The 72,089-nt window shown below is 35.9% G+C and overlaps 1 long non-coding RNA gene across 2 annotated transcripts; it reads left to right on the top strand.

Moving 5' to 3' along the window:
- Positions 1–27,548: 27,548 nt before the first annotated feature.
- On the top strand, positions 27,549–51,169 carry LOC131381064 (uncharacterized). Of its 2 annotated transcripts, none has more exons than XR_009209501.1 (3): positions 27,549–27,649; positions 28,207–28,288; positions 51,076–51,169. It is a non-coding gene; the product is annotated as an uncharacterized LOC131381064 (long non-coding RNA). The 2 variants fall into 2 exon arrangements; XR_009209500.1 differs by lacking the exon at positions 51,076–51,169 and adding an exon at positions 33,418–33,563.
- The last annotated feature ends 20,920 nt before the right edge of the window (positions 51,170–72,089 follow it).

The raw sequence follows: 72,089 nt of genomic DNA, 5'->3' as shown, positions 1-72,089 counted from the left end.
AGAGCTGTTGAATTTAGGGTTTGAACTCACACCTGTAGATTCAAAATGCCATCATGGAACCCTTGTAAGAGTGAGGTAGTTTGAGGGCCTAATTAAGATGGATATACTTAGCAGATGGGAAAAACTCATGCGTTATTTACCTGTCCTGTGGAGTAAGAACCATAATTATAGGAAAGGCCAACGGGAAGCTCTTGAAAGTGTCTCACCCCAAATGAAAATAGCATGTCATAAACAATCCTGAGTGCATAGTGAGTGGAATGGCAGGGATTAGTGGCAGCCTCAATGATCTCATGGATGCAGAGCTGGTGGTCTTTATCATATGTCTTCTTGGTGAAGCAGTATAGTCTCTGAAAAAAAATGGATCCAGATAACTTAACGGCAGATGATGGTGGACTATTATAAACTTAACCAAATGATAACCCCAATTATAGCTGTTATTTAAAATATGATTATTTACTAGACAAATCAATGCAGACTCTGTCATGTATATGCACTTTATTTATCCTGTAAATGCATGCTTTTAAAACCCTTAAACATTCATTTTAGAATCAGTTCACAGTCACTGAGAATGAACAGCATTACACATTTATAATGTTGCTTCAGACTGTGTTAATTCTCCTGTTCTCTGTTACAGCATGATCTGAAGAGATCTTGGTTATAGAGAAATTGTATAGGGTATTTTACTGGTCCAGTATATTGGTGACATTATGTTAGTCAGATCTGGTGACCAGGAACTAGTAAGTAATCTGGATATTTGTTCACAATGTTGGAGAGAAACCCAATAAAAATTAAGGGGCCTCCCCCTTTGAGTAAGGCTTAAGAGACCAGATAATCTGGGTCATGCTGAGACATATCCTCTAATGTGAAGGTTGAAACATTACATTTTGCATTTCCTATTCCTAAGAAAGGGATGTCATATTTGGTAGCTCTCTGAATTTGGAAGAAAGCACATACCACTTTGGTTATACTGATCCATCTTATTTATTGAGTTACTCAGAAAATTGCTAGTTTTGAGTGAGGTGCAGAACAGAAGATTTTATAGCAGGTTTAAGCTGCAACATTGTTTGGATCATATGATCTGGCAGGAGCTATGTGGAGTTTCTCTAAGCCCCAATGTAAGAGTCATAGAACCCTTCTTCCAGACTTTTGACTACCAGCCAAGCCATTGATCACTGCCACAAGTTCATGGATATCTTTAACTCAACCACTTATCCCTCTGCATGATGACAAATATACTGCTGGTATCTATTGCATATAAGGATGCTATGTGGAATCTCTTCCAGCTTCAGTAAGAATGTCATAGTACTCACTCCTTAGGTTCTGGAGCAAGGCCATCCAATCTGCAGCAGAGAAAAATATTCAGAGCTTGAAAAACAACTTCTATAATGCCATTGTTCCCTGACCCTAGGGCAGGAAGCTCCTGACCATGGAACATTAAGTAATTATGCAACCAGAAGTGCCCATCACAAAGTGAATACATTATGTCCACCAAATCATAATATCAGGAAGCAACGGCAACAATCCATTGTACAATGGAAATGGTATATTCAGGATGGGGCTCAAGAGGGTCTGAAGTCTATGAACAAGTGACTCAACAGGGGACCAGAGCCCCATGTTAAATGTCCCTGTTGCACCAATGCCTTTTCTTTCACTAACAGCTATGGCCTTGTTAGGGGATACCTGAAACTAAATGATAGATAAAGAATCAAAACAAAACAAAACACCCAAACCTATATCTCTCAGATGGGTTGACTATGTTGATAAAAGCCAGAATGGACTTCTTCTACATTCTAGCCCAAATCAAAAGTGGCTCTGAAAGATAGTACAGAATACATTCCTCCAAGTGGGCAGACCTTAAAGCAATACACCTGGTAATAAACTTTATGCAAAAGGAGAAGAAGTTGGGTTAATGATATACATGAGCACATTAGCAGTGATGAATAGCTGGGCTGGTGGTCAAAGGTTTGGAAGAAGCAACATTGAAAGATGAGGATCAATCTGAACAAAAAGCATGTGGAAGAACCTGCAGGAATGTGTCTCTGATTAATGCCTACAAAAGTATCAACCACAGGATAGCCACCTGGATAAAAGACTCAGCCAGTGAATATCAGCCAGACTCGTTTTTCAGTTATTTAAATGATAGTATAGGGACTCACACATGGAGTAGCAGAAATGGAGATTATGCATGGTCTCAAAGGCATGAGGTGTTTCTCACCAAGCCTAATATGGCTACTGTTACTCCTGAATGTTCAACCTGTCAGCAGCAGAGACTTGTAAGCAGACTTGCACTATGCTCTCAATTTAGTCTTCTCTGAAGAGACCAACAAACTACCTGTCCTCACATTGATAGCATTATATTTTTTCCATCCTAGAAGGATAGCAATTGTCTTGACTGGGATTAATATTCTAATTAGGCTGGGCTTTCATACCATACTGCCTTTGCCATCACCAATATCTGAGGTTTCAGTGTGTTTGACTTATTATCACTTATTATTACAGCATCACATATATTATCTTAGATCAAATGATCCACTTTATAGTAAATAAAGTATAACAATGGCACATGTTCAAGAGCTCCATTGATCTCACCAGTTACAGCACCTAAATGTTTCCAGGCTAATAAAATGTTGCTTAGAGCCAATGGGAATTGATATGCTCTTTCCCTGATCAGCAAAACATGCATCTAGGAACCAAAAGGTGAAAGTTGGAGTTCCTTCTCCATTATTACTCCCCATGGCCCACCTGGTGAATTTGTGCTGGACTAGAGGCCTTGTTTTCAAAGGGGATTATGCTGCTAAGGTTTCTCTAAATTTAAGCTAACCACTGCCCAGTTCTTTAAGGGTTGTCATGCCAGTAGACAAGTAGGTAAAGGAAAAGTTTCTATACTATTATAATTGGTATAATTATACAGTAATAAATACATACCATGAGTACCATGAGGAAATATTGTTGCTACATATTACATGATGTGGGCAGAGAGGGATATGTCTAGAACCTAGAGATGCATTAGGTCATAGGGCACATTAGTGCTTCCATGCCCATTGATAACTGTGAATAGGCAATTATAGCCATCATAACCTAACAGGATACCTGCAGTGCAGACTCCTCTGCCTGGATTATCCCAATAGACAAGCAATTTAGTTTGGCAGAAATGTTGGTTGAAAGTGCAAGGAAACTAGAATGGGTAATAGAGGAGAGAGATGATGAATGTCAGTTGTGGTCTCAAGATCAACTGCAATAGCCAGGACTAATCTCCCTCCACCATTTTTTTTCTCCAAAATTGTATCTGGTTACCATTTTGAAGAGGCTTTGCCAGGATGGATGGAGTGAACTTGACTTGGGTCACAGGTAGAGCTGAAGAAATAGTTGACTATAACAGGTGTTGTCTGTGCTCCTCCCATATCATTGCAGTGTAAAATGGCCTGTGACTTTTAACTGAGTGAGGGCTTTCTCTTACACCACAACTTGCCTTGTACAGCAGCTTGAAGTGCTGGATAATTCAAATCCCCTGAGGGATCCCTCAACTAAGGGTGATGGAAGTTTGTGCACAAATGTCTCAGCTTTATCCCCTCTCAAGTGGGTTGAGTCTGTGGAATTTGTTTTACCTTCAATCTGTAACATGATCAATCTCCAGTTACTGATAGTGGTAAACTAACTCAACAACACTTTCTTCATTGGCTGCCCTCAAATTCCTATCTCAGTTCTCCATAACCTGACTGGCATTTCCTTAGCTCACCTACCTAATAAGTAAACTTTTTCCACTTGAATTCTCAACTCACAGTCTGCTTCTGGGAAACACAAATGAAAAAAAGCATGCATTGCCCATTTTGGCTTTGAGCTTTACCTCACCAGTGCAAAAATACTCAGCAGTCAGATCAGGCAATCTGACTGCTGATTATTTCCCTTGCAAGGTTTTTATAGTTTACAAAATCTGCAATGGCAGGGAGCTTTTGTAAACTATAAAATCGCATGGATTACATGAAGTAATGTAAAGGCTAGCATTTCATTCTTGAGGCTATCTAATCCCCTTTGGATTACCAGGATGTACAGGGTTACTTGCTTCAAATTCCAGTACTTTGAGACTCTTAGGCTTGTTATGAATAATACTTATTGAGTGTTTAATATAGTTTGCGAACTGTTCCAAGTACTTTACATATGTTGGTTAACTTAATCTTCAGCAATCCTATGAAGTAATGTAAAGTATCTATGGGGTAAAATTAGTTTTCTTGATGCTGAATCCATGATCATACCACTGGTCTTCTCCTATTTACTCATATCTACCTCTTCTAATATACATGCCTGAGGGACCAGATGAATAAGCTCTGCACAAGATAAGAGTAAATAAGTCATTAGCAAGTGTCACTCGACTTTGTAATACCTGTTTAGGTTCTTCAGATGATTTTTCAGATGTCTTCATACAGTGAAGTTGCTAGATAAGTGACTTATGGAAATTGTATATTTCATTTGAATTGCAACCCCTGTTTAATGAATTTGCTCTTCCTGTTTCTGTTTTCATATTCTCTCCCCATGATGTTAGAGCTAATTCTAGTCTTTTAAATTTGTGAGTTATAGTCTCAACTTAAATCAAATGGTTTGGGCATAGGTATATAAATTCATGTTCAAATTTGCTTAAGATGTATTTATTATTGTTGTGTGCTCCAAAACTTAGGGTAACTAGAGGGGTATATATTTAGTGAAAGAGCAGAATTTGAAACTGTAAACCAAAAACTGTTAATATGATTTAGTTGTTTAAAGGAGTGAATCATTTAGAGGCATGTATTTAAAGTGATTATCTGAAATATAAACCTTTAACTAGATTTTAAAATATTGTATTTTAAATTTAAAACGTTACTTTGAAATGTGACTTTGTAAAAATAAATAAATAAATAGATAAATAAATAATTGTATTCCCAGTTCCTTTCTCATTGAAGATAGATTGACTTTAGGTAGACTTATTAACTAAATTATATATAAGTATGACTACATACTTTCCCTTCTTGCAGTCATAGCCCTTCTAATTCTTTCTTTATTAGTCAAAATTTTGACACATTTTGTGTAACATATTTGCTGTTTGATGTATGGTACTATGAAAATTTGTCATCTGGCTATTTAAATATTTACTTCAGTGAGGTATAATAGAATTAGGACAATTCATTGAGAAAGGCACTATTTAGAAGATAATATATTATAATTGTGTAGTATTTTAGCAGGATAACTACATCATTAGCTTCATATTTATGCATATTCTTCTTTATTCCTTCTGAAGAGAGTCAGCAGCTTGAGATTTGGCCCAACGGCTACTGACAAGGGAGCTTTCTGCAAGGATAAAAGCTTTGAAAATCACTACAAATAAAGCATCTTGTTTTCCATTAAGTTACATTCAAATATCCATGTACTGTACCCTGTAATTAAGTCAAATATCAATTTTAATCACTGCATCCTTAGTACATAATTTCTGTAATGCAATTGCAGCAGTATAATATGGAGCAGCTAAAATGCCCTCGTTAAATGGAATTTTAACTGCGGGAAATTGAGATACAAAGAAAATCATCATACCTGCACTTAAGCAGTTAAGCTGAGAGATTTATGTTTAGGAAAGTAGAGGAAGAGAGACTGGTTTAATTCACAAATTATTGTCCCTGCTAGTCTACATCTATGATTTTGAAATAAGAATACTGACTATGCTTTGATTTTAGGAGTATCCGAGAGTATCTTTAGAGAGTATCTACATCTATGATTTTGAAATAAGAATACTGACTACGCTTTGATTTTAGAGAGTATCTGAAGAAGTTCCTTAAAGATAGGACTCCTATTAGTTAACAAACTGATCCTACAATTATGTTTGAATGCTATTATCTTAACAGATAGCAACATTAATTTTGGGGAAGAAAAGTATCTTCCTTTTGCTAGCTTTCCAAGAAAGGAGTTTGTGCGAGTAAAAGCTTTATTATTTAAAGTACAACTTGCAGCTCTTCAATTAGGAGCAATTTCAAATGTCAGATTTAAAGTCTGTACAACATCTCACATAAATGTAGCAATTGCCTTGTACATCACTTGGCAATAGTTTAACTCTGTTTAAGACTGGAAGAAAATATTTTGAGTAAAATAGAAATGACAAAGTAACTACTAGATGTCATCATATTTTCTTTATATTGGCACATTAGCATATTAGGAAAAAAATGTCTGGTCATATATGGATATTGCCGGGCTTAAAACTCTTGCTCCCTTCAGTGAGCTGGCTCAACATTCATACTGTCATTGCTCCAAGAAATGGAAATCATCTGAGATGTCATTATGTAGCTAGTGGTTCTAGAGCCTTGATAGAATATTTACAATTTAAAAAGACAAAGTTTTGAAAAATCCATGAATAATTCATCTGACCATTTACACAAAACATTCAGCTGAAATATTCCAGTGTTGCATGTACAAGCGCATGCTTAAGCTACTCCTTTTTCTTGATGATGAGAGGGAAATAGTTTGCTGGGCACACCCTTCTTGTCAATGGTGCAAATCCTTTTAGAATCCAATTTTGAAACTGCCATTTGGATTAGGTTCATGTTCATAGCTTTTGAATTATTGATTACTTGAAGGCCAGGGCATCCCAATCTGTGTCATAGATGCATAATTTATCATGATATTTAAAAGCATGTGTATCTTAAAGGCTTTTGGAACTTTATTTCAATGCCTAATGACAACACATCTGGAGCTTTTTATGTTTTCAAAGTCTTGGCAAAAAGGGCCTTCTGGTGCTGTGGCCTCACATGACAGCTCAGTACCTTTTAATGTCCCCTTTCTGTCTTTGAATTTTATACTTTTCCTTTCTGATTTGGTTCTTCCCCCGACCCCCAGTCCTTCACATCACTAACTCTTTCTTTGGTCTTTGTATATATTTTAAGACTCTATTTCACAGGCCCCTCCATGGTGCCCCCATGTTTTCTTTGCGTCTCTCTTCTTTATGTTCTTCTTTTGTGCATTCTGCCTTTTTTGATTTCTGCTGCTTGAGAAAACCCTTTCAGACACTTATTTCCTATTTATTGTGTTATTTTTCTTTGTAGGAAGAGCCTAGTTAATTTATTACTGGTCTGAATTTTGTCTCAGATGCCTCTAATATTTGCCACACCGCAGTGAAGAAAAGGGGTGGAGAATGGCAAACTTCCTTTAACTTCTGTCGTTAGAATGATAAAAGTTGAGTGGGGTGATTTCAAAGCTGGGGGTGAGTCAAGCCTTCCTCTTCTCCAGAGTTCAAGTCAGCCACCACCACAATGAGGCTGCCACCTTCCCACTTCCTTGCTCTTAACCCTAACAATGACAATCAGCACTCAGTCACAAACTGACAGAAATTCCAACTTGCAGAGTCGGAAAAGAAAAGGGGCCAAGGATTGCTGGTGAGATGGAAGAAGCTTGAAGTGCAGACACATGCTTAAAGGAAAACTGTTTGATAAAAACACCCCATTTTTCCATTTTAAATGCCTTTTCAGTTTTTGTCTCAATTATTTTTAATCTTTCTTCTAAAGTGAGGTTTCAGTAATCTTTTTTAGAATATAATCTTTACTTGTCCATGAATTAAGACAGATTATTATGAAGAATTATTGTTTTATGTATGGGATACAAATCAGAATTTACATTTATGTTTCCTTATTGTTTTTGAGGAACGTGGCTGCTGCCTAGAATAAAAGATTCTCATAAAAGGGTAGTGTTCACACAGATACATGTAATGGCTTATTGAGGCCTTTCTTCATATTTTTTTATGTAGAATTAAATACACTTATCATGAAGACATCTTAGGTGATATGTTGAGAAATAAGATTTAAAATGTGATTCACCATTTCTGCATACTTTATGTAACCTGCCTGTGAAAGAACCCTAGGGTTGGTGAAGATAACGACATACTAGCAATGTGATACCGCTTATTAAAATTCCTATATGTAGTAGTTTTCTTTCAGAAGATCCAATTTGATCCTTGGTGTTTCAAAATCCATCTAATGCAGGTTTTCTCCTCTAACAGAAAAGGGCTATCTACAGGCAGGATGTCCCATTTTGGTATCTTGTTAAGTGACTTTTAGACTTCCAGAGTTTGTCTTCTTTACCACTTGATACTGATGTCTTACTGCTCTTCACATCTAAGCCAAAGGATAGAGTTTTCTTCTATATTAATTCAAACGTTCTTTAAGATCCAGGCACACAGGCTTTGTTTCACACATTTGAACTAAGGTGCCTGGGATGCCTTCCATTCCTCAGAACAGAAAAAAGCGAGCTCTCAACTCTTCTATTAAATGACTCAAATTTGAGTTTTCCTATGACAGCTTTCTCAGCAAACTCCTAACGTGGATTTGGTTCTCTATATCCAGCACATTTTTCAACAACAGCCCCTAGAATACATTAGGGCACCTGAGGTTGTGCTTGATACAAAATAGGCATTCAATATGTACAGACTGGCATCAATATGGACACTTACAGACTAACAGAATGACTGACTGGTTAGATATCTAATCACTTGCAGTGCTCTCATCAAGCCCATGATGGATTAATTCACACTCCTGTACTTTTGCATATGCATTCTCTCTGGTCAGAGTCTTGTCTAGCTGAGTCATTAAGGTAAGAAGAAAATGAGGAGAAAAGAGGGGAGAAATAGCCAACATGTACCAACAACCTGCTGAGCCAGGTACTGTGCTAAGCACTTTACATTAATTAGTTAATTTAACCTCACAGTAACCAAATGAGGCAGGAACCACTATCATCCCCTTTGGACAATATAGAAAACTGAAACCAGGAGATCAATGAACTTTCCCACAGTTACACAACTAGTGTGGAAATTGGACTTAGTTTCTGTCTGTATGACTATAGCTCTCAGGCTATTAGGTTGGTGCAAAAGTAATTGCGGTTTTTGACTTTTTTTTTTAAGGCGAAAACCACAATTACTGTTGCACCAATATAATGATAACCTTCAATCGTTCTAACTTGCTAGCGAGTGCAAACTTGTTTTACAAAATCTTTGCAGCTAACCATTCCTGGCATGACAGTCATTTCAATGTTTCCCCTTTGTGCAGAGTTAGATGAGATTATTACTATGTGACTATTCAGATTCGTGTTTTCCTGTTCCTTGAAGGCATGGATGATGTCATCTTATCTCCTGTGCCTGGATATTTCCTGAGTCCTAGTTGAATAAATGAGTGCATGTCCTTATTGTACAAATTTTTATCACAGTTATCATATGCATTGCAGTTATTTATTTTATAATCTTATAATCTTTTTTCCTGGCCTTCCTTCTGATGTTGTTCAGAAACATCTGCCAAATGAATGAAAGAATGAAAAAGTGAAGTTATGAATAAACACAAGTGATTGTGGTGTGGAAGGCTTGTTTCCAAATCTTACTTGCCAGACTCTTAAAAATTTATTTGTTCTTATCTGTCTGAATAATTCCAACTCAAATGTCAAGACTCAAGATACGCATCTTTTCCTCAGAAAATGCCACCGTCCCCAATATTTACACCCAGGGTATACCCAGACTGACAGAGAGAAAAGGCTCATTGTTGGAGTCTCTAGCTCTGACCAGAGCTGGATGATGGCACTTCCCATGTTGTAATGCAACTCTTTATTTGGGTCTAGGTCTCCTAATAGGCTAAGACCTAGAGACTAATATTTTATTTAACTGTATGTCTTTAATATGTAGCATATTTCTTAGCATGCAGCCAACAGTTATTGACTATTAACTGCTATTTGTTGAATGAGTGAGTCATTTTGTATATTTACAAATAGGGGTGGGAACCCAGAAAATTAATTAAAGGAAAAAGAAGCGAAAGTTAAACTTTTAGTTTATTTTTTATTTCCATAGGTTTTTGGGGAACAGGTGTTATTTGGTTACATGAGCAAATTCTTTAGTGGTGATTTGTGAGATTTTGGTGCACGCATCAGCTGAGCAGTACACACTAAACCCAATTTGTAGTCTTTTATCCCTCACCCGCCTCCCACCCTTTCTCCTGAGTCCCCAAAGTCCATTGTATCATTCTCTTTTTCTTTTGAGACAGTCTCACTCTGTTGCCAGGCTGGAGTGCAGTGGTGCCATCTCGGCTCACTGCAACCTCTGCCTCCTGGATTCAAGCAATTCTCTTGCCTTAGCCTCCCAAGTGGCTGGATCTACAGGCATGCAACACCACGCCCAGCTAACTTTTTGTACTTTTAGTAGAGATGGGATTTCACCATGCTGGCCAGGATGGTCTTGATCTCTTGACCTCATGATCCGCCCACTTTGGGCTCCTAAAGTGTTGGGATTACAGGCATGAGCCACCGCACCTGGCCCATTGTATCATTCTTATGCCTTTGCACCCTCATAGCTTAGCTCCCACTTATGAGTGAGAACGTACAATGTTTGGTTTTCCGTTCCTGAGTCACTTTACTTAGAATAATAGCCTCCAGTTCCATCCAGGTTACTGCAAATGCTGTTAATTTGTTCCTTTTTATTACTGAGTAGTATTCCATTGTATATATATGCCACAATTTCTTTATCCAATCATTGATTGATGAGGATTTCAGCTGGTTCCATAGTTTTGCAATTGTGAATTGTGCTGCTATAAACATGTGTGTGCAAGTATCTTTTTGGCATGATGACTTCTTTTCCTTTGGGGAGATACCTAGTAGTGGGATTGCTGAGTCAAATGGTAGTTGTACTTTTAGTTCTTTAAGGAACCTCCACACTGTTTTCCATAATGGTTGTACTAGTTTACATTCCCACCAGCAGTGTGGAAGTGTTCCCTTTTCACTGCATCCATGCCAACATCTATTTTATTTTTTATTTTTCATTATGGCCATTCTTGCAGGAGTAAGGTGGTATTGCATTGCGGTTTTGATTTGCATTTCCCTGATCATTAGTGATATTGAGCATTTTTTACACGTTTGTTGGTCACTTGTATACTTTCTTTTGAGAACTATCTATTCATGTCCTTAGCCCACTTTTTGATGGGACTGTGTGTTTTTTTCTTGCTGATTTGTTTGAGTTCATTGTAGATTCTGGATATTAGTCCTTTGTCAGATGTATAGATTGTGATGATTTTTTCTCCCACTCTGTAGGTTGTCTGTTTACTCTGCTGACTGTTCCTTTTGCTGTGCAGAAGCTGTTTAGTTTAATTAAGTCCCATCTATTTATCTTTGTTTTTGTTGCATTTGCTTTTGGGTTCTTGATCATGAAGTCTTGCCTGAGGCAATGTCAAGAAGGGTTTTTCCAATGTTATCTTCTAGAATTTTTATAGTTTCAGGTCTTAGATTGAAGCCCTTGATCCAACTTGAGTTGATTTTTATATAAGGTGAGAGATGAGGATCCAGTTTCATTCTTTGACATGTGGCTTGCCAATTATTCCAGCACCAGTTGTTGAAGATCAGTTGACTGTAGGTATTTGGGTTTATTTCTGGGTTCTTTATTGTGTTTGATTGGTCTATGTGCCTATTTTTATACCACTATCATGCTGTTTTCATTACTTTGGCCTTGTAGTATAGTTTGAAGTCAGGTAATGTAATGCCTCCAGATTTGTTTTGCTTAGTCTTGCTTTGGTTATGCAGGTTTTTTTTTTTTTTTTTGGTTCCATATGGATTTTAGGATTGTTTTTTCTAGTTCTGTGAACAATGATGGTGGTATTTTGGAGGGAATTGCATTGAATTTGTAGATTGCTTTTGGCATTGTGGTCATTTTCACAATACTGATCCTACCTATCCATGAGCATGGGATGTGTTTCCATTTGTTTGTGTCATCTGTGATTTCTTTCAGCAGTGTTTTGTAGTTTTCCTTGTAGAGGTCTTTCACCTCCTTGGTTAGGTATATTCCTAAGTATTTTATTTTATTTTATTTTATTTTATTTTATTTTATTTTATTGCAGCTATTGTAAAAGGAGTTGAGTTTTTGATTTGATTCTCAGCTTGGTCGCTATTGGTGTATAGCAGAGCTACTGATTTGTGTACATTAATTTTGTATCCTGAAACTTTGTTGAATTCATTTATCAGTTCTAGGAGCTTTTTGGAGGAGACTTTAGGGTTTTCTAGGTACATGATTGTATCATCAGCAAACGGCAACAGTTTGACTTCTTCTTTACCAATTTGGATGCCCTTTTTTCTTTCTCTTGTCTGATGGCTCTGTCAAGGACTTCTAGTACTATGTTGAATAGAAGTGGTGAGAGTGGGCATCCTTATGTTGTTCCAGTTCTCAGAAGGAATGCTTTCAACTTTTCCCCATTCAGTGTGATGTTGGCTGTGGGTTTGTCATAGATGGCTTGTATTACATTGTGGTATGTTCCTTGTATGCCGATTTTGCTGAAGGTTTTAATCATAAAGGGATGCTGGATTTTGTCAAATGCCTTTTCTGTGTATCTAGAAATGATCATGTGATTTTTGTTTTCAATTCTGTTTATGTGGTATATCACGTTTATTTACTTGTGTATGTTAAACCATCCCTGCATCCCTGATATGAATCTCACTTGATTGTGGTAGATTATCTTTTTGATATGCTGTTGGATTTGGTTAGATAGTATTTTGTTAAGGATTTTTGCATCTATGTTTATGGGGGATATTGGTCTGTAGTTTTCTTTTTTTGTTATGTCCTTTCCTGGTTTTGGCATTAGGGTGATACCGGCTTCATAGAATGAATTAGGGAGGATTCCCTCTTTCTCAATCTTGGGAAATAGTGTCAATAGGATTGGTACCAAAGTCCATTTCACTCCCCTGCAACCTCCACTGGAGCAGGTGCTGGTATCTACGGCTGAGAGACCTGAAGATGGTTCACATAATGGGACTCTGAGCAGACACCCCCTAGTACCAGCCCACAGCCTGGTAGCCCTGCTGGGTGGCTAGATCCAGAAGAGAAATAACAATCACTACAGTTCAGTTCTCAGGAATCACATCCCTAGGAAAAGGGCAAGAGTACTATATTAAGTGAGCACCCCGTGGGACAAAAGAATCTGAACAGCAGCCTTGAGCCCCAGACCTTCCCTCTGACATAGCCTACCCAAATGAGAAGAAACCAGAAAGACAAATCTGGTAATATGACAAAACGAGATTCTTTAACACCCCCCAAAATCACACTAGCTCACCAGCAATGGATCCAAACCGAGAAGAAATCCCTGAATTGCCAGAAAAAGAATTCAGAATGTTGATTATTAAGCTAATCAAGGAGGCACCAGAGAAAGGTGAAGTCCAATTTAATTTTTAGTTCTTTAAGGAATCTCCACACTGTTTTCCATAATGGTTGTACTAGTTTACATTCCCATCAGCAGTGTAGAAGTGTTTGTGTGACTTGTAAGGAGGGGGAGATTGCACCTACCAGTAAACTTCCCTTTGGAAATAGTCATGTAGTGCTGTTAAAAAGTATATAATAAAAACCACTTTAGGCCAATAGTTGTAAAAATGCAACCCAAGGCTTCCAAAATGTTAGCAACAATACTCTGAAATTCCAGCAGATGGTGGTGTTGTTATGAAAATCTGCCATCCTTGGTTAGCTACAATAAAACACATCTCACTTTTCATAAAAACACTTTTGTTCTTTTTTCCTTTGAAAAATGAAGAGAAAAGAGGGTGCCCAATAACTCTTCTTTCTCGAAGCTTTAAGTAAGAAAGAAAACTTAAAAAAAGGAAGTGGTCACTGTTGGTCCATGATAGAAGAATTATAAAAAAATTTATTTTTCATAATTGATGGTATATAGATAGATATGGATGATATATACTATATATAAATATAAATTTTATATGAATATAATTATGTCACAGAAATGATAAAAATGATATATTGTGTGTTGGTCACTATCTATTTGTAATTATATGTATATAAATTGCATATATCATATACATAATTTTTTTCTGTATTTGCTGTTTAGGATTAGAGAAGGAACAATGGTCCCCTTCCCCACATCTACAACTATCAACACTTCAAAATATGGTTAAAAAGGACTCTAATTATTTTAAAATATGTATCTTTCCATGGATGGGATGTCCATGTTTGTATTACCTTGAGATCAAATTCTGACAGAGTATATGGGAACATTTCTCTTTTGCCTTAGTCCAACCCCACATTTATTAGTCCAGAGTTAAAATGTATGTTATCTTTTGACTGATCAATGAAATGGGTACCAGTCAAAGATTACAAAGCATTTCAAGAAAGACTTCAGAACATCTGAGTACTGTACAAGCAAACAAGATTTTGGTTTAGATTATTTCTTAATACTTCCTAAAGCTCAGCAATTTCCTGTGGAACAACTGAATGATTTCCTGAAGTAACACATATTTCTGCTGTTGTAGAAAAAGAAGATACTTTTCTCCTTAAATCTTCTTATGCTTTTTATGCTTGCATCTATTTAGTATACAAATCAAAGGGATAAAAAATTGATGTACAGACGGTCCCCAATTTACAATGGTTTGACTTGACTTTTTGACTTTATGATGGTGCAAAAACCGTACACATTCAGTAGAAAGTGGTAAGACGCTGTCTTGTGATGCTGCAGCTCCCAGTCAGCCATGTTGTCACGAGGGTAATCAACTGGCACTCTGTAGTGTCCTGTGTTGCCAGATGGTTTTGCCCAACTGTAGCCTAATTTAAGGTGTCTGAGCACGTTTAAGGTAGCCTAGGCTAAGCTACAATGTTAAGTAGTTTAGGTGTATTAAAGGCACTTTTAGGTTACGATATTTTCAACTTATAATGTTTATGGAGATGAAACCTTATGTTAAGTCAAGGAGCATCTGTATAAGCAGGATCATTATCCTTATATTAATGAGATCAAAAAGAGAAGCATTCACTAAGGCAATTTATTTCTTTTAGTACTATTTTCTTGATAAGGAAAAAAGACAAAAAAAGTTGACCAAATTTTTAAAAATTTACATTTTATATTTTTAAAGCGCATCAATTCTATACAGGCCACCTAAATATTAGGCTTTCAGATACGTGACTTCTAACATATTCTGAGGGCATTTTTATATGTATGTAAATGTGTATATACAGACATTTACATACATATATAGACATTTACATACACATATATTTATCTTTACATCTCTGAAATTAGTATTGAAATATGTGAGAAACAGGGTTTGTTGTGTGTGCTCATTTTAAAAACACTGTATAACTGTGTAAAATATTTTTCATTGTGGAAAATGATTGGATAATATTATGTAGAATTATTTTACAGCTGGTGACATAAGGGGTGATTTTTTCAAAGAATTCTTTTACTATTTTGAAGTGTCCTTTTAAAAGAATGATACTTTTTATAACTGATAAAATAATTATTGTAATATAAAATTTAATGTCCAAAGACATTATCAGGAACACACTGATTATTAAAAAAGTAGTTTGTAAAACCTAATGTCTAATATATTAACGAAAATAAAATTTATTTTTGTTAATCTAGGTCATAACTGCTTTTGGAATATCATGAAACATATGAATGACTTTATTCCAAGTGAAAAATCATTCAGTAGAGTCAAAGTATAGTGTTTTCCAAAGGAATTTCCTTTTAATGACTTGCAGATGTTGTTGTGTTTAATGTCAATAAAAAATTGAATTCAGTTTTTGGACATAAAAATTTACATGAAATACATCCCCGGAGTACATTAAGTGTTTTCATATTCATAAAAAAGACCATTTGGAAAATACTAAAAACAGATATTTAAAAAATTTATTACTAAAAATGTTTGTTAAATATTGTAATGACTTTCCTAGAGCAATCCCTTAAATTAAAAACCTAAGAAAATAATCGATTTTATTTTAGAGAGAGAAAGTGTTTTTAGGATTGAGAAAGAAATTACTTCTTAATATTTCAAAATCCTGTACAGGTTAAGCATTCCTAATCCAAAAATTTGAAATCTGAAATGCTTCAAAATCCAAAACTTTTGAGTGCCAATTTGATGCCACAAGTGGAAATAATACAGTTGACCTCACATGACCTCACATGACCTGCGTTTTGCAATCAAAACGCAGGCACACAACAGACTGGGTGAGCATGATAACAGTGATGATGAAGATGACTGACATTGTTAACACTGCAGAAAAATTACCTATAGATGGCATGGCGAAAATGTGTGATGGGCTTATTGAAGGACTAGGGCAGCATGCATTCATCACAGAACAAGAAATCATGTAAGTTATAAAATCAAAGAAAGAATTCTAAGACAAAAAAATGAAAAATTAAAACAAGTTGTTACTGAGGCAGATGAGATTCTGGAAGAAACATTTTAAAAAGCCATCCAATAGGATGCTTCTTCATCTTTAGAGGACCCACTTTCTGTTTCCTCAAGTGCTTCTGATTCTTCTTTTTGCCTATCTCAAAATACAATACGATGTATAGTAACCTTCTAATCTAAACAGAGGATTGCAGGTAGAGACTGAAAGTCTGCCATTGCTTGTGGATGTTGTTTGACAGCTGATACAGGCATTCTGGTTATGACACTGTGCTGTTTGGTTACCTCAAACACATTATTTTTTCACTGTATTAATGGTGTGTCCTCTTTTTTACAGTTAAATACCTATGTGTGAGTAAGTGTAAGAAAATGATTGCTCATTAATAGCATGTAAATTCAAAGTCAGGAGTGATGGTAATGTCAGAAAAAAATCCTCATATTATCCACATGAGTGGCTGAGATAGTGACACTTCTGCTTCCTGATGAGTCAACGTACACAAATTTGTTTCATGCTCAAATCTGTTTAAAAATATCGTAGAAAATTATCTTCAGGTTAGGTGTACAAGGTGTATATGAAACATAAATAAATTTTGTGTTGTGACTTGGGTTCTATCCCCAAGATATTTCATTGTGTATATGCAAATATTCCAAAATTTGAAAAACTCCAAAACACTTCTTGTCCCAAGCTTTTTAGATAAGGGATACTCAATATGTATTTGTTTTTTTCAGTCTGCATTTTAAATTTTCTGATAAAATATAGGGAAAAAACAACATCTCTTAAAAAAGCACTCCTTTTAAAGTCATAAAATTTCTATTTCAGTATATGTTAGTAATTCACAAAGTAATCCTCTAATAACAGCATCACAATCAGCTGGAGATTTCCGTTGAAATCATGTCGGTGGGACTTAGTGATATATGGCCCAAGGCATCTCGCCATAGGATCTTTTAGGGACCACAGTGGCTGAAAAACAAGCTAGAATCTCACTCCCACCAGCTCCTTAGCTCTTCTTACCAAGTCCCACGCAGTCATGTAGTGATGGTGAAGGCAGTTGACTGTAAGAGGCCACTGAGAGATGGGTTTAAACCTTTAAAGAAAGAATTTTATGACATGGAGAAATTTGTTAAGAACAGGCTCTTAGTTCTTTTAACTGTTAGAATCTGCTTTAAAAAATGCAGGTGCCTAAGCCCTGTCATGAGGCTCCCCAATTAGAATGTGACTTGGTCTCACCTGCTTCTGGATTCTTACCTCTGTATTTTCCCAACCCGTTTGGTGCTCTGAGCTCTACTTTTGCTGATTTTTTTTTCTTCTAATGTATCATTTGTTCTCTTGCTTTGAGGCCTCCACATATAATGTCTCTTCTGCCTAAAATACTCTTCTCTATCCCTCTCCCCATCCCTGTACCTCCTTTATCTTCTTGGCTAACCAGGACTCTCTGCAGAGAAGGTGCCTAGATGTGTGCTTCTCTAGAACTTTGCCCTTTTCTCTGTCATAATACTTGCAATTGCCTCTTTGTTTACTTACCTTGCTAGATGGCAAGTTTCTTGAAGTCAGGAACCATGACTCATTAGCTTACCATGCTATTTCAGTGCCCAGCACAATGCTAGGCCCTCAAGAAGTATTTACTAAATGAAGAATCCAGATTTTTTAAAAAAATTTCGTGGGTATATAGTAGGTGTACATCTTTATGGGGTACATAGGATAGTTTGATACAGGCATGTAATATGAAATAAGCACATCATGAAGAATGGGGTATCCACCCCCTCAAGCATTTATCCTCTGAGCTACAAACAATCTAATTACACCCTTTAAATCATTAAAATGTACATTTAAGTTATCGACTATAGTCACCCTATTGTGCTATCAAATAGTAGGTCTTATTCACTCTTTCTATTTTTTCATACCCCTTAATCATCTCCAACTCCCCACTCCAAGGATCCAGATTTTTTACTCTCTCCCCATATTTTTTTTAAAAACCTTATTTTATTTTTTATTTCCTCAGGGTGCTAAAATTCTGATAAATCATTCAGAAGCAATAGCATCACAATATAAGCATTTAGTTAGTCATCTATCAAGTCATCCTCCCACCCCTAGAATTAGGGCATGTGGGTGAAGTCTTAGGAGCCTGCAACATTTTTTTTTCCTTTTAAAGGGGCTAGGCACACTCATACCAAGTCGCTCCTTGGCATTTTAAGTGCTATTAGCTTTAGAGTTAAGACATGCTCTAAATGAAGTACCAATTACTAGTCACTGGTTCAAAATTCAAAGGGGAAGAAGAAAGGAGTTGAGGGTGAAGTTAATAAGTAGTCTTCTGCCGTAGACTCCGAATCTGCACCCTGATTTGTCCCCATTCATCTCCTCCTCACACCCACCCCGCCTATGAAGTCAGTTCTACTCTGGAATCTGGGACAAATCGAAGGTATAAAGGAGTTTAAGTATTTGTAGCTGAGTTCTCAGGGAGACTGAACCTTGAATCCATGTTTCTCTGGTTTTACCCTGACCTTTTATTTCTAGAAAATGCAATTCTTGACTTGTGATGAAGTCAGTTCCCCAATTTTTACTTCATTCGTGGAAACTGGGTCTCGGGCAGCAACTCAGCAATTCCTTCCAACCTGAAGTTCTCTCATCTGCTGGTAACCAGTCCATTCCTATTGGCATTCAAGCAATCACAAACACATCCTACTTTTGAGAAATGTGAGCACGTGCTTCCCAGCCCCTTCCTAAAACTCTGCCTTGGATATAAAACATATCCCTGGGTAGCTCTTTTTCTGTCATCACTTTTGCCAGATGTTGATTGCAGAATTCCTGTTTGTTTATTATTAACATCAATTCCGGGAGATGTGTTACCCTCTGTCCAGAACATGAAGTACTTGACTTGCATCTATCTTGCTTATGATTTGTATTTCATTTGCACATGGTCCAAGATGAAAAAATTCAAGCAGTATAATCATAAATATTGGCATTTCAGTCATCTGATCCCTAATTTTTTCCCTTAACATTAGGAATTGATTCAATTTACAATGATTGCTGCCTATGTAATTATTTCTTCATAACACAATATTTTAAGAGTACATTAACTCATGCATTATGAGATTGAGTATGTCATAATTATACAAAGCAGCAACTTGATCCAAGAGTTACAAAAAAAAGAATGGTACTACCTTTCAATTATGACTTTATCTCAGATCCATTTATTAAGTATTGTCAGACTCATGGCCTGTGGGTATCTTTATTTTGTGTCATAAATAGAAAAAGAAAAAACGTTCAGTTCAGAGCTCAAATCCCTTTTAGGAAAAAAGAATCGTACGGTAAAACTGTTTAGCATCAGAAAAACATTTTTTTAAGGCTTTACATAGTTTGTAAACAAGTGTTTATAAAGCCCCTTTTGGGCCTTTGCGACCTTCATAAAGTGCCCCTGATTATCAAAGAACAAATAAATAAGGCATGTATACCAAATTTTTCTCTTACAGAGAAACACTGGTGAAATTATGTTAAAATAAACTTGACAGGATTTCTGGATAAATGATACTTCAGTGCCCATAATGTTCTTTCTCTGATAACCTTGCTAAAAGGCTAAATTTTTCGGTGATAGATTATTCCTGACGGTGATACAGATTGCATTTTTAATTTTGCGAATGTTTTTGATTGGCTACTATGACCTTGATATCACACTGGACACTAGGCTATCAGGGGTTGATACTGGCTGTAAAGGCATCACAGGTGTTTTATTTGCAGCCAACTAGTGTTCTCTTTAACTCTGATTCCTATCTAAACTAGTTGGGAAAAACAGAAAAGAAAAAAAGAGAGAGAGAGAGAGAAAAGCATTTTTCATGAAGAACCATTCTGCAAAGCATTCTTTATTTTTCTCTTTCCTTCTTTTGTGAAGGGGTCAACCTCAGATAAATAGATTAGATTTGATTTATTTTTTGCCATTGGTTTATTTTTTGCTGATAACCTACAGTTCAAATCTCACAGTTTACTTTAAAAGTAAACAGGCTTCCAAATTAACCCACCTTGGGAAGGTCTTGTGATTCATGGCAACATCCTGTCCATGAGTAAAGAATCTTATCGTGAGCTTTCAAATTGTTGACGTACTGATAAATGCATAACCTACTGACACTGAAAAGGACACTGATTTATTTCTGAATTATAAAGTTTTACTGACTGTCTTGCACGTAGACATTCTAGCCTGTATGTTGCAATCTGTTTGCAAGGATTTAACCTCTGTATTGTACCCATCAATAATAATGGACAACTCCTATATGAGGAGTCCCCCCTCCCTTCCAAGCTTTCTTATAAACACCTTCCAACTTGTCACAGACTCCAGAACACTCCCAATTTTGTTGGTGTGTTTTCCCAGGTCAATCCTCACATTTGCCTTCCAATAAACTGTTATCAAATTATTTCTGCCTCAACAGCCTTAGTTTTGGTGGATATTGCCAATGTTACTATTTTGTGAACATACTCTATTATTTATTTAACCCACACTCTATTTACTGTAATCTATGTGTGCATCAAAGTTACATAGCTTTGAGGTTGAGTCCTGTGATATATAGCTTCTCATCTCCCCCAATTTTTTTTTTTTACTTCTCTCCTTCCTCAATTACTCTTAATTATTTTGAGGCAGACAATGGACAGATAAACTTATCTCTGCAGGTGTGTTAGAATTTTAGCATTGATGTATATGATAATTTCTACATAAGTTTTAGTTAATATATAAATTTTGCATAGTGTGAATATATGATAAGCAAGTGCTGTAGTTGGAAGTAGGAACTAGGAGGTTAAAGCCTTAGGATAAACATTTGTCACTTATAGCCAGATGAGAAAAATATTTTCTTATAAGAGATTATAAAATGAAGTTATCTTTATGTCTATTAACACTAACATTTGTACGTGTAAAAAGAGAGTTGTTTTTTAGTTTTCAAGTGATAAAAACTCAACTTTTTTCAATTCATGTAAAGAATCCAGGCTCCATAAATGTTTTGCAAGATTACCTTTCTTTAAAGATAGAGATAGATAGATAGATGATAGATAGATAGATAGATAGATAGATAGATAGATAGATAGACAGACAGATAGATAGATATGTGTGTTTAAACAAACAAATGAATAGCTTTGTAAATATTAGTAGGCAAGAACAATTAATGAATTTCTTAATTTCTTAATTGTTCTTTCCTGCTGTGGACTTTTCCCAGTGATTTTTTAAGTAACAGTTAATTCAGTTAAATGAATTGGGTATTTTCAGCCAACAGATATTTCTTGGCCTCACTCTGTGTCTGAGGCGCTGAGTCAGGGGTGGGGATTAATCAGTTGATCAGGGAAAATTCCAAAACAATCACTAATGTCTAGAATCACAGAAGACATTTCCTCATGATAATATAGTATTGAGAGGGCAGAATTGTCTTGTTAAGTTATAAACTACAGAAGTGGGAAAGTAGCATCAATTACAAATTTATCCATTTACTAGATAATCTAAAACTTTATGATTTTGTAGAGAAACAGCCCATACTATTATTCTGTGTGTTGTTTGTATGGTTTTGTTTTAAACCAGAAATGTTTACTGACAGGATGCTAAAATTTCTGCCTTTGAAAATTACCGGCTGTCTCAGGTGGGAACTCTGGAAATACTAAGAAGAAAATTACCTGAATTTGCCTTGGACAAATTTGTATTTGACTCTAAAGCCATATACACCAATAAATCAACTGACTGGGGGTAAAGATTTTAACCATCAGCTTTCTCTGTGATGATTTTGCATTTTTCATTATGTTATGAGAGTAAGCTATAGCCTAGGCCAGAATCCCATGGCTTTGGGCTAGAAAGATGAGAATGTAATGAGGTAGAAAACATATACACAAATTGCAACGTCAATGATGATGTCCTTATAGCTTAACTTGCCTGCATAACTGCATTATAAATGGAGACATAAAAAGATACAGCATGTTGACATCAACTTGTAAATCAGCAACCTAAGGGCCTAAGAGCTTCACAACCTTGGAGCAGAGTCAGTTTGCATGTTTTCTTCAGAACAATTCAGAATGTACAGCACTCATAGAGGACTGGTCTTTTTTTTCTGTACTAAATGAAACACAGGTCTTAGAGACAGAATGATATATCTATATATATAGATATATCATTAGATATCTATATATATAGATATATCATTAGATATCTATATATATAGATATATCATTAGATATATATATCATTAGATATATATGTATCATTAGATATATATCAATCATTAGATATATATCAATCATTAGATATATATATCATTAGATATATATATCAATCATTAGATATATATCAATCATTAGATATATCAATCATTAGATATATATCAATCATTAGATATATATCAATCATTAGATATATCAATCATGATATATATATATCATTAGATATATATATCATTAGATATATATATATCATTAGATATATATATCATTATATATATCATTAGATATATATATCATTAGAAATATATATCATTAGATTTATATATCATTAGATTAGATTTATATATCATTAGATTATATATATCATTAGATATATATATCATTAGATACATATATATCATTAGATACACATATATCATTAGATACACATATATCATTAGAGATATATATATCATATCATTAGATATATATAATCATTAGATATATACATACACATCATTATATATGTATATATAACTTTTTCATCTTAAAAGTTAAGTGACAAGAGGCCATTTCTTGTTATTACTAAAAGCTGACAGAAAGCAATGGGAAAAAGAAAATGGTGGTGGAATGAGAAGGCGATTGGTTTCAAGTAAGAGGACTGTCACCAACCTAGTCTCTGTTTCCTCAGTTTGGTTAAGAGATCTCTGAAAATATTCCAGCCAAATTTATTTATATTACAGCTCTAAGACTCTTGAGATTATCTTTCTAAGCCTTTTGTTAGTTCTGAAAGTCAGTTCTAGCTAATGACATACTAATCTTTCCTTCTGTTCTTAAGTTTAAAGGTAGCAGCAGCAGTAGCTTGCTCTATGTCCTAGACAACCTCTGCCACACCAGGGCTTCACAGCTCATCAAACACAGAGTTGTTACTTTTCTAAATTTTTACCCCCAAACTGGAAAAAAAATTAAGAGATTATGAAGGAAATTGTGTTAGTTTGTTCTTGCATTGCTATAAAGGAATACTTGCGGTTGGGTAATTTATAAAGGAAGAAGTTTTATTTTGGCTCATGGTTCTGCAGACTGTACAGGAAGCATGGTGCCAGCATCTGCTCCTGGTGAGGGACTCAGGAAGTCTACAATTATGGCAGAAGGTGAAGGGGGAGCCAGTGCAACACACGGTGAAAGAGGGACAGAGAGCAGGGGGAGGAGCCAGACTCCTTTAAACAACCAGCTCTCACATGGATTAACAGAGCAAGAACTCACTTACTACTGTAGGGAGGGCACCACACCATTCATGAGGGATCCACTCCTCTGACCCAAACACCTCCCATTAGGCCATGCCTCCAACACTGGGGATTACATTTCACCATGAGATTTGGAGGGAACCAATATCCAAACCATATCAGATACCAACTTAATAATGTTTATATTTTATCAGTATACTTAGGAGAAAGATTAAAGATAAAGTAGCAGTAGAACACAGTTATTTTGTGTTTGAGGTTTTTTTTTTATTTTTTTTGTCAGACTTACTCTGTTCAAGTCCAAGATCTACTACTTAAAATATGTAGCCTTGAATTATTTATTTTCAGTAAACTTCAGTCTCTTCATTTAAAAAATGGTAATTATAATGGTAATGATGGCTGTCTCAACTTTGCTTTTTTACCTAGAATGAAACTTAGCACATAGTAACACATTCCCTATAGGGAATTAAACTTTTGACAGTGCATCTCTTTCCTGAAGACCTTCCCTAATTAATCAGAAATACAGACGTACACCTATGTCTGTGTATTTCACATGGATTAAAAACACGTTTATCATAACTTTTGAAGTTTGATTCCTTCATACACATTAATGAAAAATAGAGAAAAACTTACTTTGAAGACAAAATGTTAATGTCTAAGGTGGCTGTATTCCTCTTAGAATGTGTTTTCTGTTGAATATTGGAGGCTGATTGTATTAAAAAGAAAGTACATCCACATTCTCAAGATTTACAACAAAGTTAAAAACTAAAAAAACATTTGATTGTCAAAAGTTCTATTAACTATCAAAACTAGAATATTTATTTATTTATTTTTATTTCAATAGCTTTAGGGGTACAGGTGGTTTTTGGTTACATGTGTGAATTGTATTGTGGTGAAGTCTAAAATTTTAGAGCACCTGTCAACTGACTAGTGTACATTGTACCTAACGTGTAGTTTTTATTCCTCACCTCCCTCTCACCCTATGCCCATCCCCCTCTAATGTCCAATATACCACTCTGTATGCTTTTTTGTATCCATAGCTTTGCTCCTCCTTATAATTGAGAGCATGTAGTATTTGGTTTTCCATTCCTGAGTTACTTCCTTTAGAATAGTGGCTTCCAGTTCCACCCAAATTGATGCAAGAGATATTATTTTGTTCTTTTCTATGGCCAATTAATATTCCATGGTGTGTATATACCACATTTTCTTTATCCACTCATCAGTTCATGGGCACTCAGATTGATTCCATATCTTTGCAATTGTGAATTGTGCTACAATAAACATATGCATGCAGGTATCTCTTTGATATAACTTATTTTCTTTTGGATAGATATCCACTAGTGAGATTGCTGGATCAAATGCCAGATCTACTTTCTGTTCTTTCCGTACTGATCTCCATGCTGTTTTTCATAGCGGCTATACTACTTTAAATTCCTACCAGCAGCATATAGGCATTCCCTTTTCACTACATCCACACCAACATCTATTGTTTTTTGACTTTTTAATAATGGCCATTCTGCCTAGGGTAAGGTGATATCTCATTGTGGTTTTAATTTGCATTTCCCTGATAATTAGTGATGTTGAACATTTTTCCATGCTTGTTGGCCATTTGTATATCTTCTTTTGAGAGCTGTCTATTTATGGAATTTGCCTGCATTTTAATGGGCTTGTTTGTTTTGTTCTTGCTGATTTGTTTTGAGTTCCTTGTAGATTCAAAGGATACTAGTCCTTTTGTTGGATGCAGAGTTTACAAATATTTTCTCTCATTCTGTAGTCTGTCTGTTTACTCTGATATTTATTTTGCTGTTCAGAAGCTTTTCAACTTAATTAAGTCCCATTTATTTTTGTTTTTGTAAAACTAGAATATTTAAGAGAATTTGTTTTATGAAAAAATATCAAGTTTAGTTTTTAACCACCTGAGCTAACAGGCAGAAATTTTGGTAGTTATCTTTATGTTTCAGTACTTGGGAAAAATAGATATTTGCTATATATACCAATAGAACTAAATGAAATTTAATTTAAAAATCGGAATATGCATTTCAGTGTTTTCCATACTTGTCTGATTTTAAGCATCACCTACCCAGAATCATTTCTGATAATTCAGATTCCTAGCATTTATTCTGGAGCTATCAAATCAGAAACTCTAAAGAGAGTCTGAAATAACACTCTGCGTTATTCTTATGATCAGATAAGTATGTGAAGAACTAACACAAATATTTCTCTGAGTTAAGCACATCTTTTAAGATTTTTAATCATTACCAAACAACACGGACCTTCTAAGAGAGAGGCTTACATTAAAAATAATGCAACAGAATTTGAACAGCAATGAAGTTTACATTTTATAAACAAAACCAAATTCAATTATCTTAATTCTTTTAATCCTCTCACAGTTTTCAGATCAGTAACATTTAAATTTGTGAATTTCTCAGATTCATAAGGTGTTTTGACTCTCTGCGAGTCAAAAATAGGAAGGGCAAATCATAGGTAAGGAGGTTTTGAAGTATAGCTGTATTGTTGCTGGTTTAATTTGTGAAGAGGTTTTAAATATTGATTTTTTTTCTTCAACAAATAATTTAAACTATCTGCATGTTGGTGCATGCCAAGCTATCGCGTGAAATTTTACCAGCTGGGAATTATCCCCTCATTCTCTGGTGTGATTAACACCTCCAGCTGTAGAATAATTAAAATGTCAATCAGTTCAGAAACAGAGCAAAACAGTTTCTCATTTGATCCGTCAGTTAGAAGGCTAAATGAAAGAGTACATCAGGTGTCTAGCTCTTCTCACAACAAGAGTTCACATCCCACCTCTCCCTGTTTTCCTCCACCTCCCCTCTTCTGCCTTCACATACACAAACACACACTGTGGACTCTGGGTTTGGATTATGTTCAAATGTGATTTTTTGATATGTCATCAATCTTTCAAAATTTGTTGTGTTGATCATCTTTAAGAAAAACTTGGGGGAATAATGAGACCAGAAGTATAGGTGGGTTTTGTATGTGTTTTTATATGTGTTTTCTGCATGGTATATGTTCCTTGAACCATGTAAACATACACTTTATTAGTTTTGAAACTTCTTCCTTCTTGATCTGACAGCACTGACAATGATATGCTTCATTATCACTCATAACCAGGACCTGAAGGGATGATAAAGCTTCTAGGCTTATAAAAAACAAAGTGATGGGAAAAAATAGTCACAGCATGCTTAATGTTCCTGAGTGTTCTATTCTGTAGACTTGCATGAACATAGTGGCTGGAAAATACAATGTGGATGCACAAATTTAAATCAATACATCTCTGAAAGCCCCAGCCCCACTTCTGTTTCTTAAATACTCTTTTATAGGTCTCGATGCCTAGAGTCAGCAGCAGCAGTGTGGCTTTTACATTTTTCTGTTAGAGCTCTTTTTAAACTTAATTAAAGCTTTAATAGAAGTTTTATTTCCCTTAGAGAGTTACTCTGAAGTTTAAAGTGGCCTTAAAAATAAGTACCCTAAATACCTGTTCATCAAACATCCTTTTGAACTTTTTGTTTTACTCAGAAGAATATTACTAATCATATATGTGAACTCTTTTGGATGAATCTGATACTCTAGGTAATGATTCCTAAGACTTCTATAGTGGTTATTTTAGTGGTTTCTTTGAAGTCTTAAGAAGAGGTGGTAGCAACATGTAAGTGAGAGGGTGTCAAATTGGTAGAAGCTAAAAAAGGTTGCGTTTCTGAGTGATGTCCTCTCATTTGAAGAAACCTTGAGCAACTATTTAGCCAGCACCTGCTGTGCTGGCAGGCTGAACCTCAGATAACATGGTGATGTTCCTGATTTAAATGATCAAGGTCATACCACCCACAAGTACATTTCTAGGTTTAACCTTTTAAATACCTTTGTCATTTGCTTCCTTCTAAAGCAATTGTGCACACGGTGCAATTTACTGAATGTTGAGACAGCACAAAATATTTGCTCTTTTCACTAATTTTCCTTTTCTCTCTCTTTTCAACACACTAAACCTTTTCCAAAGGTTCCACAGGAGGAGTCAAAGCGGCTATAATCTTGATTCAGTTTTATGGACAATAGAATTATTTTACTGATTCCTGGAATCATGGCTCCTATATATGTAAGTAAGATAATCTTTTTCTCCAGTCAATATGTATTCACTGAGAGGCTGAGATTACATCAGCAAGGGCTAATCCACTGACCCCTAAATATTCATACTTAAAAAGGAAATTTGGAATCCAATAAGAGAGGTGAGACTATGGTTCGATTAAAGAAAGTGCCTTTAAAAAGGATGATGAAATTCCTTCAAGTACGAGGTATGCTCTTTGAGTTGTTATAAACTTGTTATTGTTGGAATTTTACTCTGGGTAGCAGATATTTTAATGTCGATGAATCCCACATGCAATTCTCTGGGCTATTTTTGAAGACTATGGAACATTAGAGAGCAAAAAATATAAAGTTACCATAAAATGTCAGCATTGCATCTGAATGGGTTCAAAACAAAATCAGTCCATATCTTGATGCTGTGTGCATTCTCTGAAAACACAATAACCACAAATGGTGCCAGAGGGAAAAGAGAAAGGGCTTCTGTTGACTTCAAATAAAGGCGGTATCTGACAAAAGGGGAAGCAAATGATACCTTGATATGCCATTAACAAATGCCTTGTATATCTACAGCTGCACTCTATGAGCACTTTGGAAATTAAAGGATTGCCAGCTTTTCCACTTTGGGACAAAAAACATTTGTGCTAAACAGCCGGTAAGTAAATGCAGTAAACATATTTTTACAGTGAATAGAATTGTTTTATATTTTGGGGACTGATTGTGAATTTCTACTGCTTCTTGATTAGCAAACATTTGGCACTTCCCGAGTCTTTAGACATTAAAATGCCAAAACAGATTTTTATTCTCAGACTGAGCTCCTATATTTTTTTCATTCCCCTAACAATTATCCTCAAAACATTTGAAAGTACTAAAATAAAACGTGTTCTGAAAACACATTCGGAAACGTTTTACCTGTGTGACTTTAATAAATATGTAAATAAAAAAATTACTGGGTTGCTGTCTAACTTCCTTAGGGCAGAGATGAGAACACAGTACATACATAATGACTGTTGGAACTGTTGGTGGGCATTTCCTACGGCCTTGCCTTGGGACAATGGAAGGTTTTATTGCTGAACACCAAAGCTGGTAAAAACAGATGTTTTGTGCAAAGTCTCTTGGGTGTATCTCTCAGTAGTAATGTTCCTGCTAATTTTTAAAATCAATAAACTTCTAAGAGGTTTAAAAGTTCTCAGTAATGATTTCTATCTCTTTTTAAGGTCATGTCCTTACACATTTTTGTGTTGTTACATTGAAATTATTGGAGGGTTTTTCTTTTAAATGATAATTTTAAGTATCTTACACTTTAACCTTAAGATGGATTAAGAGATGGATTGTATTTGTTTTGCATTCATTCATTGATTATAATTTTTAGTTAATTATATAGAAATGAATGTTTGAATTTGCCAACTTTATGTAAAACTTGAAAATTCAGAAAAAACAAGTAGGCAAGATGGCATAATTTTTACACTGGCTGACATCTTGGTTGCAGTGCAGGATTTTGCAGTCTTCTGTGATTGAGTGTGTATGTGTTGTGTATATATTTGTGCATGTGTGTGTATGTGATTTGTGTGTGTGCATAAGTGGAGGTTGTGGTTTTATCACTGTAATTAAAATTTTAAATTAAAATGTAATGGCATGTACTAGTTTTCTATTGCTTCTGTAACAAATTACTACAAATTTAATGTCTTAAAACAATACACATTATCTTATAGCCCTGGAGATGATCAGTCTGAAATGAGTTTCACTGGGTTAAAACAAAGTGTTGATGGGATTGCATTTCTTCTAGAGGCTTTAAAAGAGAATCCTTTTTCTTTCCTTTTCCATATTCTAGAGGCCACTTATTTGTATTCCGTGGTTTTTTTTTTTTTTTTTGAGACGGAGTCTCGCTCTGTCACCCAGGCTGGAGTGCAGTGGCGCGATCTCGGCTCACTGCAAGCTCCGCCTCCCGGGTTCACGCCATTCTCCTGCCTCAGCCTCTCCGAGTAGCTGGGACTACAGGCGCCCGCCACTACGCCCAGCTAATTTTTTGTATTTTTAGTAGAGACGGGGTTTCACCGTGGTCTCGGTCTCGATCTCCTGACCTCGTGATCCGCCCGCCTCGGCCTCCCAAAGTGCTGGGATTACAAGCGTGAGCCACCGCGCCCGGCCTATTCCGTGGTTTTTAAGGAATCTTCAAAACAAGCAACTACATCACTCTGACTTCTGTTTTCATCAGAGTCTCTTTCTGAGACTCTGACTCCTCCTGCATCCCTCTGACAAGGACCCCTGTAATTACATTGGTCACATCTTGATAGAGGGCCATCATTGTTACTTCTACTGGCATAAAATTCACTAAAATAAAATTCTTGCTACTCACCTCTCCCTTCAGTAAATCTTCCCATGATTTCTTACCTCCCCTGAACGCCAGTATTTTTATCCATATAGTTCACCCATTTGCTTAAGGAAATTATCCTTGAGTATCCATGAAATTTATGCTGATGCAACTTGCCCAACCTTCCCCAACATGCCTACTTTATAAACCGGACTTTTCCTTGCCCCCTTCCCTGTGTGAGGTGGAAGCATTACTTCTAGAACAAACTTCTTCTACCTGAATCTTTTTTTCTAATGGTGCTTCAATTCCCTGAAATGGAAGCACAACTTTCTCCTGGAGGTTCCATTTCTATAAGATGACCTTCCACTGGAAGTAAATTCTTTTCTGCTTCTGCAACTCAAGGTGCATGTAAGGAGATGCCTCGTCCTTATTCCTTGATGCTTCTTCCACACCATTATTCTACAACCACCATCTAACAATGCCTCCTCCCTTGAAGTTGATGATATCTGGTGGTTGCTTTTCTTTCCCCATTTTTGACATGATATGCTAGCTTCAAGTTCTCCTTATATTCTTCATTTAATTTATTATTTTATTTTTATGATTTGCAGGGATTATTCCTTAGACACTTTATTGTCCATACTGCTATCATCTACCAAACTAGCTTCAACTTCAACATCAATGGCCTCCTTTATCACCTTCCCATATTGTCCCTTACGTATGGCAATATCTTGAATCTTGAAATTACTTGGAAATGATGAGATGGAAAATGAACACTAAGGTTCTACTTTGTGACTTTACCCTTCTTCCCTTCCAACTGTTCCCTTTCCCTTTATTCTTTCTTGACCCCATTTTTCAATTTCACCTGATTCCCTGTCTCTAAACTTCTCTATTCCCTCCATCTTTTAGCCTCTCCTATAAGTCCTTATTTATATTCTGGAGCAGTGCTTCTGAAACTGTCTGTGAGGTGAAGGACCAGTTTTTATTTCCCAACCCACTGTCAAATGATATTTTATTAAAATATGATAATCATGAATTTTACTTGAGAATTGAAAATAATAGACAAGTACATACAAAATGCAAACAATTTTTACTTTAAGAGTCAATAGATGTAAAATTTCAGTTACTATGATCAAAGCAAATAGAGTAGAATAAAATAATTATAAAAATCACACATAACACATTGAAAATGTGCCTGTAAATGACTAATACGGCCATTTTACTCATATTTGTATGATATTCTTCAACCATAACCAACTGGAATTTCATTAAGATTGCACTGAATTTATAGATTAAGTTGGTAAAAACTGATATATTGACAATACTGAGTTTTCCTATCTGTGAACATGGAATATATCTCTCCACTTATTTAGCTCTTCCTTGATTTATTTTATCAGAGTTTGTAGTTTTTCTCATATATGTTTTGTTTATATTATGTTAGATTTATACCTAAGTATTTCATTTTTAGCATGCTAATAAAAATGGTGTTGTATTTTTATTTTTGAATTTCACTTATGCATTGCTGATTTATAGGAAAGTAATTTACTTTTGTATATTAACCTTGTATTCTGCAACCTTGCTATAATCACTTACTAGTTCCATTTTTTTGTTGTTTTGAATTTTATCCGTAGATCATGTCATCTATGAACAAAAAGTTTTATGTCTGTATTCCTAATCTGTATACCTTCTTTAAGAAGCTTTTCTAAGAAAAGCACACATAAGTCTAAAACCCACTGGCCTGCATGCTATATATCTGCACACTTTCTTAAATTTTCTCCTATATTTTAGTCATTTTTATTCAAACACAGCATGATATTTAATCTACTTTGAATCTCTAATTACTTTACTCTTTTCTTTACCGATTTCTATTCCCTGCCTCCTGCTCCCAAATTTCTTTCTGTTCTTTATTCTGTTCTTTAATGAGATCCTAATATGATAACTTAAAATGTACCCTCTATGGGTAAATCAGTATTTTGAATTAGGACCTCCACCTTTCGTTCCATCTTATTTTCAGTTCCTCTGGGCAACTCTTCTTATGTTTTTGTCATCTTAATGAAAGTATTAACATCTGTTCTCCCAAGCCTGTTTATGTTAATTTTTTGTCTCATTTCACAAGTACCTCCATATCCTCATTCAGCCAGGATAAGTATTTAGATCTGTGGGTTTTTTTCTTTCTGTATAGGCAGAATTCTAAAATGATGCCTGTGATTCCCACCCCGTGAAATGCACAACATTTTGTAATCTCCTTTTTCATGCAAGTGAAACTTGTAACTCACTTATAACCAGTAGAATATAGCAAAGGTGAAGGGAAAGCTTGGATGTAACTAAGGTCTTCAGTCAGTTGATTTTTAGTTAATAAAAAGGGAGATTATCCTGGGTTGGCCTGACTTAATCATGTGAGCCCTTTAAAAGAGGCTCTAAGCCTTTTCCAAAATAAGACACAGGAAATAGCAGATACTCTCTCCCTTTCTGGCTTTGGAGAAGTAAGCTGCCATGAATTTTACAGCCAAACATAAATAAATCCTACCAACACCTGAGGAAGCTTGGAAGTGAATACTTCCCTAGTTGAGCTTCCAGATGAGAATACATCCCAACTACCATTTTGATTACAGCTTTGTGAAACCTTGAGCAGAGTACCCAATGAAGCTATGCCCAAACTTGTGAGTTACAGAAAGTTTGAGATAATAAATATGTGCTGTTTTAAGCCACTAAATTTGTGGTAATTTGTTATGCAGCAGTAGAAAACTAGAACACTCATTTCTTCTAATTTCCACATTTGCTCTTCAACCAATTTCTGTCTCTTCTACATACACAATATTTCTTACTCCCATTTTTCACCTTCTCATCACTATGACTTTGGTTTATTTATTTATTTTATTTTCTATTACTAAAATGGCCTTTTGAATGATCTTCTTTCCTCTCCAACTCACTCTAAGAACCACTAGAAACACTAATTATGCCATTCTCGCTGTAAGGAAAGATGGTCACTGTGGTCATAAAGTAGAGAGGTTGATCTAGTGGTACTGGCAGAAGAGCATGATTAGATGAAATTTCCAGGGAAGAACTATTAGAACAGGTGGCTGGAATGGAGATGGTAGGACCCCGAAGATAAGTTAAGGAATTGAGAAATCATTGTGACTATGTTGCATAGGCTATTCAAGTAGACACGAAAAAATATGCTGGTTATTTTAATATTACAATTATAATAAGCAGAGAACAAATGAAATTACTTATTTTATGTTGTTTCTCATGCCTTCTTTCACAAAAACATAGTAAAAGTTCCTCTTTGGCCTTTTGAAAAGAAAGTTTTAAAAATGTGCATTTATGTAATAACTCAATATAAGTTACAAAAGTCATGTATTACAAAGTCCATGCAAAAAAAATTGTTATCACATAAAAAAATTCTGTAATTATCAAGCCTTCTAACCAAAAGTGAGTCAGTTATGCTCTTTTACACAGAAGCTGCTTTCTTCTAGGAAAAAGGAAATGCCAGTGTTAATCAAACCAGCATGGAAGTTAATTAGAACCCCAAGAACAAGCGGATGGGCTTAGCACCTTGGACACATGAATATCTTGTTTCTAAAGATGACCTCAAAAGATTGCATAACAATCCAGCCCAGCACAAGTCAGAAGTAACTAATTAACTTTTCCCTTAGTAATTTAGTCCTGCTCTTTAAAAATATTTCTAAACTGAGAAATCCCCATTAATTGCTGTATATTGGTTGTTCAAATGAGGTTAATGACCCTTTACTTGATTGTATATACCCGTCATTTAGTTTATCTTTTATATGTGCTTTATAAACAACTCTCCAACATGAAGCAACTTTTGTTAATAGCCTCATTAAATCTGAATGTAGATATAGAATTTTAGAGACTGGAAAACTTTCTAACACTGCATGGAAAATATTAAATATTTTCTTATCTACCTTGCAATTAGGGCAGAAATTGTGCTAACCTCTCCCCCAGACATTATTGCTGCATCATCTCAAACTGCTAGAGGCTCACAGTGGAAATGGTTGGGAAGAGGGCAATACATCAAAGCACGCTTTCTTATCAATAATTACTTTGATGTTTTCGGTTCTGCTCTCACCTTTTTTAGGTGAGAGATCTGCCCACTCCGTGGTTACCTAGGCTCAGCCCTGAAAAAAGAGAGGTTAGGGGTCACTTCAGATGTTGCTTTGGCAGTTTTTTGTTTTTTAATGTTTTGTTTTTGTTTCCTAGAGTCAATCTACTGAGGTCCTACAATTCTCTTCATTGACCTGAACAAACTCAACTCTGCTTTTCCCTTAAATTTCTGTACAGAACCCTGACAACTTGTCTATACTTTCTGTTATTGATTTCCCCCATGCTTCTAAGTTTCTTACGACTTCTGGATTCTCCTTTTGGCTTTGCAGAACACCCCTACTTCCAAACTCTAGAGTAAAATTCCTGTGAAGACTGATACCTCAGAAGTGACTGCTTCACAGATAGACATCTCATTTTTTAATTGAGATTTCAACTATTTAACACTTACCATGTTAACTCATGACACTCTCCTCCATTTGCTCATAAACAACAAAACAATAACAAAAATGAATGCCCACTGAGTGCTACAGAATGCAAACTATTAGAGATACAGAAATAATGAATAGGACTTCTGACCTTGAGTGGTTGGTAAATAGAAATATAAAAAATGAAATAAATAATTAGGGTTACTGCCACTACAGAAATAGATCACAGGCTACAGATTACTACTGGCCCTATGAAGCAGGAAGACAGCACAGGTATAGCAAAGGACCTTTTATATGTAGGTAGAACCTTGTTGGAGGTAATGGTGAAAGCCAGTGAGCCCTTGCTGTGGGCTGCTCTGGTGAATTGGCACTCCCCTTCACTGTTTCGCTGACTAGACTTCAAGTACCCTCCATGAGAGACTAGAGAGGCGTTGTGGAGCTGTGTCCCCTTTTCTACTTGCATGAATTATTTGCATTGCTTGTTTGTGAGTTTTAGCAAAATAAACTGAATGCAGACAATGCCATGTCCAAGTAATCTTGCTTGGCAATGTTTGAATCTCTATCAGACTTTGCCGCTGCTTACTTTATTCCTTCTCCCAGTTCAACCCCAGAAAAGACACAGGAATTAAATGACAAAAAGCCTGGGTCTGAAGAACTAAATCAAGACTGTTAGAAAACACTGGGCAGAGAGAGGTGGTTTTGTGCTTGTATGGAGAGAAATAGCTGGCAGGACTGAAAAGTTTTGCATGCACAGCATAGAAACTACTTAGGGGAAGAGCATTCAATTGTGCTCCTTTCTCATGGTGCCACACTGGCTTGCATAGATGCTCACTTCCTCCTCATTTTTGATAGAAAAGCAGCTGTGACTGTGTAGGGCCACTGGGGTCAGTAGGGTGACATCAGAGAGGCTTAAGACCACACAGACTGGAAGGCCAGCTTCTGAACAAGCCCTCATCCCCTCCTCTCCTGCCACCACCCTCACCCAGCTGTAAATAACCAGACAATGAAGGCAGGCTCTGGGAGAGAGCTGTGTCACAGCAGAGGGTTCCCTGAAAACCAGTGCCATCTGTTGGGTCGGGGGCAGACAATGGCTCCTCAGCCTCTGCCCCATGGTATATCTCTCCCACCTTTAACCAGGCCAAGAGCAGTACATGCTCTACCTTATACACATTACCAGCAAGATACTGGATATGCTCAGGGAAGATGTGCTGGCAAATGGTGTCAGACTTTTGTAGGCAGAATCATGAAATAGGAGAGTCAATAAAATGGGCAAGTCAGACTAGATGAACCAGGCTTAATTAAAGTATCAAATCAAGAATTAAAAATAAAAACACTATCCTCTAATACTACAGAATAATAACAAAATGAGGGAAGTGCAAGCCATTTTAAAGAAACACAAAGTAGAAAACTTGGATGTAGAAAGAAAATAATTAAAACATTAAAAATGAATAATTATACCTGAAAATGAATAAATGAGAGTATCTTGTCAAAAAACTCTCATGAAAAGAATTAGCAGGAATTAAGAGAGAAATTTTAAAAGTTAAGGTGTACAAAATTTAGTACTAGAAACATCAAAATCTAAATATTAGGATACAAAAGATGGAAAGTGTTGAATACATAATCATGCACAATTTTTCAGAACTAGAGCAAAATAAATAAATCATATTGAAGAGATTCCTAGTATGACAAATAGGATAAATATGGAAACATTTACATGTAGACATCTTATAGTTAAAATAAAACATTTACATATAGACATATTATAATTAACATCAACTATATCAAGAATATTCCAAAAGCTTGTGGATAGAGCAGATCTTCCTAAAAGAAAAAGACTTAGATTGACTTTAGATTTCCCTTAATGACCCAAGAAGCAAGAAGTGAGGTCACAATTGCAAAGGAAAAGAATTTAAACATGGGATTTTATTCTGTTTTTTATTATTAGAGATTTGTGACAAAAAGATAAAGAATAATAAACATATATCTACTATAAATTATGAAATAATAAATCATTACTTTTTTGTGGAAGTATTTTGCTTGCCCACACCAATCAAATCCCTTCTGAGTATGCTGAGTTTGATGGTCATCCTTCTAGGCCTGTCTTTATAAGTTTAGTTCTTGTGGATGCATTTCTAGACAAAGTGTCATTATTTTGGCATATTTTTTAAAAATAAAGAAGCCAGGTATTTTATTACCATTATTAAGCTATCATTTCTTTGGTGACAGGGATGTCTCTTTATTTGTATAAAATAACAGTCGTCAAAGAGTTACACGGAAAAATTAGGGTAATATTGCTTATCTTCTGATGCAGGCAAATAAACAAAACTTATTTCCACTCTAGTTATTTCCAATGAACACTTCCTTAATATGCTGACAGAAACTCAGTAATAGATAAGTACAGTAGTTGCAATATCATTTATGGCCTTTACAATACAATTTTAGTCTTACAATACATGTTGTTAGAACTATTTTTCACCACAGATAGTACTAGGAACTCTGAATATTTTGCTAGACTCTAGTTTGAATATCACCCACTGATTGTGAAAAAGGTACAAATTGTGTTTATGTACAATCATTGGTAAGCTAATGAAACTTTTCTTCCAATATCATAGTTACAAAAACAGACACATAGACCAGTGGAACAGAATGGAGAACCCAGAAACAAGTCCATACACCTACAGTGAACTCATTTGCAACAAAGGTGCCAAGAATATACAGTCTCTGCAATAAATGGTGGTAGGAAAAACACAGTCTGTTCAATAAATGGTGTTGGCAAAACTGAAAATCCATGTGCAGAAGAATAAAAATAGATGCTTTTTGCTCACCATATACAAAAATCAAATCAAAATGAATTAGAGAATGATAGTTTCCAGCTTCATCCATGTCCCTGCAAAGGACATGAACTCATCCATTCTCAGCAAACTAACACAAGAACAGAAAACCAAACACCTCATGTTCTCACTCATAAATGGGAGTTGAACAATGAGAACACATGGACACAGGGAGGGGAACATCACACACCAGGGCCTGTTGAGCGGTGGGGAGCTAGGGGAGGGATAGCATTAGGAGAAATACCTAAAGTAGATGACGGGTTGATGGGTGCAGCAAACCACCATGGCGTGTGTATACCTATGTAACAAACCTGCACGTTCTGCACATGTATCCCATAACTTAAAGTATAATGAAAAAAGAAAAAACCTAAAAAAAGAATTAGAAACTTGAGTCTAAGATCTCAAATTATGAAACTACTACAAGAAAACACTGAGGAAAATCTTCAGGACATTGGTCTGGGGAAAAAATTCTTGAGTAATATCCCACAAGCACAGGCAACCAAAGCAAAACTGGATAAATGGGATCATATCAAGTTAAAAAGCTTCTGCACAGCAAAAGATAAATCAACATGAAGAGAAAACCCACAAAATGGGAGAAAATATTTGCAGATTACCCATCTGACAAAGGATTAATAACTAGCATATATAAGGAACTCAAACAACTCTGTAGGAAACAATCTATTAATCTCATTTAAAAATGGGCAAAAGATCTAAACACATTTCTCAAAAGAAGACATATGAATTTCAAACAGGCATATGAAAAGGTGCTCAACATCACTGATCATCAAAAACTACAATGAGATATCATCCTACCCTAGTTAAAATGTCTTATATCCAAAGACAGGCAATAACAAATGCTGGTGAGTATGTGGAGAAAAGGGAACCCTTGTGCACTACTGGTGGGAATTTAAATTAGTGCACCCTCTATGGAGAACAGTTTGGAGTTTCCTCAGAAAGCTAAAAATTGAGCTGCCATACGATCCATCAATCCCACTGCTGGGTATATATCCAAAAGAAAGGAAATAAGTGTATCTAAGAGATATCTGCACTCCTATGTTTGTTGCAGCACTGTTTACAATAGCTAAGATTTGGAAGCAACTAAGTGTCCATCAACAGAGGAATGGATAAAGAAAATGTGGTATATACAATGGAGTACTATTCAGCCATAAAAAAGAATGAGATCCAGTCATTTGCAACAACATGGATGGAACTGGAGATCATTGTGTTAAGTGAAATAAGCCAGGTACAGAAAGACAAACATTGCATGGTCACACTTCTGTGTGGAATCTAAAAATTAAAACAATTGAACTCTTGGACATAGAGAGTAGAAGGGTGGCTACCAGAGGCTGGGAAGGTTATTGAGGGTTGTGGGGGAGGTACAGATGGCTAATAGTTACCAAAAATAACTAGAAAGAATGAGGAAGATCTACGATTTGATAGCACAACAGGGTGACTATTGTCAATAATATCTTAATTGCACATTTTAAAATAACTTAAAGAATGTAATTGGATTGTTTACAACTCAATGGGTAAATGCTTGAGGAGATGGATACCCCATTTTCCATGATGTGCTTATTTCACATTGAAAGGCTGTATCAAAATATCTCATGTACCTGTAAATATATACACCTACCATGTACCCACAAAAAATTTTTAAATGATAATATAAAATAAAAAATAAGATCTTATGAATATCAGTATTTACCTTTACAAAGAAAAAAGCCCATAAAACAAAATAAGATACCATGCACAATGGAAGAAAACAATAAAATATTTTTTGTTGTGCTAAGATATACATAACATAAAATTTACTATATTGACCAATTTTAAGTGTACAGTTCAATATTGTTAAGTACATTCACATTATTGTGCAACCATCACTGCCATCCATCTCCACAACTTTTTCATCTTCCCAAAATGAAACACTGTATGCATTCAACCCTGATTCTCAGTTTCTTCCTCTCCCCATCCCTTGGCCACCACCATTCTACTTTCTGTCTCTGTTAATTTGACTACTCTAGTACCTTGTATAAGTAGAATTGAACAATCTTTGTTTTTTTTTTTTTTTTCTTCATGACTGACTTTTTTCACTTAACATATTGTCTTCAAGATTCATCCATGTTGTAGCATGTGTCCCAATTTCCTTTTTTTTGATCTGGAAAATATTCTATTGTATGTTTATATCACATTGTATTTATCCTTTTATTCATCAATGGACACTTGGATTGCTTTCACCTTTTGGCTATTGTGAATAATGCTGTTATAAACTGCATGTACAAATCTCTCTTCAAGCCCCTGCTTTCAGTCCTTTTCGACATATACCCAGAAGTGAAATTGGTAAATCATATGTTTAATATTTTGAGCAAATGTCATACTGTTCTCCACAGTTGCTGCACTTTGTACATTTTCACCAGCAAGGTGCACAAGGGTTCTAATTTCTCCACATACTCACCAACACTTGTTATTTTCTATTTTTTAAGTAGTTGCTATTCTAATATTTGTAAAGTAGTGTCTTATAATTTTGATTTTTATTTCCCTGATTAGAGATGCTAAGCATATTTTCATGTAGTTATTGGCCATTTGTTTATCTTCTTTAGAGAACTGTCTACCCATGTTCTTTGCTCATTTTTAAAATTTTGTTTTGTTGTTGAGTTAGAGTTCTTTATATAGTCAAGATACTAATTTCTTATCAGATATATGATTTGCTAATATTTACTTCTATTCTGTGGGTTGTCTTTTTATTCTGTTAATAGTATCCTTTGATCCATAAAAGTTTTTAATTTTAGTAAAGTCCAATTTATCTACTTTGATGCAAATAGACAGCTTCAAGAAGGAGGCTACGCCTTATCTTTGCAAGAGAAGTAACTATGAAAAGGTTTGAGTCTAGGTTTCAGTGGAATGAATTGGAATGGTGGGGCATGAGGCAATAGCTAAGATGTTTAAAAGAAGGAAAGCAAAAGAGAGAGTAGTAGGAAAAACATATGAGATCACGGAAGCAAATTTCTCCCTTCCTCTTCATTGCCTTTCCTGTCTTCTCTCAATCCTGGTGCAATCATAAGTACTGTAAAATAAAACTCCAGCCAACATTTCCATCTTTATGAAAGAAGACTTTTTTTCTTTTTATTATGAATATGACCTGAGTATATTAATAGGCTTTGGAAAGAGATCGCAGAAAAGGGGAGGGTCAGAAGATAGAAGAAAGAGGGGGAAATTGTTTAGTGAGGTCCTAATCCAAAAGTGAGGGGATGGAAGGAGAATAAAGGCAAATGATTATTAGACCTGGCCAATGGGTAGGATTATCTTCTACTTCAAATATAATAAACATAATAAATAGCTGGAAAGGGGGATAGAATATTTATGTATGATAGAGGGAAGTTAAAGAGATTCGTATGGTAGAATTGCTCTTATATCTCTGTGAATTAGGAAACAAAATCATCTGCCAAAGGTGAGGTGTTAGGTTAGGAGTTGGAAACAGAAATAAAAGTCTGGAATTACAAAAAATGGCATTTTCTCTTGTTTTGGAACAGAACCAGCTTTAGGATGTTTCAGTAAATTGCTGTGTTTCAACTACCTGAACTGCCTTCCCTGTTGTAAATCTCTCTTTACAAGTAGAAACCATGGCAAGCAACCTGTCATGGAATTCCAGCTGAGTGCTAAATGCATTTTATTCTTTAAAACCTCCTCAATGATCACTAAACAGATGGCCTTCCACAGTTAGCTTCACCAGAACATCTTGTCAGGCCAAGCCTGTTTAGCTTCAAAGATGACATAAGTCATAGCAGTTTTCACATCGGCCTGCTTCTCACTTGTAGGTATGTTCACCTACTAATTATTTATATGAGCCTAATAGCTTTTTAAAAAGCCAGTTTAATGAAAACAAAATGTGACTGCCAATTTTCTTCTAATTTATTCTTTTACTAAAAATATTACTTCTAAAATATAATTCTGATTACTCTCTTACTTAACATGTGTCCTAGGCTCTATATCCTAAGTTGGAATGAAGCCATTGCTTTGTATGATCCTCAGGTCATTCCGAGAGACTCTCAATGTCTCTGCATGATCTGGACCTCTTTCCACATCACAATCCCATCCTGTGGTGGAGAGTCTTACTCTCAAACTCATGCTTCCCTGTTTTGTCTCGGAGCATCACGCAGACTACTCTCTATACCTATATCACTCAGCTCCTTGCACGTTATCAATGCTAATTTATACGCATGTTTCATGTCTCAGCTTTGATATCACTCTTTCCAAGGGCTTAAAGCTCCTATTATGTGCTCCCACAGTACCTTGGTTTTTTTGCTTTACAATTGCTTCCATTTTTTCCATCTCCCTCTGTGTTTTTAGCCACAGAAGTCCATGGACCACATCTGAAGAGTCACTGTTCCCTCCGTACACCTTATACATAAAGTCTGGCATATAGCATGAATTAAACCATGGTTTTACTATTTTCTGAATTTGAAAAGAGATTTTGTAGAAACAAATTGGAGTTTGGAGAAATTATCCAATTTTGTTGTCCCTTTTACTAGCTATATCGACTTGTGATATTATTTAAATTTCTTTGACCCTTACTTTTCTTAGCTGTAAAATGAAGTTGTCTACCTACCTTCCTCATTGTTGTAAGAAGTAAATAATATATACGTCTAGTACAATGAATAGCACAAAACAGGGCAAAATATAATTGATTCTATCTTATTATTTTTCCGATTAAAACATAAATGCCAATATTGTTATCATGGTTTTTCTCCTTTATTTCCCCTTTACTCATTCTATCAAGATGGCAGCGCCAGTGCATTTGAAAAGAGCTACTTACACAATTAGTTGAGATAGAAATAACAACTAAAAATAGCTAACATTTATTAAGCAGTTACTCTGTGCTTGGCATTGTGCTAAGCAGTTTATACATACTATATTGCTAGTACTTATTCGTATCATTGTCTTCATAATATTTGGGATTATGAAGGATATAGTCACTGATTATCCTGCAGTCAATGATGACAATGGAAGATGAGACAGAATCTTCTTAGTTATGTTAACATTCAGGTGGACATTCATTAGTGCATGCCAATTTATTTTTTTGTATTCTGTATCCTTTTCGGAGTCTCAGTGCCCAGTAAGAAGAGAAGAGATCTATGTGGAGAAATGGACTGTCAGCTGCTCCCATCTCACACGTTTTACCCACAAAATATGCCAATCTAAAGCTGTTACCAATATGTCCTTTTCTTCTCAAAGATATCACCAATTTCTGGGCCATTATTTTATTGGAAGTCCCATAAACACCCTGGACATTTTAATGTCACTAAGATTTCTCGTCGTTGTGTATGGGGTGTGTGTATATATGTGTGTGTGTGTGTGTGTGTGTGTGTGTGTGTGTGTGTGTGTATCATACATACATATACATAAAATTTTCTGCTTGCTGTTTTTTCTTTTGTTTCTACTGTAGGTTTTTAGTTTCTTAAAGGCAAGAACTGGCTGGGCACAGTGGCTCACGCCTGTAATCCCAGCACTTTGGGAGGCCGAGGCGGGCGGATCACGAGGTCAGGAGATTGAGACCATCCTGGCTAACACAGTGAAACCCCATCTCTACTAAAAAATACAAAAAATTAGCCGGGCGTGGTGGCGGGCGCCTGTAGTCCCAGCTACTCGGGAGGCTGAGGCAGAAGAATGGCATGAACCTGGGAGGCGGAGGTTGCAGTGAGCCGAGATCACGCCACTGCACTCCAGCCTGGGCGACAGAGCGAGACTCTGTCTCAAAAAAAAAAAAAAAAAAAAAGGCAAGAACTGTGTCTTATTTGCATTAGTATCCTCAGAACCTAGTATTGTACCAGACACATAGTAGACTTCCCAAAATTATTGTTGAAAGAATACATTTTGAATAAATTATTCCCCTTTGTATACATGTGTGTACACCCACATGAATACTTTCTAGGTAATTGATATGACTGTCACAATTTTGCTAAGACTTGTACTTAAAGAGTATTTGTATCTTGTAGAGATTTATACAGATTAAGTAAAAGACACCGTGTGAGCAGTGATGACCCCTGTGGAAAATTGCTGCTCTCGGAACAGCTGGGAGAACAAGGAATTTTCAAAATGAATAGTTTGTGCTTCTGTGTTAAAGATCAGATGGATGAACTAAAGTGAAACTAAGTGTGCTAAACATGACCTTGGCTTTTTATTGAGGACTTTGAACTAACCTTATTCTCTAACCTCAGTCAAAATAATTTTCTCAATTAAGGTCTGTCAAATAAACATGCAAAAAATGACCTTCACGGGATAGTCCTTAGGAAAAGCTAATAAATGATTGCAAAACTCTGAGACAAGGAAAAGCACTTGGTAAATATTGAATAATAAATCAGGACCTTTCTGTGCTAAGTCAAACTAAGAAGCATTTAATTTGGAATCTTCCAGTGTTTGGCTATCTGCTCAAGGAAAAAGGTTTGCAATAAATGTATATATGAAAGAAAAGCTGACAGTTGAAAAACTAAAATGAAAAGTAATGACATAATGTTAGGAGATGCCTTCAAGGAGACAAGTCCTCAGAAAGTTGAGATCTCAATTTAAAACATTTCTTTCTCTCTAATTGTTGTTCTGTGTGCTGCTGCAGTATGATGAAATGGCCATAAACTTAGTGTGATAGGCTTGCAGAATAATTTAATTATAATTTAACACTTACTTTTATGCTATGCAATTACTTACATTGCTTTTTGCTGAAGACAATCCATTTAAGCAGCTGCACACAATGAAAAAATAGCTGACAGGGTCAATTCTAAAGTTATACTAAGGTTTACTTACATTCGTTTTTTACCCAGTGGACTTAACAAATTAGGCAAACGAGACTGGTTGAAAGAAAATAGACAAGTATTCAGGAGCCCTTGATTCTACTCTAAACCAGCTCTTTGAATTTTGCAGGTTCTATAATCTTTAATGGGGTAAGTAGCTTTTTTAAAAAAAAATCTATAAACATTATCATTATATGGTCGATATTTCTTTTATTCACTAACATTCTATAAGAATGATACATGCTGATGTAGCCTGTTGAATCAAAGAAAGGCTGTGTCATTTGTGAGTTTAAATCTATCTCCAAAGCCAGTCATCTGCATATATTGGGTGCCTACTCTATGGTAATGGGCAAGAATGGTCCATGATGTTAGACTTTTATTCTGTATTCTAGGTTTCTTTATATTTTTTCTCTCCCTGGAAGTTTGCATCACGAGTAATTTTTACATGAGCACTTTCACTGCAAAATACTTGTTGTCTGGTTACAACGTCGATATGACCACTTGAAACATCACTTAAGACTTTTTTTGTTAAATAATATTTTCATGTTCACTCTTTGTGACTTCAGTATTAAAGATTCTATGTTGATTTTAAAATTAACAGGGATATATTTTACTACCAACCCATCAATTTTGACTTGTATAATTTAGAATTTGGGGTTATTCTGAAAGTAAGCAGGCTTTGTTAGAATTAGAAATTCCAAGTAAAGAGCATAATGTAGAGGCTGATAGTTTTAAAGCTTTCAAGAGACAGAATTCATTTAGTTTATTCTTAGAGTAGACTAACAGTTTTGTTTTAAATAGTTTTGTTAAGATATAATTAACATAAAACTCACCCATTTGCAGTGTACAATTTAAGTTTTCATTGTTGTTTTGTTTCTGGAGATAGGGAAGGTGAGAGTGATCTTCCTGCTTCTGCTGTTTTCTGTTTCCAAGGCATCATATATTCAGGTAGCATTTCCCCGTACTCCACCACTAGAGTATTTATGAATTTAGTCTATAACAAAAGTTAACATTTCAGTTCAGCAAGAAAGGATGTATCTGTTTTGTTTCTGTTCTTTTTTTTTTTTAGAGATAGGGTCCTCACTCTGTCACACAGCCTAGAGTGTAGTGGTATGATCAAAGTTACTGCAGCCTCAAATTTCTGGGCCTAAGTGATCCTCATGCCTCAGCCTCTCAAGTAGCTAGGACTACAGGTATGTGCCACCATGCAGGCTGTTTTTTAAAAAACTTTTTGTGGAGATGGAGTCTTGCTATGCTGCTCAGGCTAGTCTCAAACTCCCAGTCTGAAATGATCCTCCTGCCTTGGCCTCTCAATGCACTGGGATTATAGGCATGAACCACCAGCCCAGCCCCCAATGTAAAGTTTTGGGATTATTCACTTAGCTGTGTAGCTATCACCACAACCTAATTTTAGAACATTTTGGGAGTCCTAGCCAGAAAAATCAGGCAAGAGAAAAAACAAATGGTGTCAAAATAGGAAAAGAAGAAGTCAAACTATCTCTCTTCATGGACAATATTGTTCTATACCTAGAAAATCCTAAAGACTCCACCAAAAGGTTCCTGGAACTAATAGACAACTTCAGTAAAGTTTCAGGATACAAAACCAATGTCAAAAATCAGTAGCATTTCTATACACCAATAATGTTCAAGCTGAGGGCCAAATCAAGAACTCACCCCATCTACAATAGCCACCAGAAAAATAAAATACTTAGGAATATATATAATATATATAAAAATAACTAAGAAGGTGAAAGATCTCTGCAAGAAAAACTACAAAACACTACTGAAATACACCATAAATCACACAAACAAATTGAAAATCATTCCATGTTCATGGATTGGAAGAATCCAAATTGTGAAAATGGCCATGCTGTCCAAAGCAATCTATAGATTCAACACTATTCCTACCAAACTGCCAATATTTTTTTTCACAGTATTAAAAAGCAACTATTCTAAAATTCATATGAAACCAAAAATGTGCTTGAATAGCCAAAGCAATCCTTAGCAAAAGAACAAAGACAGAGGCATCACATTATCTAACGTCAAACTATATTTTAAGGCTACAGTAACCAAAACAGCAGGATAGCAGTGTTGAAAGCAGACATCCTTGCCTTGTTCTAGATTTTAAAGGGTCTTTAGGTCTTTAGTCTTTAGGTCTGTCAACATTGCATATGATGTTAGCTGTAGATTTTTCATATGTGCCTCTTTATCATGTCAAGAAACTTACCTTTTAATACTGTAAGGTTATAATTTTTTGCTTTCAACCATCATATATTTTAAAGAACTTAGGAGAAGAAAAATAGTCTGTCTACACAGATAGTTACCATTTCTGTGGTTCTTTCATTCTTGAAGTTATCACTTTCCCTCTAGTATCCTTTTTCTTCTCTCTCGAGATATTCCTTTACCATTTTTTTAGAGCAGATATACTGGTAGCAAATTATCTTAGGCCTCCTGTATCTGAGAATGTGCTTATCTCACCTTTATTCTTAAATATTATTTTCTCTGAATATTGATAGTTCTTTTACTTTAAAAATATCATCCCAGTACCCTTGGACTCCATGGTTTCTAATGAGAAGTCCACTGTCATTTAAATCATTGTCTCCTATAAATAATATGTCATTTCTTCTGGCTTCATTTAAGATTTCTTTGTTGTTAATTTTCAGAAATTTGATTGTGATATTTCTGGGCATGGATTTATTTGTGTTTATTTTAGCTGAGGTTAGCTGAGCTTCTTGAATCTGCAAGTTTATGTACTTAACCAAATTCGATTACGTTTTCAGCCACAATTTCTTCACTTCTTCCCCTACACTTTGTTTTCTTCTTTCTTCTGGCACTACGACTAAACAAATAATATTACACCAGTTGTTGTGTGACAGATCCATGAATTTCTGTTTAATTTTTTCAATCTTTTTTTTCTTTTTATAATTCTGAGTGGATAATTTCTACTAAACTTCTTCAATTCACTGACTCTCTGTGTTCTTTACTCTGCTATTGGGTCTTTCCAGGAAATTTTTGTTTTAGTTTTTGTACCTTTCTGTTTTAAAATTCCTATTTTGTAACATCATTTATTTCCTGGCGAATACATTCTGTATTTTCATCACTTTTTAAAAATTCACCTTTACTTCTTTTTACTTTATTTTATTTTTCTTTTATTTTTTTCTTTTTTGAGATGGAGTCTCGCTCTGTCACTCAGGCTGGAGTGCAGTGGCGCGATCTTGGCTCACTGCGAGCTCTGCCTCCCGGGTTCACGCCACTCTCCTGCCTCAGCCTCCCGAGTAGCTGGGACCACGGGCGCCCGCCACCAAGCCCGGCTAATTTTTTATATTTTTAGTAGAGACTGAGTTTCACCGTGTTAGCCAGGATGATCTCTGTCTCCTGACCCCGTGATCCGCCTGTCTCGGCCTCCCAAAGTGCTGGGATTACAGGCGTGAGCTACCACACCCGGCCTCACCTTTACTTCTTGAAGCTTGACTATAATAGCTTCTTTAAAGACTTTTATCAGTTAATTCCAACATCTGGATCATGACAGGATTGGCATCTGTTGATTCCTGCTTCTACTTATGCTGACTAGTTTTGGGTTTCATTTTGGATACTTAATATGTGTTATGAGACTGGGTCTTATTTAATTCTTATGGAGATTATTGAAAAGAGAGAGAGAGAAGTTCATAGACTTGGAGATTTAAGCTAAAAGTACCAAACCACTTTCTGTAAGTGATAGTTCTAAGTGGGTTCAATTTTCACAGTTTGCAGTGTAGTTTGGCTGTCTCCCATGTGTGTGCCATTCAGAAGCCACAGTCTGAGACCTTGGGGATGGCCTACCTATCAGTTCTCAAGAGTCTTTGGTTAGGCTCTTATTCATGCTTATGTAGCTTGTAGGGGAGACCCACAATTCAGACACAACTTTATGGAATGACTTTCTTGAATTCTCTCCTCTTTACAGTCTTTGTGACACTTTTTGGTTCTGAAAGGCCCTGATTCTGCTCTTCTGTCTAGAAGGATAGGGCTTTAGTTTTCCCTCTCTGCTGTGAACATTCCACAACCGTGTCTGCCACTGAAGCCAAGTAGCAGGGTATATAGAGAAAGAAAGAATTGGGATATTCCATCACATTCTTAGGACCACGGTCCCTCTTGTCAGAGGGAAGGATTGCTTTCCCTCAGAGTTTTAAGTGTCTGCCCAGCTACCACTGTTACTGTTTTCACCTCTGTGACAGTACTGCCCCAGATTTTCCTTGGTCTGGGATGGAAAAAACAAAAAGCAACACAGTCAAATTTTTATACTTTCCCCAGGAACTGAGCCCAAGGACTCCTTTTCCTGACTGAGACTGGAAATTGAGGTCTTCTCTTACAGCTTTCTGCCTACATTCAGCCTAGAATTCTGAACTTTGTGATGCGTTTCATTCCACTGTGGGAGATACCAGAGGCAAAAAAACAAGAAACTCCCCCTTAAATTGGTCTTACTTTGAGTACTCATTTCCTTATTTCATTCTACCTGCTACCATTTAACGTTTCAGAGTCTTCAGATAGCTGCTCAATATATCTATTGTAGTCATTTGTTGTACTCAACAGGAGAAACAGGGTGACATATGCTTACTTTTATCTGAACTGGAGCCAGAATCTTAAATATATATTGAAAAGATTATATTAGATAATTTTGTATTTATGTCTATCTTATTTACTTGTTTTTTTCAATATATTGTTAGGCTTAAATGTCCTAAAGCATTCTAGGCAAATAGCACAAATCCCTTTTAAAAAAAATCCCCTCTAAGTATATTCCAGAACGTCAGTTAGTATCTAGCCTCATTACTTCTTTATATTATTCCATTAAATTTTAAGTCCATTTTCTTTAGTTTTAACTATGGTCTGTTACATCATTTTCCAAATAAAATGTTGCTTATAAATATCTAGGGGGATTAGAAATTTTGATAACTATTTAAATAAAAATTATTGTGGGTATATATACACATTTTAAAATAATTACACAATGAAGGGAAAGAAAGCAAAATTTTAATAAGTATTCCTCTCATTAGAGGAGAAGAACAAATTTTTACCTGTTGGATGCATGTTTACAGTCTGCTGAATATGTACTTCAAAATAACATACATATATAGAATGTAATTTTTAGAGGAATTCTTACTTCTGATTGACCTGACATATACCCTAAAAGGTGTTTTATCTCTGTTCTTACGGCTGCCATGTTAGAGAAGGTAGTTATGCAAACATGAGCAGGGGAGGAGAAGGGCTCCCCAACAAGGAATGTCAGGCAACTATCAGGTGATGGTCAATCAGTTGTTAAACTGTCGCTTTAAAATCGTAATTGGTTGCAGCCAGAGCCAGGGAAAGGCAGTCTCTAATAGCTAGAAAATACCTGAAGCTGGTGATCAGTAGCGTCCCAATAAGATCTCAGGAGTTGGGCAAGTGGCAAGTGGCCTCAAGCATGCGCACTAACAGGCAAAATGGTGGAGTTTAAGTGGTATATGATCTACCTCTAGGAAAGCTCGACTGATAAGGAAGAAATGCTTCAAGTAAGCATGTGCACAACTTCAGTAAACACACTGTGCATGTGGCCCCTCCTAAGTGCTGGCAGGCTACTACGCATGTGGACAGCCTGCTTCAAGGGAGAAAAAAAACCCCTGCAAACCCTGGCACCATGCCAATGTATAAAATCCCAAGTTAAGAGCTGAACAGGGCCCTTGGATCTCTCAAGTCCCCTGCTTGGCTTTCTTCCAAGTGTACTTTACATCCTTTCATTCCTGGTCTAAAAGTTTTTAATAAACTTTCATTCCTGCTCTAAAACTTGCCTTGGTCTCTCCCTCTGCCTTAAACCTACTTCTGCCCATCAGCCGAATTCTTGCCTCTGAGGAGTCTGCTAGCTGTACAGATTCACTGCTAGCAGCAACACAACTCATTATATATTTTCACTTAATAATTATAGGCATACCAAAACTTTTGTGGTGTTTAATAAGAAGAATCAAGGTAAGTTCAGGTTTACCTGTTGAATAAGTGTAAGAACACTGGGGTGAGGGTAGGAGTGGAGGCTATAACTCATCTTTGAAAATAATTATATATGCCTGCCACTATATGCATTTAAAAAACAAAATTGAATAATAACTAAGCTAGTAAAGGAAGAGGTAATGACTTTTCACAATCAGAAATGAAAAAACAAAAAACCAAAACAGAAAAGCGTTATGTTTCCCTAAGGTGGATCTTTTTGTGGTAGACTATAACAAAGCAATAAAGGAATCGGCAATACTTGCATACCCAGTGGACTATTTAAATATTACTGTGACTGAGAACAAAAGACTTCAAAATTTCCCTAGCTCTCTTGTTTAAATCTATATGGGAATACAGATTTAGAGCTAAATGGAGCACAATCACACAGGGAGCCTTTGGAGGCTACCAGGACTATGAATATTGATGGGAATTCACTTCTGTGTTGTGCTCTGAACAAATGACAACACAGTAGTAAACAACTATTTCCTTAGAGATGCAAATAGATTCCGCAGGCTGTGAACTGAAACTCTTTGTCACTCAGATCTTATTCAAAGCAAACAGTGTATTTAGAAGGGTACACGTACCCTAACAATTAGACAGGATATGGCAAACTAGAAACAAAGAAATAGAATTAGTTCCAACTCCTTATAACTATAAACAAGTTTTTTTCTCTCTCTCGCCAAATAAGCTGGAGATGGTATTATCTCTGTTTCACATTTTTTAAAATAAATGAATTCATTCTAGGAAAGTTGCCTTTGAGTATTTAGCAAAATTTTCCTGGACCTGAACTCTGCAAGTGCCATCTTTCAGAGCGATACAATAGTTCCTGGAAGATTGCTACTAATGTCATTTTACTCATGTTGAAAAACTCTGTTTTCCAAATAGAAAAACTTCTCTTTGGGATCTGCAGAGGCTCATAAGTGACCTTCCAGATACAAGCTGCTATTGAGAGTTAAGGGGATGATCAAAAATCACAGTAGTTGATGCAAAACCTGAATAATAATATTATAAAGAGGAAAACATGATTCTTTCTTTTTGCCTAGAAAAGGAGCAAAGGCTACTGTATGGAAATTCAGAGAAGGAAAAATGTATTGAGCCTGAACATGGATGAGCTAAGTATTAAATTATTAAATGGGGTCAAATAATAAAACTGTCCTTATAGAATTTAGCATGACATCTATCAATAATTATTATAAAGCATTAGCTTAAAGAACAATAGTTTTTAAAGGGCAAGAAAATTTAGGTTGTTCACAAAACATACAACAAAAGTAAATTTGTATATTGCTTCATTTCTGTGGGGGCATAAACGTCTCAAAGTCTATTTTGGAATATCTGTGAGTTCCCTGAGTGTGAGGCTATGTGTTATTCATCTTCGTATTTCCAGGATCCAAGTTTAACTCTAAATTCAGAGGCAAATCAGCAGTCTGTTTTAATGGAAAACCCTAAGATGCCAGTCCATCGGGGTGCTCGGATATCACTGGAAATGCAGCAGAATGGAAAAAAAAATGTATTTTCCTGATCTACTCTTAGGAAGACCATTGCATTCTGTTTGAAAAGATTTTTCATATGTCCTTGATGTAGGCAGTGAGACCTCAATGAGTATGTTCAAGTGATAAAAGGTGACTAACTGCCTTCTCAGGAACATACTTTTTTTATTATTTATGTAATTTACTTTTATTTTTTACTTGTAGGGCTTTAGTGTTCTTCAGCGAAAGGCACAAGTTTGCCAAAGAGCAGAGTAACAAAAGAGCAAAGAGCAAGCTAGAAGTGGGGTTTAAATTCTATCACCAGTAGCTCTCATTTTCTTCCTCACATAAGACTTAGTTTTCTCTCTAAATAAATATTTAAAACTATTCACACAACATTTGTTAAAAGAGGCAGCAAAGTGTTAGCCTCCTTGGGGCAGGCACCCACATGATTCAGCCTGGATCTGTTTATAAATCACCATCACAGGTGCTACACAATGAATGCTACTTTTTTCCCATCTTGATACAGAATGTTCTTGCTAACAGGGAGAAAAGCCAGTACCTTTTCTCTATCCAAATATTTGAGAATTAGGTGCTAGATTTCGCAGATTCTATTGGAAATTATCAATTTCATCAAAATTTCCTGAAACATTCCTCTATACCTTCTGATATGGTTTGGCTGTGTCCTCACCCAAATCTCACCATGACTTGTAATAATCCCCATGTGTTATGGGAGGGACTCAGTGGGAGGTAACTGAATTATGGGGGTGGGTTTTTCCCATGTGTTCTTGTGATAGTGAATAAGACTCATGAAATTTGATGGTTTTATAAAAGTGCAGTTCCCCTGCACACACCCTCTTGCCTGCTGCCATGTAAGACATGTCTTGCTTCCCCTTTGCCTTCCATCATGATTGTGAGGCCTCCCCAGCTATGTGGAACTGTGAGTCAATTAAATCTCTTTCCTTTATAAATTACCCAGTCTCAGTTATGTCTTTATTAGCAGTGTGAGAACAGACTGGGACCGGGCACAGTGGCTCACGCCTGTAATTCCAGCACTTTGGGAGGCCAAGGCAGGTGGATCACCTGAGGTCAGGAGTTCGAGACCAGCCTGGCCAACATGGGGAAACCCTGTCTCTACTAAAGATACAAAAATTAGTCAGGTCTGGTGGTGGGTGCCTGTAATCCCAGCTACTCGGGAGGCCGAGGCAGGAGAATTGCTTGATCCCAGGAGGCAGAATTTCCAGTGAGCTGAGATTGCACCATTGTACACAGCCTGGGTGACAAGAATGAAACTCCATCTCAAAAAAAAAAAAAACAAAAAAAAAAAGAAAAAGAAAAAGGAAGAAAGAAAGAAGGAAGGAAGGAAAGAGAGAGAGAAAGAAAGAAAAAGAAAGAAAGAACAGACTAATAGAGCAAACTGGTACTGGGAAATGGGGCATTGCTGTAAAAATAACTGAAAATGTGGAAGCCACTGTGGAACTGGGTAATAGGCAGAAGCTGGAACAGTTTGGAGGGCTTGGAAGATGACAGGAAGGTGTGGGAAAGTTTGGAACTTCCTAGAGACTTGTTAAATGGCTTTGACCAAATGCTGCTCATCTCAGATTGAGATGAGGAACTTGTTGGGACTGGAATAAAGGTGACTCTTGCTATGTTTTAGCAAACAGGCTGGCAGCATTTTGCCCCTGCCCTAGAGATCTGTGGAACTTTGAACTTGAGAGAAATTATTTAGGGTATGTGGCAGAAGAAATTTCTAAGCAGCATAACATTCAAGAAGTGACTTGGGGGGTGTTAAAAGCATTCAGCTTTATGTATTCACAAAGATATGGTTTGAATATGTAAAAAAGGGAAGTAGAGCATAAAATTTCAGAAAATTTGCAGCCTGGTGATGCGGTAGAAAAGAAAAACCCATTTTTCTGAGGAGAAATACGAGCTGGCTGCATACATTTACATAAGTAACAAGGAGCTAAATGTTAATCACCAAGACAATGGGGAAAATGTCTCCAGGGCATGTCAGAGGTCTTCACAGAGGCCCCTCCCATCACAGTCCCGGAGGCCTAGCAGGAAAATGGCCTTGCTGCTTTGGGCAGTCTTGGGATTTGGTGCTCTGGCTTAAAGGCCCAAGGCACAGCTTGGGCCATGTCTTCAAAGGGTGAAAGCGCCAAGCTTTGGCAGCTTCCATGTGATGTTGAGCCTGCAGCTGCACAGAAGTCAAGAATTGCGGTTTGGGGCCGGGTGTGGTGGCTCATGCCTGTAATCCCAGCACTTTGGGAGGCCGAGGTGGGCAGATCATGAGGTCAGGAGAATGGCATGAACCCGGGAGGCGGAGCTTGCAGTGAGCCGAGATTGCACCACTGCACTCCAACTTGGTTGACAGAACAAGACTCTGTCTCAAAAAAAAAAAAAAAAAAAAAAAGAATTGGGGTTTGGGAACCTCCACCCAGATTTCAGAGGATGTATGGTAATGCATGGATGTCCAGGCAGAGATGTGCTTAAGGGGTGGCGCCCTCATGGAGAACCTCTGCTAGGGTAGTACAGAAGGAAAATGTGAGGTAGGAACCCCCACATAAAGTCCACTGGGGCACTGCCTGGTGGAGCTGTGAGAAGAGGGCCACTGTCCTCCAGACCTCAGAATGGTAGATCCACTGACAGCTTGCACCATGCACCTAGAAAAGCTGCAGACACTCAATGTCAGCCTGTGAAAGTAGCCACAGGGGCAGAGCTGCCCAAGACCACAAGACCATGGGAACCCACCTCATGTATCAGTGTGACCTGGATGTGAGACATGGAGTCAAAGTAGATTGTTTTGGAGCTTTCAGATTTGACTGCCCCACTGGATTTCAGACTTGCATCATGCCCATAGCCCCTTCATTTTGGCCAATTTCTGGAATGGGTGTATTTACCCAATCCTTGTACTCCCATTGTATCTAGGATGTAACTAATTTGCTTTTGATTTTACAGGCTCATAGGCAGAAGTGACTTGCCTTGTTTCAGATGAGACTTTGGACCATGGACTTTTGAGTTAATGCTGAAATGAGTTAAGACTTTAGGGGACTGCTGGGAAGGCAGGATTGTGTTTTGAAATGTGAAAGGGACATGAGATTTGGTAGGGTCCAGGAACAGAATAATATGGTTTGTCTCTGTGTCCCCTCCCAAATCTCACATTGAACTGTAATAATCCCCATGTATTGTGAGCAGAACCCAGTAGGACATAATTGAATCATAGAGGCAGGTTTTTTCCTGTGCTGTTCATGTGATAGTGAATGTCTCACAAGATCTGATGGTTTTATAAAAGGGCAGTTCCCCTGCCCACATCCTTTTGCCTGCTGCCGTGTAAGACATGTCTTGCTCCCCCTTCACCCTCTTGCCATGATTGTGAGGCCTCCCAGCCACGTGGAACTGTGAGTCAATTAAACCTCTTTCCTTGTAAATTTCCCAGACTCAAGTATGTCTTTATTAGCAGCATGAGAGCAGACTAATACACCTTCCTTTCATAACTGGGCTGTCTCTTCTGTCCCAGATTTCTCTATTCCTTCTCTTCCAGTAGCTCCACCTTGCAGAGATGCTATCAAATATGCACAAGCTCTTATATTATCAGTGTCTTCCCAAGATGAAGCCAAGTCCTGATAAGCTGAAGCTAAGAGTTCTTTTCATCTTGACATACTGGTAGCCAGCTAACCAAACCATGGCCCTATTTTCTCCAACCATTACTAAAAATGTAAGTCTCTTAGATCATCCATTTTCTCTTTGTCGGTCCACTTCTGTTTTTTCTGGCCTCTCAAAATTGCAAATATGCTCTTTGTAAAACTTCTGTTCTTTGTTAAAACTTCTGTTCTTTGTTAGATGCCTACTCATCCTCAATTACCTCACTGATCCTTCTTGACACTGACTCCTCCTTGAGGAAATCACCTTCATCACAGCTTCTACCAATGGACGGAAGGCTGTCATTCTCCCAAACCATATTTATATTCTGGTCTGTAGTTTTGGTCCATGTCTAAAGGTTACTGGTTGAACCTGGTCATTAATTCTCTTCTCTTTCTATGTTAATAGAATGCCCACTTTATAGCTGAGTCATAGTTGTCTTGAGTAAAGCTATTTCTCAGAATTCCTTACAACTGGGTGGCATGAGACTGAGTTAAGTACCTAATGAGGTGTCAGCAGAAATAGGGTATTTAACTTCCTGAAGTATCTTCAAAGGAAGAGAACTGACCCTTCTTCCCATCCCTCCTTTCTATTGGCTTGAAGGTGGATGTGATGGTGGAGCTGTAATAGCTATGACTTGGGGAATGGAGGCCACAAATGGCACAGCAACAGGAAGAAAGAAGCCTTGATCTTTGATAAGTTGAGTATTCTAACTCATTTGGAATGCTTATGTTTAGCCTCCTATTTAAGGGAAAAATAAATATCGATCTGTTATTGGAGTTTTTTGTCCCTGACCACCAAAACTAATCGTAACTGACACAGTCAGTGCTGCTTTTACTCTACTGGTAAAGCCAGTGATCCTTTGAGACTCATGTTATTTGCCTAAATCATCTTCAACCACTCCTCATTGCTGATCTTTGCTGACCTTTTTTTATGCCCTCTAATGCTTTGAAGACCTCAGTATCTTCAATATCCATATCCATATAGAAAATATATTGATTACATTGGCTTCTCAGTTTTTATTCTTCTTAATTCCTTCAAGTTTTCCATTTGTATCAATCAGGATACAATTAGCTATGTGACTAACAAACAACCCCCAAATTTCAGTTGCTTATAGTAACAAAAGTTTATTTTTTGTTCCTGTTGCAGGGCATTCATGTGTTTTCTTCACTCCAGTGCCCATGCTGACTTTGCCTCTAACTGGGATATTGCTACTCTTGTGGGAGAGGTAAAAAGAAAACAAAGCAAACTAAACCAAAACAAAACAAAGACACACACACACACACACACACACACACACACAGAGCGAACTATATACAGGCTGGCTCTTTCAAAACTTCTGCCTGCTCAAAAGTGGCACATATCCCTTCTACTCACATTTTATTGGCTAAAGTAATTATTTGGTTAAATGGAATATTAATAATATTAATAGGGTGAGAGATGGGCAACTTTAGTGGAGAATAATATATCACTCTAATACCTATTGCAATGCACATAGCATATATATTCAATACATATTTATAGGTGGATTGATTGGAATATAAAATCATTTTTAATTATACAAATTATTTAATTTTTATTTTGAAGAAATGTGGGTCATCCAATTTATTCTTTTATCTAATTCTGAAACAATTTCTATAGTATATGGACAATTTGCTAATGTTTCTTTTAAAAACTGCTTAGCAGGGACCCTACTATCTTACAACATAATCCATAAATATTTATTTTTACATAAAAATGGTTATTTCCATAGCTTTTTGGAAGAATGGAGGTAAACCTGGGCTCAAGCCCCATGTGTTGAACCAGGAAGTCCTTATAAATTTTGATTTTTTTTTTTTTTTTTGAGATGGAGGCTTGCTCTGTTGCCCAAGCTGGAGTGCAGTGGTGTGATCTGGGCTCACTGCAACCTCCACCTCCTGGGTTCAAGCAATTCTCCTGCCTCAGCCTCCCAAGTAGCTGGGACTACAGGCACGTGCCACCATGCCCAGCTAATTTTTGTAGTTTTAGTAGAGACGGGGTTTCACCATGTTGACCATGCTGGTCTTGAACTCCTGAGCTCATGATCTGCCCACCTCGACTTCCCAAAGTGCTGGGATTACAGGCATGAGCCACTGTGCCTAGCCAAATTTTGAACATCTTTTAATGTTAACTCTTCTTTGTAACAAATTGAAATTTGTCTCCTCATAACCTCTTTCTTCTGATTTTTAACTTAGTTTGGAGATTAATAAGACCAGGTTAGAAAAGAGAGCTTGCTTGACAAAATGAAGAGCACCTACACTCTCTGAAGAAGAGTTTTTACTCAGTTCCAGCCAACTGCATAATTCAGGAAATTGTTCTCATTCTGCCAAAGGTTCATGTACCCTTAGTACCAGAAATGGGTTTCAATTAAAAACAGAAGAAAATAACACTAATAGGTCAACCACAACACATGCTTGGGGCCTAAATGTTCCCAAAATGTGATGACTATTTTCTTTCTTTTTTTTTTTTTTTTTTTGAGACGGAGTCTCGCTCTATCCCCCAGGCTGGAGTGCAGTGGCGCGATCTCGGCTCACTGCAAGCTCTGCCTCCCAGGTTCACGCCATTCTCCTGCCTCAGCCTCCCAAGTAGCTGGGACTACAGGCGCCCGCCAACACTCCCGGCTAATTTTTTGTATTTTTAGTAGAGACGAGGTTTCACCGTGTTAGCCAGGATGGTCTCGATCTCCTGACCTCGTGATCCGCCCGCCTCGGTCTCCCAAAGTGCTGGGATTACAGGCTTGAGCCACGGCGCCCGGCCTGTGATGACTATTTTCGACTGACATAGTTTGAGAATAATTCCCCCACTCTGAACACTTTTTGTGGCAGCTTCTTAGTTACGTCTTGTAGTTGAAAATTGAGAGAAAAGAAACAAATTTTGAAAACAAGAGTACCCTCTATGTCTCTTAGGTGCTTCTTGATTTTTGAGTTTCATAAGAGCATGGCCAGGGAAAGTGAGATTTTATATATATGATGTGGAAAATTCCATCACAGTGGGACTGAATCTGATAGGAAAAGCAACTGACATCTCTCATGCACATGGTGTCTATCTTTGTATAGCTTTAATCATCGATAAAGCTTTTTTGAGCTGAGGCTGGGGAGAGGTAGAGAATCAGAAGTAGTATGGGAGCATTTGAGAACTCCCTTCTGATAAGACCAATAATGAACCATGTTTGTTTACTGTTTAAGCACCCATAGACTTTTTTTTTTTTTGGCTAAAATTCAATTGTACAGTGTTTCTTCTGCTTGCTCCAAGTGTTTGGTTTACTTTAGAAAACATGATTTCCTGTACTAGGTGTTCACAGGCCTTGTATTCAATGCTTCACTCTAGAGCTATGTTATGAATCAGTCTCTAAATTGCTAGTCAGTAGTTTCTGGATTTGATCTTCTCTTGTTAAAAATTGGAATATTTCCTTATTCTATATTTCTGGAATTTGTCATATTTGTCACAATTCTTCAGTAATTAGTAATAGTTGGTTCTATGATAATATCTTAAGGTTTTGACTCTTGAGGTGAAATTAATCAGAACCCAAGATCCTGAATTCATTTAAAACAGTCCAATGCTCTGGTATTATTTTGATTTTTGTTTGTTTATTTGTTTATCAAATATTTAAGCCCTAAGTGTTTGGATCTTAAGTTGGGAATGGAGATATAAAAATTAATTAGATACAATTTTGTTTTCTAGGACTCCAAGTTTCATAATAACAACAGTTAAAGTAATTGAGTGCTGTATGTGCACAAGGACTACATGTCCAGTGTTTGCCTACTGGAAGCTCATTGTTTTCCTCACAGCATCATGGGGGTGACACTTTATTTCGATGAAAAGGAAGCTGTTGCATAGAGAGATCCAATGAGTTCCTGAAGATCTCACAGCTCATAAGTAGAAGTATCACTATTCAAACCTAAAACTTGTGTTCATATCAGGTTACTTCCCTGATTCATTAGCCTTACTTGAAATTCTGTCATTAACCCATTTGACTACCAGTTTTGGTTTTAAGAACATTCTTCTTAATGAAGAAGCCAAGAGCAAAAGAGGATTTAAAAGTAATGCTTATTTTCTATCACTCACAGAAATAGCTGAATTCTGTCTGTGGATATACATTCCTGCACAATAGAAGTGTGATACTACTTTGCCTTCTCCTAACACTGGGGCTATTTACTTTTCTTCATTGTTCCAACTTTTAACGTATTTGCAAACACTCTTTATGTTGTTCTTTGTCCTAAGACTCATTCACACCTCTGCTTTCCCCACATTGCAACATTTCTATCAAAAACCTGTGAAGGTTTCCCATGATCCTTTTATGTGTTCCACTTACCCATACATCCTTGACTCAAGTCATCATCCCGGAGGAGCCGTACTTTAGATGTGGTTTATCCTTATTAGGCTGATACATAGCTATTACATTTTAAAGAAAACATCTTGCCTCTCAGTATATTTGATAATAGCAATAATTTTTCTTGTCCCCTAAACTTCTGGAAATCAGTTTCTCTTAAGTATAAAATGCATATGAGACCAGGTCTAGAACTGCCTCCCTGGATGAATGTGCCAAGATACTTTTCTCCTAAGCTTCCTACTGCTTTAGTTTCATCAATAAATTTTTGATATAATAATTATCTAAAGTCTAGAGCAGTAGTAACCTTTGTTAATTCTACTCTCTTGTCGGACATAAAAAGTTAGCAAGATAACTTCATAGCAATTGCTTCTCTTTCATCAGTATAAGATTTCCAGCCAAATCTAAGTAGGTAAAATTCCCCAGTTCTTAGTAAACTTCTTTGCTATTTTAAAACAATCCATTTTAGAAAACCTATTTCATTTGCTCAGTGTTCTCAATAGTCAGTAGCATCCAAAAATATTCCTGATGAAATAGTGTTCTTAATATAGAGTCAGATCAGCGTACAAGCCGTGGTATCAGTTTCCTCTTACCAGCACCATCACCTTTAGTGATAACTAGTCTTCTCAGAGTCTTTTTACCTGTTACAAGATGAAATCAAATGGCATAATGTGAAAGAGTATTTTTAAAATATAGAAACTATTTTAGTAAAAATAATTCCAGGATGCTTTATGTTTTTCTCCCCCTTTGATATCTTTACCTAAATGAATATCCACTAAGCTAAAATCAGATAGGCCTTAGGTGGTCATTCATTTTGTTTATTTTGCCTTCATGTTAAACACTAGCTTAAAGGAATGTTACAGAACTTTGTTATTTCACCAAAGTCAGAGTCAAAATATGTTGATATGTATTTTTATGTGTCACAATTTAAGATAACACAACATTTTACTAACCCAAAGATTATTTGTATGCCTTACTGGTCTCATAGAGTAATTGTTATGGCAAATATGTTTCCTTAGGACTCAATCATATATAGAAGTCTGCAGTTCTATAAAATCATGACATTCTTTCAATTATTTATATAAAAGAATATAATTTATAAGTTCATATGCCTTGGTATCAGACTAACTTGTGTTTGAATTTTGGCACAAAAAATACTGGTTGTGATGTTAAGCAAGAAGTAATTTTAACCCTCTGAGGTTCAGTGAATTCATCTAAAAATAGTGATAAAAATTTTTACTTGCTTACTGTGAAGAATAAGCAAGGTATTGTGATATATTGTGCATTTAAAGTTCCTTATTACTATTAATTGCTATAATCATTCTTAAAAATGCCATAGCATACCATTATCAAATTAGGAGTCCATGGAAAGCTGTACAACAGTGTTGCACAACTCCAGGTGGTGCAAATGGTATTTCCATAGCATTTCATGTACATGGCAGGCCCTACAGTTGCACGAAGTCTTGGATTTGAACTCAAGTACCTTATTCCGTTGTCTCAGATTTCACTAATTCAACAAATATATGTAGCTATTCAGATCTATTCAGAGACTGACACTGGGTTAGATGGTGGGAAAACAAAGACAAATGAGAACACTATCCCTTTTTAATACAGTGTATCATTTAACAAAAATAGTAGATAATTATGTTAGAGGAAAAAAAAAGAATCAAGATCCTTTGTTTTCACCTGGAACTCTTTAGAGCATGTTAGAGAAAGGCTTCTTCTCTGGGCAGAGAAGTTAGAAAAAGTTTTTTCTTGCAAAGTTGTATGGGACAGAATGCAAGTTTCATGCCACAGCTCCATAGATTGAAGAAGTAAACCCAGGCTCAGTTAAGATCCTAATCATGTTTCCTTAGCAAGGTAACTTTGTGCAGAGCACAACCTGCACAACTGTACTTGGAGATGCTAAGTTTACGGTAATAAAAAGAGGATGCACTTTACTTTGGATAGACCATCACGAAAAATTCACAATGACGCAAAATTAATGGAACTTCAAAATTTTGCATTATTTGCACAAAGTCAAATTAACATGTCTTGGCTCATTCTAGCATTTAATGAAATATGAGTCTTGTATTTACAATAATTAAACAACAATTTAAATATTTACTGTAGTCTTTGGAGAAAATGCCAAAAAGTGTTGAATTCACACAGCAGAACTTCTCATTTTTTATTCCTTTATGTCTTTCTCTTTCAATATCTTATATCCGTGGGCAAGTCAGAATGGAGGACATATTCTTCCTGTACCGCTTGCTTAAGGCCCCAGATTTTTATAGAAATTGGCTTTATTTACAGGTAGAGTGAATATAAGTGTTGTATTACAGTGTGATGTTATAAAAATTCTCGTTTGCAGACATTGTTGAAGTCCATATAGTTAGTGAGTTAAGTTGGCATATATATTTATTTTATCCAACACTAGGCAAGTTAGTAGTCCTGCATTACAAATTGCTTTTCTCTCAAAAGTCTTGTAAAATATACCACAAACTAAAGTTTAAATAAAACCAACTGCTGTATTTCCTTTTGACTCCTAACCCTAAAAGCTCAGGAAAAGTATATACACTTTGGGATAGGGAATAGATAATTAATGGTTGCCTATAATTCTGAAGCTGAGCATGTTCAATCTGGGTAATTATGCCAAATCAGGCAGAAACACTATTATCAGCTTTTAAATGCTATTATGCCACTAGGCTTTTTACCTTTGTTTTTCCACTTGAAATGAGACATGACACCATAATTGAATATATCCTGAAGTTGATGACAAACTTTAAAATATACAAAAGTACTTTCCCCCTACTGAGTACTCAAGAACAGTTCTAAAAGTAGCTTGGACCAATCTCACAAGTCTAAAGATAACAATGTGTTTTACGTGATCTTTCTAAATTCTCTTCTGGAGGGACACCAAATACCTTTATATTTATAATTCCAATTTGAAGCTTTAAAAAATGCTTTTCAAATCAACTTTTACCTATTTTATTGGTACTCTGTTCTGTTTGAGTGAGAGAACAGAGAACAAGGTCTGAGAACAAGCTGAAGAAGCAGAACATCCTAGAATTAGAATTAATAATTAGAATTAGTAAGTGTATGAGTCATTTGGCCCAATACCCCAATTTTCAGGTGAGAACACTGAAACTCATTGAATTTAGTATTTTTTTTAAGTCATCCAGATTGCTTGTGGCATATCAAGAACTAATATCTAATTCTCATCAAGGAGAGTGCTTCACTACTCCAGGAGTTTTGGGTTTCAGAGCTCAATCTGATGTCAGCTATTTAACAAGAATTGAGAAAATAAACACTATTCAAACTATTTTATTGATTGATTGAGATAGGGTCTCACTCTGTAACCCAGGCTGGAGTGGAGTGGCACTACCATGGCTCACTGCAGCCTGGTTCTCCTGGGCTCAAGTGAACCTCTCACCTCAGCCTCCTGAGTAGCTGGGACTATATTTTATAGTGTTGATTTTATGTCCATCATTTTAGCTGCAACATTGTGAAATAATCATAGTAACTTCGAAAACATGTGACACAACAGTTGGGATAAGCTAGCCAAAGAGAGAGAGAGACAGAGAGAGAGAGAGAGCAATAGATGTGTAATTTCAGTATCTTCCAAAAGTGGTTCTTGATCAATAGAACATGTATTCTTAATTATATTTTACTGTCAACATGGATATAGAGAAAATGGAGATTAAGTCAGGAGAGAAAGTACAAATTGTTTTTCCAATTACTCTTTTTCTTTTTTTTTTGAGACAGTCTTGCTCTGTCGCCCAGGCTGGAGTGCAGTGGCGCGATCTCGGCTCACTGCAAGCTCCGCCTCCCGGGTTCACGCCATTCTCCTGCCTCAGCCTCTCCGAGTAGCTGGGACTACAGGCACCCGCCACCACGCCCAGCTAATTTTTTTGTATTTTTAGTAGAGACGGGGTTTCACCATAGTCTCGATCTCCTGACCTTGTGATCCGCCCGCCTCGGCCTCCCAAAGTGCTGGGATTACAAGCGTGAGCCACCGCGCCCGGCCCCAATTACTCTTTTTCTTTAGTAATTTTTAAACCCTTATTTTTAAAAGAATTTTTGGATAAAGTAAGATCAGGTTTTTCTTCAAAGCTCTTCATTCAAAAGATTTGGAAATATTTAGATCGAGAGTATAACACAACATAAAAATTACGTCTTTATCATTTCATCTGTTAAGTTTATTCTTAAAAAATTAAAGCACTAGCTTGTGGAAAGAAGCTAAGGTAATTGAAGTTATTGAAAGTCATTAAAGTCATTGAAATAACCATTGCAGATATAACATTGGTTTGAGAAAAATTTATTGTTTTGGATTTTATGCATTTTAACTTACAGTGATGCTGAGACATCTAACTGAAATGGGCTCATAAGCAGGCAGAGATCTGGCTCATAATCTCATAAGTTCTAGTTAGTCATTTAGATTGTGCAAGTTTCCCAAAGGATAGTTAAAAAAAGGACAAAGGGTCAAGAAATAGACCTCAGAGAATTCTCATGTTTAAAAATGAGATTAAAAATCTGAGAAGTCAGAAAAGAGAAATCAACACAAGAAGCATAGGAATTGAAAGGGTAGATGAAAATCTAGATAATGTAGTATTCCAAAAGCAAAGCAGAAAAGCAGCTTTGGAAGAACTTACTGTTAAATGAGTCTGCATGGTGTGGGAATTCAATGAAGGCAATTCACCCATTGTATCTGAGAGTTGCGTAGGCCTCCATGATGTGTCTCTCACTCCTACTTCCCTGTGAAACTTGAGAATTGTAACTTACTGATTTGCTTTGAGCCCCATCTCCAAAATTCTGGCATCATTCTGGGTTGAAATAAAGGATCACAAGTATGTTCTCAACAGTTGTTTACCCTTGTTTACTCTTTGTTTAGATATGGTCTGTCCCCACCAAATCTCATGTTGAAATTTGTTTCCCACTGTGGCAATGTTAGGAGGTATAATCTGTAAACTGTAGAGCCTAATGGGAGGTGTTTGAGTCATGGGGCTCCACTCTCATGGATGTCTTGGTGCTATTCTCACAGTAGTCAGTGAGTGAATTTTTTCTCTGGCAAGACCAGATTAGTTCTCTCAAGAATGAATTAGTCCTCCAAGAGTGGGTTGTTATAAAGCCAAGATGCCCCTCAGGTTTTTCCTATTTGACCATATCTACTCCCCCTTTAATTTTCTGCCATGTTGTGATATAAGCATGAAAGTCCTCAACAGAAACCAAGCAGATTCTGGTGTCATGTTTCTTGAACTTCTCATCCTGCGGAATCCGTAAGTTAAATAATCTCTTTTCTTTACAAATTACCCAGTTTCACGTATTCTGCAATGGCAACACAAAATGGAAGAAGACAACCCTAAATGGCTGTAGACAGTTATATAAGGATGAATAATCAGCATTGAAACAATTGTATCTATAATTATATAGTTTTGCTGTTTATTCCTCTCCTTGAGTGATTATTTTCTTCATTGATATACTGACTTTTCCAATCTGATTTCTTCTTTCATAGTCTATTACCCCAGTGCTGCCAAGACTGTGTGCATGTTTTCATCTTAGATTTTTAGATTTCAGAGGTAGCATGGGCATCACTACATATATAGCCTTATTTCATGGGAAAGAAGCAGATAAAAGCAGGGTTAGTACTTTGCCAAAAAATACAACTAATTGGCTTCAGAGACTGGTATAAAGTTTCCAGAATGACATTATGAGTTAAGTACAATTTCTCATATTTTAAGTGCATATTTTATACTGTAATAAGGACAGAGATATTTTATTAGAAGATAATAATGGCTAGATCTTAGCTTTACCATTACTGTGTGAATTTGGATAAGTTACTTCAGTTTTCAGCGCCTCATTTTTCTCATATATAAAATAAGCATAATAATAGTACTTTTAAAAGTAGGGTTGTTACAAAGATTAAATAGATGAACACACATCAACTCTTAGAACAGTGTCTCCAAGTAGGAAGCAGTCAATATATGTTAGTTATATTATTGTTGTTATTGTTGTTGATGTTCCTTGGCATATACAAAACAAACTTTGAGCCTCTTCTTCAGGAATGCATACTACTGTGTGCAATTGATTTAATAAAATTTAACTTAAACTATGTTCCTAAGAAATTTATGGACTTGAAAATGTTTAGTTTGATTCAAACTCTGCTATATATTATCTAAGTACACTTGGGAAAGTCATTTAAATTCTCTGGGTCTCAGGTTCTTCTTTTGTTAAGATTTGTTTCTAGCTCTTCTCAGGTTAAATATCATATCATATATTAAATATCATATCATATCATACATTCACACAAAATAGCTGTCAGGTTTACTTAAAGCTTATTTGCATATATAATTCCATAATGAATTTCCAAAATAAATATTACCATAAATAGTAAAAAAATTTTGACAGAAAAAAAATCTGTCCATGAAGTTACTGTGAAGATCAAACAAATAATGAATATGAAAGAATAAATTATAAAGTGCTATATATATGCAAGACACTATTTTTCTTATTTGACCCCTCATGGAACACTAAATCCAATGGAACCCTATCCCACAAAATTATTGCTTAAGATAGAATGCAGAAGCAAGTTGTGATAGCACCATTTATTTTCTCTTGTTTATACGTACCTGATTTCCTTTATTTCCTTGCTTCCCTGTCCTTCCCTTCTTTCTTCCTTTTTCCTTCTACCCAATATTTTGAATGCTGCTCCATGCCAGGTCCCGTGCTACATATTCCAAATAATAAAATATATTTTCCCTCAAGAAATCTCATTGTCTAGTATGGGAAACACACTTACAAAAAAGTAATAAATTATAAGTGCAACAATAAATATATGAACTGGATAGGGAGGCTTAGTTATGTAATTATTATTTTTTAAGACTATGTTTTCATCAATTGGCATTCTCTTTTTATTACAAAATCTTGAAACAAAACAGAAGTTAAGTCTTACACATGGAGTCATAAGTACCTTGGAATAACAATTATTATATATTTAGGGTACTGAATGTATAATAAAATAAGAAAATGTAATAGTTGTCAGATAAATTGGGTACATTATAGTTAGATAACTTAATCTGAGCAGAACTGCAAAAGGAATTCCAGAAAACATTTCAAATGAGGCTTCAATATTTTCTTTGCATCCTATCCTTATAGTTATTTTTTTTTGGTTATTTGTGGTAATTGGGTCATATCATAACCTTTTGCACCTTCTTAGCTGCGTCATCACTGAACACCTTCCTGTGTGCTCCAGTCTTTTCATCCACCCATCTGTCTGACTGGTCCATTCGTCTCCTGCTGTGTCTCATTCCAGTTGACTTCTAGCTCAACTTTGCTCCCACCCACCTCTTCCTTTTATGCTCCAATGCACAGTGAGCTCAAAATGGCATCAAACTGATCTCCCTTTACTTGAAGGATCACAACACCACTGTTGCAAAATATAGGAAGTTTCTAAGTTGATTCAGCTTTCTTGTCTTTCTGTCTGCTGGTTAAATGCCATTTTTAAAAGAATTCAAATTGCTTAATTCAGACTGTATCATTTTGAGTAACTCTTCTTTTGTGGAACTTGAAGATTTGTTTCTAGCTCTTCTCAGGTTGAATATCATATTATATCATATTACATTCACAAAAAATAACTGTCAGATTTACTTAAAGCTTATTTACATATATAATTCCATAATGAATTTCCAAAATAAATATTACCATAAATAGTAAAAAATATCTGTGGGAAATAAGTAGTCAGAACTATACTTGAAACGTTTAAAGCATATTTTTCTCTATAATGTCCTTGACCTAACAAGATAGTTACCAGCTTGTTAGTTATTATGTCTTACTGAATTGACTAAATTCTGGGGAGAGACAGGAAAAAATAACATAAATAGTTAGATAACAAAAGGCAGTTATGATAGTGATGGAGATATGCTTACTGTAATAATAGCCAACATAATTTAGCCCTAAGTGTCATGCACTGCTTTAAGTGCTTTATACATACCTATTCTCTTAGGTAGGTATTATTATTATACACATCTTACAAATGAGAAAACTGGGACCATAGATTATAAGTAACATGTCTGAAATGAGCTAACTAGTAAGAGGCCTTTCCAGGGTGTGAGCTCAGGCACTCATGTTTCCAGAGCCCACTCACTTAACCTACAATATTAAGCCCTCCATCCACCTTATATATATTTTGCATGGAATCTAATAAGTGAGCTTATCCAGAGGCAATCAATAGCCCATTTCTGAAATATGTATTTTCATAGTAACACTCAAAAAAGCAAACTAAAGTCCAATAGAGTTTGCTGATGAGCTTGTATAATCATAACTTGGTTTCCTCAAGAGGTTATATAACTTCTTTGAGCCTCAGTCTTCCTGGGTGTATAATGAGGAAAATTATAGGCTATCTTGTTGGGTTATTTAAGGGATTGCATGAAGTGCTAACACAGTGGGCACACAGTAAGCATCTAACAAATAGTAGCTTTTTTTTTAGTGTTATTATCTACTAGTAAGTGAAACAATTTTAAATGGCAGTCTTTTAAAAATTCATCTCTTCTGTTTTATAAGTCCAGCATCATTTGGTTATTTGCAGTGAAGATACTGAATTTAAGACCACAGGCTTTCAAGAGCAGCTCTTTCTAAGAACATCTGTTTCCAAATTTGCAAATGTGGAAGTTTTTGTAGAAGTTCCCAGCTTTTCCATCTCTTTTTGTTAAGTCATGTGTTTCTCATAAACAATTTAATTATTTCTTTTCTTTTTTTTTAACTGACACTTCTATCTTTTCTTGTGGACATTTTTGTCAAAAGACAAATGTTAAAGAATGTCAATAAATGAATGCTACTAACACAAGATGGGTAGAAAAACCACAAAGTTACATTGAAATGTAGATACAAGGAATTTGTTTCTTGATTACAGCATGTCATTGATCTTTCAGGTTAGTGAAAAAAAGTAGAAACTCAGAGTTAAATCCTCAAATGCCACAAGCCTAGAGAATTCACTATATATTTGGTACTATAAGAACACTGGGTAGTCCTAATATATGATTGAAGTTACAGCACACCCCAAGTATTCAGTACAAATTACGTTCTATTTTCAAGTAGAGAGAAGATACATACGTTCTGTTTCTACAACTTTAATTCAGATTGTTATATATAGCAAAATTTGAACTGTATTTTGCTAATATTTTCTATTAAAACAAAACAGAAAACAGTTTGTCCATTGGAGAAAATAAAATTCATGTGTTTATAATTAATTCATGGACAGCCTCTGAAAAATTGCTTATGAAACTAACTACCTGATATCCAAGAAGACTTTTGGCTGTTTAGAAGCTCTCTTCTTAACACAGGAAGTCATATTATTCTGAGGATAAACAAATGAAATTCCCCAAAGATTTAAAGCCAGTTCCAAAAGGTCAGATGGGTTCTAATATTGGCAAAATCATATTTTCCAGATGCAGTTTAACAAATGTAAGGGTTGCTTTTTTTTGTAAATAGAAATCCCTTAGCCCGTCAACATCCAAGTAAGTGAATATGAACATATAATTTAAATGTTTAGTTTTAATTGTATAACATTATCCTCAATGTAAAAATCTTAAACATGAAACCACCCCAGTGACATGTTTGGAAAACTTAAGTTAAAAACAGAGGAAAAATCCAGAGTTGTCTCAAATTCTCAAAATTGCTTATTTGAACTTTCCTAAATATCTAATATCTAATATACTAAAGGTAATATATTAGACCTTTATTTCTATTTTGCTTTAATAGTAATGGTGACTGTTTTTTTTACTCCTTTACTCTAAGGCATGAAATCAATTAGAAATAAATGTATTGTGTGAGAGCTTTAGACTAGGAGATGCAGTTGTATATTATTTATCTAACTTTGTATTGTATATTATGTATTATATAACTTTAAAATATAAACTTTCATTTGGTTGGTCTACATGTTTTATATAATTTTTATAAATATGCCACAAATAATGGTCTACAACACATTTATAGCCTGTGCATCCATGAAATTATGCGGTTTTTTTTTTTGGCAAGGAGGAATTTATCATCAGTGTTGTACCAAGTTTGTATTGAATAATTTGTCCAGGATTTAACTTTTCCTTTACTGTTAAGATTATAGAAAAAAAAAGATCACTGTGTATTGTCTGTTTACTTCCTCAGTTTCTGTTTAATCTTTAGTGCCCAAAAATGTAGCCGTTTCTCTTTTTTTCACAGAAGCTGAGATTATGGTTAACTATAATGTCTTACTTGCCACACAGCCCACCATCTTCTTTCCCTACTTCCCATGGTAATTGCCATTACTATCTTTCTTTTACAATATTACTGAGAATTCAGTTACACCACACCTCTAGTTTTTCTTTCTATTTTTCTGGCTGTTGCTTCTCAATTTGATTCATTAGTTCATCATCTTCTGTAGCCCATAAAAGGCTCATGTTATGCAGGATTTCTCTTCAGCCCTGTTTTTTTTTTTAGTCTGTTTTTCACTTTAATCAAGCTCAACTTTCTCTAGGGTGTCAATGACTACATAAATTCCCATGACACCCAATTTTTATCTCCATCTTAGATTTCTATCTTTAACTCTAAATCTATATATCCAACCAATAGTTGGAATTCTGTAACTGGAACTTGCTTCAAGTTTAACAAATTTAAAATAAATTTAGCACCATCCTTCTCAAACCTGACATTTCTCTCACACTCTCAATCTCAGTTAGTAACCACGCCTGGTTGCTTTAATGAGAAACCTGGGGATCATATGAGACTTATTCTCCCCTATTTATTACATCCAATCAATCACCAGGTCATGTTGATCCTCCTCATAAGAATTTATTGCTTCTCTTCTGACCCTTTGCCACCACCATCTTCACTTGGAAACACATCGTCAATTGTCTAGACCATTGTAGTACCTTGTTTCCAGTCTTCCTCATTCTAGTCTTTTCTCCTTTCCATTCACTTTCTTTAAAGAGCTTCATCTATCACTCACCTCTGTTTGGCATCAGCTCCTTCCTATATATACTTTGAACTGTCAAAAGATTGAATTTCATGTACCTTTCAAAGAAGCCATGCTCTGTCACCCACCTTTGTAATGGCATAAGCTCTTTTTTCTGTCTTCCTATTCTATGTCCAATGCCATATATATGGCTTCCAAAATGAAGCCATTTTTCATCTTTTCACTGAAGTTGCTCTTATTTTAGATCTCTCTGTTGTTCTAATATATCTGTCTATAGGCTTGTATCAGTATTTTCTTTCTAAACATGTTATAGATTCATTAGAATTTTATTTAATTAATATTTATTTGGTGCACACAATACAAAGTTGTGTGCTCAACATTGTATTAGATACAATTATCAGAAGTAAATAAAAGAAGGATTCCTGCTCCAAGAAGCTCAGTTTTGCTGGTAAATCTTAACTCATGTATTATTCATCTCTTCTCTGAAGGCTTTTCTGACTTCCACCTCCCCAACAAGTCAGACTCATAGGCAACTGTCACCAAGGTCTCAATGTATCATGAATTTAGCTTTTTTGTATAAATTATGTTTTACTAATTTACCTGCACTACATTGTAGGCCATTTAAATTCAGGGAATTTGTCCTTCATCTCTCAATTCTTAATTTATAAGAGCAACTCAATAAGTAATTTTCTTAATGAACAAATGAATGCAAAACTTTGGAAATGTCTACAGAACTCTCTGAGCTATTTAAATTGTATTATATCAGGATTTTAGTTTTTGATTATGTATACCTTTGATTTTTCTATTTGACTTTTGCTTTTAAAGATTTTAATTTAAAGTATACCTAAATATAATTAGAAAATCATTTCCTTTGAACTTTACCAGTTATTTATTGGAAATGAACACTTTAATATGTATAGACAAGACAAAATAGAAATCAAGGCCATTGTTCTTGAGAAGCCCATATTCTAACAAGCGAGACAACAGTTCTACATATTTCTATTCTAGATTTACCAAAATTTTATTTATTAAATTTTGAGGAGTGCCTACTATATGTCCGACACTATGCTGGATATTCTGGATTTTTAAAGGGTAAAATATGGTTCCCAGGTTAAGAATTTTGTTTTACAAATAAAGAACTAATGTTGCTTGCTCTTATCTACAGCAAGAAAAAAAATCAAATGATAGAATCATTAACTGTGTTTTGTGAACACTTTGTGAACACTTCTGTTTTATATATTTATTTTAATGAAGGCCTCTACCTAAGTCAAAAGTGTTAACATGGCTTCTAATATGGGTTGGCTGTGTCCCTGCCCAAAATCTCATCTTGAATTGTAATCCCCATTATCCCCATGTGACAAGGGTGGCACCAGGTGGAGGTAATTGGATCGGTGTTGGGGGTGGTTCTCCCATGCTGTTCTCATGATAGTGGGTGAGTCTCAGGAGATCTGATGCTTTTATAAGTGTCTGGCATTTCCCCTGCTTGCACTTGCTCCATCCAGCTGTCCTGTGAAGAAGGTACCTATTTTTCCTTTGCCTTCTGCCATGATTGTAAGTTTCCTGAGGCCTCCCCAGCCATGCTGAATTGTGAGTCAATTAAACCTCTTTCCTTTATAAATTACCCAATCTTGAGTATTTCTTCAAAGCGTGGTAATGGACTAATACAGCTTCCTTATGTGAAATGTA

This window comes from Hylobates moloch, unplaced genomic scaffold (genome assembly GCF_009828535.3).
Source record: "Hylobates moloch isolate HMO894 unplaced genomic scaffold, HMol_V3 SCAFFOLD_13, whole genome shotgun sequence".
In the NCBI taxonomy this organism is placed as follows: Eukaryota; Metazoa; Chordata; class Mammalia; order Primates; family Hylobatidae; genus Hylobates; species Hylobates moloch.
Note: the sequence above shows the minus strand (reverse complement) of the source record. Positions and strands in the feature narration are given on the sequence as shown.